Below are 69,552 nucleotides of genomic sequence, written 5' to 3'. Positions count from 1 at the left end.
ACAAGCCATCTTCCCTCAGCTCTTCCTCACACGGCATGTGCTAAGGTCACCAACCACCTTAGTGTCCTTCCTCTGAAATTGCTTCAGTTCATTCGCTTCTGTTTCCTGAACCAGGGGACCCACAACTTGATGCAGTAGCCTACATGTCGTCTAATGACTTCCCACTAGAGGGAAACAGTCACTTCCTTTGATGTAGTGACTATGCTCCTGTTAACGCAGCCCAGCGTGCTGTTGATTTTCTTTGCTGCTAGGGCATACTGCTTGTTTTATGCTCAACTTGCTGCTCACAGGGTCCTCTAAGTGCTTATCCATAGAGCTGTTCTCAAGACAATCAGTCGACAGTCTGTATTTTCACCCAAGGGGAATGTACATTGTTCTTGTTAAATTTCTTGCAGTTCCTTTTGTCCCCCTTCCTCCTGCCTAAGTCCTTCTGAACGGCAGTCCTGCCTTTAAGAGTATTGCCTGGTCCCCTCAATTTGGTATCATCTGTGAAACTGACAAGAATGCACTCTCTTGCCCCTCCTCCAGGTCACTGATAAACATGATGGGTTCTAGTACGGACCCCTACAGCACTCTACTTTTTATCAGCTTCCAAGTTGAGGACAACCTATTAACCACTGTCTTCCGAGTACAACTATCCAAGTAGTTTTTTTCCACGTCTAACTGTCCACTCATCCAGATTATAATGACCTAACTTAGATACAAGGATTTTATGGGAAACAATGAGGAAATCCTTGCTAAAGTCAAGGTAAATGATATACCATGCTCTCTCCTGGTCCACAAATCTAGTCAATTTATCGTAGAATCATAAAATGGATTGGGTTGGAAGGGACTTTAAAGGTCATCTAGTCCAATCCCCCTGCCATTGCTGAAATCCCTGACCAACCTGACCTTGAACAGTCTCAATTATCTGACTTCTACAACTTCTCTGGGCAACCTGTGTCTCATCACCCTCATCATAAAAAATGCTTCTTTATAGCCAATCTAGAGCTACCCTCTTTCAGTATAAAACCATTGCCCCTTGCCCTGTCACTACAGGCCTTGGTAAAAGGTTGCTCTCCATCTTTCCTAGAAGCCCCCTTTATATACAGAAAGGCTGTAATAAGGTCCCTGGACCTTTCTTTTCTCCAGGCTGAACACAGCCTTTCTTCATAAGGTAAGTGTTACGACTCATCATTTTATCAAGTGTTATCATTTTTGTGGCCTTCCTCTGGGCCTGCTCTAACAGGCCCACATCTCTCTTTTGCTGGGGACCCCAGAGCTGGATGCAGTACTACAGGTGAGGTCTCATGAGAGTGGAGCAGAGAGGCAGAATCACCTCGCTTGACCTGCTGGCCATGCTTCTTTTGATGCAGCCCAGGATATGATTGACTTTCTGGGCTGCAAGTGCACATTACTGGCTCATACCCAATTTTTCATCCACCAGTATCCCCAAGTCCTTCTCTGCAGGGCTGCTCTCAATGGATTTATCCCCAGTCTGTACTGATTCTGGTGACAACCTAAACCAGGTGCAGGACCTTGCACTTGGCCTTGTTGAACTTCATGAGTTTCACATGAAGCTAATAATCAAGCCTGTGAAGGTGAATCTGGATGGCATCTCTTCCCTCAAGTGAATCAACTGTGCCACTCCTCTTGGTGTCACCTGCAAACTTGCTGAAGTTGCCCTCAATTCTGCTATCTATGTCATTAATGAGATCTCCTTTGATGGCTTGGCCCTTAATTTTTATCCACAACCTCTCAATCTGTTCATTGCTGTTTTTCAAAGACAGTAATAGGCAATCAGGTTGACCACGTTGATCAGATCGGTACATGCAGACTGACTTTTCCCAAGTAACCTTTGTCTCCTATATATGGCCAGAAAAGTGTTCCAAGAGGAGAAGCTCATACGTTTTCTAGGATTTTTTGTGTCATTTGAGATGCCAGAGTTTATGTACAAAATCAGTACAAGACCGGTAGAGAGTGCAGGACCCAGCAGTAAGTCGAGCAGCAAGGTATGATATCCTGGGGTTATTTTGAGGCATCCTCAGTTGCCATGCACACCTCTGTGAGCAGTTGAACTCTAATGTTGGGTGAGATGGATCACATGGTAACTGTTCACTATTGCTCTTCCTTTATTCTTTTGAGCCGACACTCCAGTCCCAAACTCCATGCCTTTTAAGATCAAAAATATTACCTGGAAGGCAGGAATCAAGACACACTGAAAAGTTTACAGTAGTGTTCAAACAGTGAAGGATGCAGAGAGCGGACTAGGAGGCTGTGAGATCACCTAGAGCATTAAAATTGTGTGACACAGAAGTGTTTCTGAGATCATGGCTAACACCTCTCAAAGACTTCCATTCCCCCTCTGGTCTCTGCACAGACAGACTGAGCTGGGAATTGGGAATTCTGACTGAGATCATCTGACTGATTTACTTGAAAAGGACAAAGTAGAGTATCACATTGGTATTTTCTAGCTTTACATGTAATAAATGCAGCAGAATTTTACTTTGAATCTCAGCTTATGAACAGTACAGAGCTCCAGGGACTATGTTGAAGAAATCCTTAGAAAGAAAGACTCCCATTTCATGCGTGAAAGCCTAGAATATGAAAATGCATTGCTCACTTGAATAGTAATTCTGACCAGCTCTGCCTGTCACTTCAGACTCAAAAGGAAGAGTGGGGGATTTGAGCCATTTTACCCAGCAGGCAGCACAGGGACCAGAGGGAGAAAAGTCAGATCAACAGAGGACAGGAACCTGAGCTGCTTTTACAGGGGGAGGACTTTGCTCCCCCAGTCCCTGTATCGTCATGTGAGTTATGCCTCTATGCTTCAAATGTACTGACTGGAGAGCAAGAAAATAAAAGGACTTGAGAGAGACATTCAGGTCCCCATAGCAAGAACACTTATATTTGATCAGATGTTATAGATTGAGGCCCAATAATTGACAGGAACCAGTCCAATTAATCAAATTAGTTTATTAAGCAAGCGGCAACAAGCAAAACAGCGCTGGGCGGCCGGGGAGTCTTTGCTCCGCCAACGGTGCACCCCCACTTCCCGAAAGTAGTGATTATATACTCTTCTGGTTCCCGTATATGTGTCAATCCTGGTATATTCCGTGTCTGAGCGACGTGTTGCTAGGGGGTCGGTCTTGTCCCGCCTCCTGATGGTCGTGAGGCTGAAGGCTCCTCATCTTTATCAGTGTCCTTGGGGAGACTCTTTGCAGCTTATCTCACAATTTAGCTCTTCCCTTTGAAGTGTTAAAACACACCAGATGCCTGTGATTTAGGCCTTGAGGTGTCAAAGTGCCCCAGACAGCACACCGGATGCCTGTGATTTAGGCCTTGAGGTATCAAAGTGCACCAGATAACGCGCTGGATGCCTGCGATTTAAGTATGTGAAGAGTCGAACAGTGTAAGTTTTCACCAGCCTTTAAGAAAGCCTGATTTGATTAACAAACATGATTCTTTTTTTTGGCTCCATTGGTTGTTCTGACCGTTGGATGCCTGATTCACAAATAAATACCAGGATTTGGGCACCCCAATGTAGGTCCGTTAATCTCTCCTCAGGTTAGCTAAGAGTAATCCCACCCAAGAACATCCACAGGAGGTCAGACAGAAGCCCCACCTTGCTTGGTAACTTGATTTTTTAGGTAACCATTAGTGTACAGGCAAGACTGGAAGAATAAATCAAAATATAGTGCTAGGGCTACAGAATATTTTGCTAGCCTCCAGAAACTTGTACAGCAGTATATGCTGTCATTCTTTGACACTATAGCTTGTTTAATTCCAGTAACTGCATTAACTGGACCTGCAGGGATAATAATGAATATTTAAATGCCCAATTTACATCTTCAGTTGGACACCTAGATTTAAATATCCTCATCTTCACCTAATTCTTGCCCATGCTGACTACACAGCTGAATCACACTGTCCCCTATAATGAAGACTTCTTCACTGGGTATGAAGTAATTGCAGATATTTGGAATGCATAAAGACATCAGCAAATGAAAACTAAGCATCAGGCTTTTTCCTAACAAAAGAACTAGGAAAGGAAAATATGTTTTGTACCCATTTTGGTGAAAATAGATTCTTCCCTACAAAGTCTCCTGGGGTTTGTCTTTCCCAGAAAGAAATGGATTTTCTTTAGTGCTGTCAAATAACTCTTCTGATTGCTCTTGGCACCTGGTCCTCTGAATGTCCACAGGGTGGAACTGACTGTCAATTACTTGTCTCCATCTGGAGTGAAACAAACACGTTTGTAGAGTAGATCACTCCAGGAATCCCTTTCAAAGAGGCAACATGGATAAGATTGGAACAGGTTTTGTTCTTTCTGCTCTACACTGTCATCCAACGCTACCTAGGTAAGCTCTGCAGTGTCTACCACCTGCAATGGCTCTCAAGCAATTCCTTCAGGGCTACAATGCAAACCCTCAGCTCCATGACATAGAAGTTTTCTCCTGGTTTTTTTTGGTGACTACGCATAGCCCTCATAATAGTTCAGGATTTTTGAACAGGGAAAAAAAAAATAAAGCCTCATGTAGAACCTAGATGGCTCTCTCTTAAGTAGAAATCTATCTGCCAGTCAGACAAACCGTGCCTGGAACTCAGATGGCTGCACTGGCTGGATCTCCAATGACTATTGGGAAATATGCTTATAGATGCCTTGATGTAGATATCTTAATACTGAAGTAAGTCCTGCCCTTGAAGTTCTAATCTCATAAATTCCACCCTTTCTGAACTTCAAAAAATGCTGTAGGTCCCCAAATGCAGTTTAAACATTGTTCCTGTCAAAGAGCTCGGTGTAGGCTCTAAGAAAAGAGCACCGGGTCCAAAACAAAACCAGAGAATAAACATAAAAATTGAAAATACAGTTTCCCTGGTTCTCCCCCAACAACTAACAAGAGACATTTCAGCATAATTCTGATTTCTAATTATTCTGCAGAAATTATTTTCTAATTATTTTGTACAATATATAGTCTGCCTTCATCATCTGAAGTGCACACTGCTGAGACACATTCAACACCTTGTTCACCAGGCCTCCAGCCTGTCCTCTGGAGGGGGCTTATTTTGTCCCAGGTGCAGGACTTTGCAAATGACTAGCTATACTGAAATTACAACAACCTCTTCTATGATGTAAATAAATACTGTAAGAAGGGCTTTTGGTGGATTTCAGCTCAATCCACTACGTTCACTCAAAATACACCCTCAAGTCCAAGCTGCCTTTGGAGGGTCTCTCAAGAGTCAGTCTGCTGAGAACATCAACTGGAGTCTTGTGCACTTTTCTAGAAAAGTCAGAACATGCAAGGCTTGGAGAAGAAAGCTACTTTAGTCCATCCCTGGAATAAGTACTGACACCCAAAAGCAAAACGTTATGAATGCCTTAATAATAAAAGCAAGAAACAAGCAATAAACTTTAGAAGGAAATACTACTTCACTACACCAAAAGATTTTTTTATGATCCATACATTTTTAACTGTAAGAAGTGTTGATATTTGCCTCTTTCCCATCTGTCTATTGATTATAGTTTGATTATAGATTGATTATCTCATGATTATATTTTTGTCTTGTTTTGCTATTCGTTTGCTTTTGTTTGGCTATAAATAGTATAAGAATTTTAAATGAACAGTTCCAACAATTAGTTTACCATTTCCAAAAAAATCACAGAATCACAGAATGGTTTGGGTTGGAAGGGACATTGAAGATCATCTAGTTCCAACCCCCTGCCCTGGATAGGGTCACCTCCCACTAGACCAGGTTACTCAAAGCCCCGTCCAACCTGGCCTTGAACACCTCCAGGGATGGGGCATCCACAACTTTCCTGGGTATCCCTCTATTTCAGCTGAGTCCATTCTTCACATTTGAAATGTCTTTGTTGTAACTTCCCGTGTTCCCGACATGGAAATGTTGAAAAATGGTGTTAACTTTGGAGAAGAAAAGCCATCCTAAGAGAATGCTCCTGTCCATAGCTCTACCTCACTAACGCTGTAATTCCTGAAGCAGTCAATCAAGTCGATACTCAGTTGTCCTGTCCATCTGCTAAATTATCTGGCAAGCCAATGGCATTCTCTTCTGCATGAGCATGCAGTTTTCCTGAATTTATTCCTGTTCATCCCATTGTTTAAACATTCCGTAGTCTAATTGCCCCTGAAAATTTCTATCACCTGTCCCTCTCTCCATTGAGCCAGCTATTTTCAGGGTTCATGTCCTGAGGAAACTGGAGGTCAGTGGGACCAGAGTAAAAGATATCACTTTCTTTAATAGAGATTTTTTTCTTTCTTTCATCAAAAAAGACCTTGAAATTGTTTTGCAGTGGTGACGAACATTCCTCCTGTTTCTGTGCATAGTTAGTACCAGGTAAAGACAGTGCTAATTAGAGCAGGCAAAGGCTTTGCAAGGAGAGCCTTTGACCCTGCTGTGGGCTGCGGTGACAAGAGAATAGACTGTAATAAGAACTATCTTATTCCCAGCACATGAATCAAAGTTTGACTATGGCCACTTGTTGCTTGGCGACAAAGATACTTTTCCTCTCTCTGCCTTATTCCCTCCAGGATATAAGCGGGGCTAATTTCCTTTCAAAACACCTTCATTTCTATTCTTCTTGTCATGCATAATTAAAACAAATGACAAATGAAAATTATACTGTACTTATTCATTGAAACACATCTGAGAGGCCCCTGATCAGCTACAGGATGCTTGCAACTCTATGGGGAGTGGCAGAAAACCACACGCAGAGCTCATTATGTCTGTCAGCATTTTAATGAGCCCCGTGAGGAATGTGGTGCTGCCTCCCTGTTACTTTGTAGCTGTGGCAAAATCTGGCAAGCTGCCTTGAAGAAATGACAGGCAGAAGCAGAAGGAAAAGTTACTTGGAGTTTAATGGAGCCCAGTGTGAGATGCGAGACCAGAAACGTAATTGGACAATGTGCTCCCACCAGGACTCATCAGAGCAGAAACTCACAGACTTTGATTACAGGCAGCACAGAAAGCCATAGACATCTCCTGTATCAAACTTCCCTTACAGAAGTCAAACGGCAATCCCCAGGTGCCGGGAAGGTGGTCCTCTCAGTCAGCAATCTCCACACACGGCACGTGGAAAGGAAATGGCCATGGACCCACCTCTCCAAACCTGCCCTTCTGAAACACTGGCAGATGCAGGGGTTCTGCTCCCCAGGCTTCCGTTATAACGATCAGCCAAGACACTGTGACTGCAACACACGCTGCTGACACATTCATGAACCACAAGCCACCCTAACTCACAGCTCCCTCCTTCCACCTCGATCTGAGCCATCTCTGGATTCAAACACCTGCAGTCTTAAATGTTGCACCGCAGCCCCCATCCTCTGTTACATTTGACCTTGAACATCTCTTTCTCTGCTCTGTGAGATCAAAACCATGGGCTTAATGGCTTTTCTTGATGTCATGTATCCCACTACCTCTTGCCAGAGCTCTGATAATGCTCCAAGTAAGGACCTACAACAGTCTACTTTATGGTGTAAGAACAAATTCCAGCAATGTTCATTACCTCCTTGTTACAATGGAGATAAAAGAGACTGACCAAATGATCCTTTGGTACTGCCCTCTGCTTCCCAAGTTTTGCTCCCTGCAACTCACGGAGAACACTCATGCTGTCACCATCACTGAATGAGCACTTGTTCACTTCTTTGGAGTGAAACCTCAAGTCTACATCACAACAAAGGCAGAATATGGACTTGCAAATAGTTTGAGATTCCCTGGAGTACCCCACCTGGCATCCAACTGCATACTCAGAAGAGTGTGGTTTTCTTATAGTTTCTACATCATATTTAGTGGCCTGATGAGAATGTCCAGGTACCCCAGGGCACCTCAAATGTTTGGACAGATGAACTGACCTCTGTACAGCTGTATTTGGCAACCCAAAGATGGGCATAAATTCCAGAAGCCAAAAGGAGTTCATTCCATCTTCGCTGCTGTAATAGTCACAACTAGACTACAAGAACTGGCCCAAGAACTATCTTTTCGATCTATAGTACAACAAAGATGATATATCAAGTCTGAAATAGTCATGTTTGCTCTAGCTGGAGTCCTGGAGAGAGAGAAACACCTCCAGAAGACAACTCTTTCCACATGTCCTGGAGACATCCCTTGCCACTATACTCATCAGGCACCTTTTTCTCCGCTACATGTCTAGATTTGCAGCATTATTATTTTTCACATGTACTGTGACTGACAGAGTCCCTCTAGATGCACAGGGTGCAACCAGGGTGTGAATCACATAAGTTTTCACTCCATTCCTGAATTCCAAGTTCCAACCGTCCACAAGAAGGCAAACTTCATTCACTCTTGGGCTAATCCACAAATTCCCTCTGTGTTGTGGTGAGGCTCTCCAGCTTGCTTGTTTCAGGGACTATAACCACAGACAATAGGAACAAAATCTCATTATTTGGCTCCCTCTGCAGTTCTCCATCAGTAACGCAGGAAGTCTTGCAAACCCAGACACTGCTGGTTGCCTTTGCACGTCATAACTGTTGAAACAGTTTCCTGCATGTTCCTTGTTCATCCTTTTACAACTAATGTAGCAATAGAAGGGACGGAGTTAACTTTCCCCACAGCAGCCCTCACAATGCTGTGCTTTGTAGCTAGAACTGTGTTGATAACACACCAGTGTTCTGGCTACTGCTGAGCAGTGCTCGCACAGCATCAAGGCTGAATGTCCCACGCCCTACCCCTCCGTCCCCAAAGGCCAGTAGGCTGGGGGTGGGTTGGGAGAGGACATTAGCCAGGACAGCTGACCCAGTCTGACCAAAGAGATATTCTATGCTGTATGACATCATGCTAAGCAATCAAACCTAAGACAAAGGAGGAGGAAAGGGGCGCATTCGTTATGACGTTGTTTGTCTTCCGAAGAAACCAGTATGTGTACTGAGCTCCTGCTTCCCGGGAAGGGGCTGGACATCGCCTGCTGATAGGAAGGAGAGAATAAATATTTTTTTCCTTTTTTTTCCTTTGCTTCTGTGTACAACCTTTCCTTTTGCTTTATTAAACTGTCTTTATCTCAGCCCACAAGTTTTTCATCTTACTGCACTCTCCCAGTGAGAAACAGCCAGGATGTGCTCTGGGAGCAACACATCTGAAGTCCAGTGCAATTTGGCCCTTCGAGTGTCTTGGTGCCCCGATGAGGTGGGTTGTCCCAACCAGGGGCTGGCTGCCAGGGAGGCATGTGCATGGGGCTGGCTCCTGCACGGAGAATGGAGATGGAGCTTCCCAATACAGCAGATGAGAGGACACACCCATGTCAAAAGTAGGTATATAAGCCTGAGCTGGTGTGCAAACTCTCCCCATTCCTCAGCTGGCCAGTATGTTGGGTTTGCTTCTTTGCAATCGACCGCCCAATTAACGGCCTAGCATTATTCAGCGTATGGCCCTGAGCCCAGTCTCCAAATCTGCAGTCGGTGCTGCAGGCCTGGCAAGGGGACAGGTTCCTGGTGGGACGAGTGCCACCTCCTCAGCCACCCAGAAGACACCGCCCTGGTTGCAGAGCCCCCTTGGCAGCTGCGGCCCATTGCACCGGGTGTGAGGGCAGAGCGGAAGGGCTGGGCAGAGCCCCTTTGGCCAGGAGCAGGCCTGCAGGGGCCTCTGCAGCCCCTTCCTCGGCTGTGCCCGGAGCATCCTGCGCTCGGGCGCGGGCGGGGCGGGGGCGCGGGTGCTCCCGCCGCTGCAGCAGCTCTTGCCGCGCTCCCGCCCACTCGCCACTTTGGCTTCCGAGGCGGAGTGAGGGGTCCAGGGACCCCGGTCAGATTCCCTCCACCGGGGCTGTCCCCTCTCCATCCCACAGCCTCCCGGCGGTGTCCGCTGCCCCCACAGCCCCCAAGGGAACCAGTCGCCCCGGTGCCGGGGAGGAGGTTTGCAGCGATCCCAGTGCCGATCCCAGTGTCTCCGCCCCCCTGCCCCTGCCTCCCCGCCTTCCCGGACGTCTGTCTGTCCGCCTGCCCCTCCGCCTCTCTCTCCATCACAGCCATCCCTCCTCCTTGCGTAGCCCTGCATCTTCCTGCCAGACCGAGCATCTCTCTCTGTCTCTGCAGCCCTCCCCCCTCTGTTCCCATATCTCGTTCGTCTGCCCCTTACCCTCTCTCCCCCTTCCTCTTCCATCTCTCCCTCCATCCGTCTGATCGTCAGTCCGTCCCTGCTGACTCTGGCCTTGATTCTGGTGAGTGTCTGCTTGTTTGTGCTTCGTTTTGTTATTCTGGCCTTATTCTCTGTTCATTGTCCCTGTGCGCTGAGGAGAGCTCGCTCCTATTCAATCCATCCCTCTCTCCATCCCTCACCCCTACTCCCCCAAGGACGTACACCCTAGTTGCTCTGTCTGACCACCCTGTCAGCACAATGGTGGGGTGGGGATTTTTCTGGTGCTCCCCACCCTGTCACCCCAGAGTGAGAAGGGGGGAAATTGAGGCAAATGCGTCTGAACCAGAGAGATCTATGTGGATGGGTCTGGAGTGGAGGGTGGTCCCTTTCACCTCCTGGCACTTGGCTGGAAGACAGCCAGATATGACTTGAACTACACCCTCCCCCTCATGCCTTTCTGGGATTTGCTCTGCAATCATGTCCTGGCCTCATTTCTCTCTCCATCATGTTCCTCTTATTACCTAGACTTTCAACCTGCCCTCACAAGCTACTCCATCAACATATCCTCATGTGTGCGGTCTCCTGTGCAGCTACATTGACACAATACTGTTAGTGATGGGTACCTGCTCATCTCTTCTGAAACGGACCCCTCTGCCTCTCCATCTATCCATTTCAACAAAAATTCTGATGTCTCACTGCCCATCCATCTTTCCCAAAATGGACCTTGTCTGCCAGTCTGTCCGTCCAGCCATGGATGGAGAGCCATGTATTGTTCATCCCAATTCAGTCCCTCCCTTCCTTCCTTCCTTCCTTCCTTCCTTCCTTCCTTCCTTCCTTCCTTCCTTCCTTCCTTCCTTCCTTCCTTCCATCCATGCACTCTTGCTTTCACACCTTCTTCCCTCTGTCTTCCCTTGCTATTCCTTAGTTCTCTTCAAGATTCTCCCATGCTGGGGGTGGAGTCCAGACCTCTTCAATGCAGAGATACTCCTGGTGACAACCCAGTGCTCATGAACAGGGATTCTGGACCCCTGGGTTTGCTTTGGCTATACATGGTGGGTTGGGGCTTCCAGCTACGTGTGTAGGACAGGAAATGACAAGGAATCTTCACCAATGAGGGGCTGACATGGTTTCTGTGGATCTCTCCTCTTACAGAAGAACCTTCTTGTCTGCAGGTCTCCAGAAATGTGGCATCAGAGCTTTGGACTTCTAGGAAAATCCTACGCCCATGACAGTGAGCTGGGGATCAGACAGCTGAGGGACATTTTGGTGATGGGAATGCTCCCAAGGGGGGACAAAAAAAGGAGGACTGTAGGCAGCTATAGGATGAAACAAGGATGAGAATGGTCAAGAACTCTACAGGAAATGGGTGGGGACCAGAGATATGGGGAAAAAGGGAAAAAGGGGAGTGGAGGGCAGACACTGTTTGCTGGTAGGCTCACAATAGACCCTCAGTAATGTTGGTCACCTAGTCTTGGTTTTCAGAGTGGGAACAGCCACATAGTTGAAGCAGCCCCAATCACCTCCTTGTGTCATTCATGTGTGCTGATGGACAGGTTGCATCTCTCCCAACAGCAACAGGATCCTTTTTCCTGGGGAAGTGGCTCCGCGTACCCCTGTACCCAGTATCTCTGTGCAGTGCTGTTGTAGATGTTGCTATCCAGGATTATGTGGCTGATGTGGCTGCCGAACTTATCTACCAGAATAAGAGTCAGACCTCCACGGAAGTCCTCTTCGTCTTCCCCCTGGGCCCTCACATGGCCATCTACTCCTTCCAGGCCCGCAGTGAGGACGCCAAGGTCCACGCTGTGCTGCAAGATGAGGTACCAGCATCCAGGGATGAATGGGCGAACCACCACAGGGGCATGGGATGAGCAGCCCATGGCCTGCCTGGTGATCAGCTTTCTGTCCCTCCCTGTCCCTCCCAGGTCCAGCAGCCGCACGAGGCTACAGGGGGCTGGGAGAATCTGGAATACCTTCGGGATCAGTCTGAGTATCCAGGCGAGGCATTTGCCTGCTTCCTGGGCACCCTGTCCCCTGGCAGGGAGGTGGTCGTGACCTTGCGCTACGTCCAAGAGCTGCCACGGGAGCCAGATGGAGCAGCCCGTTTTGTGCTGTCACCCACACTGAATCCCTACGGAACACTCTATGGTGAGTGACCCCACAAGGAACCTGCCCTCCCAGTCACACACCCCACAGAAGGATCACAGGGTCCCCGTGTACTTTATGAACAGACTTGATGCAACTTCCCTTGGCACCCACAGGGGGACCCATATTGGTTCCCCATGCAGCCCCTGAACAGATTCACATATTCTTCCTTGTGCCCCATGTGGGGATCCACACCTCCCACACACATTTCCCATAAACAGACTCTTGGACCCCTCCATACACCTTATTGACAGCCCCCAATTCTCTCCACATGTCCTAAATAGGGGTGCAAAATCCTGCTGCGCGCACCCACACAGGGAGAGCCTTTGTGCTACCCCGGGCCATGTTTCTCCTTGCAGTCTGGAATTGTCGCACTAGCAAGCTGCACTACAGCCTGCTGCTCACCGCTAGCCTACAGTCACCCCGTGGAGTGGTCGATGTCCAGGCCAACTTTGCCCTCACCCCTTTGATCTACACTGCCCAGGACCACAGCACTGCACAGGTATGTCCTCCTGCGTGCCAGGATCCCAGGGGGAGCTGGGGAAGGGTGTCTTCACTGAGAAAAAGGGGATGCACTGGTGTCAGGGCCTGTGCTCCCGGCCAAATGCTGGCTCTGGTCCCCTCCTCCTGTGTATTACCAGGCACCCCTTCTTCAGGTCTCACTGGCTGGCAGCCCCCAATGTCATCATGATTTGGAGCTGCTGGTATATTATGGAGACCCCACTGCAGTCAGTGCTGTGGTGGAGAAGGGAGACCCTGAGGCCCCTCCAGGTGAGTACAGCTGGGGAGGAAACATGGAGGCACCTCTGGGTTGCAGCAGGCACTGGGGCACAGGGTGACACTAGGAGGCGAGGTATCGTTGGACACTGGGATGGGAATAGTGGGCATTCAGATGGCATAGTTTGGGTCCTGGTGCTCCAGGGTGGGGTGCTGGGGACACTGTGGTGAGCTATCAGCTATAGCAGGATGCACATGTGAGGTTCTATGTTAGGTCTCACTGGGTAGCTGTATTGGAGACACTGGATTGGAATACATGAGGCACTGGGCTGTGCAATTGGTGGACAGTGCAGTAGGGTATTGAGGTACCAGTGTAGGGCACCACAGGCTCTGGGATGGTGGAAGCCCAAAGCACAATGAGAATCAGTACCAGAAGGAGGAGGGAGGTCCTTATCTAGCCTTCATCCCACCCCATGCCTCCTCCAGGCTCCCTCCTTGGTGACCCCATGGTGTTGGTGACGCTGGCACCCAGCATCCCTGAGGCAGTGCCTGGGCAGCGCCAGTCTGGAGAGTTCATCTTCCTCCTGAACACCACATTCCTCGAGCATGCACAGGTACCTCCTCAGAGCAGGGACCAGGATGGGGTGGAGGAGCAGGCTGAGGGGGAGCGGGCCAGGGCAGGTGTTTATGCAGGGACAGAGGCATGAGGGGGGATTGGTGGGGCCTGAAAAGGGCCTGAAATAACTTGTGTGACCAGCAGAGTTCAGGGCACTGGCTTGGGTCACCCAGGAGAGACCAGAGGCTTTAAGAGGACCAGGCTATGGGCCAAGGCACCTGTACTCCTTACAAGTGCCTCCCAAGACCTGCCTGCTGTGTCTTTCCACAGGACTCCCTGCTCTTCCTTCTCAAAAGCCTGCCCCTGGGCTGCTACTTCAACATCTACTGCTATGAAGAAACCTCTGTGGGCATCTACTCGTAAGCAAACATGGCACAGGCTGGGTGCTATGGTGCTGGATTGGGTGCTGTGGGTAGGGCTGGATACTGTGGGGCATGGTCAGGTGCTGGAATGGGTGCTATGAGGAAGGGTTAGATGCTGGAGGGCACGGGTGCATGTTCTGATGCTGGATGGTATAAGGCAAGGCTGGGTGCAGGAGGGCTCGACTAGCTGCGGGAGGGCAGGGCTGGATTCTGGGGTTGTCCTCTTTGTGGCATTATGGGACAGCACCTCTTGGGCTTCTGCTGAGAAGAGACTTGTAGGAACTACGAAGCCAGGTCTCTGGAAGAACTACTACGGGGCGGGGACTTGCAGAGGACCTTAGGGCATAGCTGTGGGAAGTGCTATGGGACAGGGTCTCAGGAGCACTAGGGCCAGCACAGAGCAATGTGCTCTCCAAACATGCTCTGTCCCCTGCAGGCAAAGTGTCGAATATACTCAGGACAACCTGACCGAGGCCATGCGGCGCATCCCCTCCACCGGCTCCAGTCTGGGTGACTCCAATCTGCTGGAAACCCTCCGCTCAGTCTACAATACCCCTCGTCCCCACCGCCATCCACGACAGGTCTGGGTACAGGGGCATGGAGGGGTGGAGGGGCAGGTGTCCAAGGGGAGAGAGAGAGGACACAGGAGTGTGGGTGGAAGGAACCACCCAAAGTACACGGTGGTCACAAGGGAACAAGGATGGTACTGTGGGTCGGGGAGGGGGGAATGGAGAGGTGGGTCTGTATCTTTGGGGGTTTCTGCCCCTGAGTGGATATCTCTCCCTAGGGTACTCTCTCTACAGAGGGTCTCTCTGCTGGACCCCTCTCTCCATTTCAGGGGCCTGCTCTCCCCATTTGGGGGTCACTGTGCCAGACCCCCACCACTCATGTCCCCTGTCTCTCAGCTCTTCATCTTTATGGCTGGGCTACCCCCTGATGTGGAAGCCATTGCAGCTGAGGTCTGCCGTCACCGCAACAGCCACCGGTAATGGAGACTCGCTCCCCAGTCCTCCAGTCATCCTTTGCTTGCCCAGTCATTTCCATCCCTTCCATGCTTCGTGACCAGCAGAAGTAGGGAGGTGATTGTCCCCCTGTACTCAGCATTGGTGAGGCCACACGTTGAGTAATGTGTCCGGTTCTGGGCACCTCAATATGAGAGAGATATCGAGGTGCTGGAGCGAGTGCAGAGGAGGGCAACGAAGCTGGTGAAGGGCCTGGAGAATAAATCTAATGAGGAGAGATTGAAGGAGCTGGGACTGTTTAGTTTGAGGAAGAGGAGGCTGAGGGTAGACCTCATCGCTCTCTACAACTACTTGAAAGGACATTGTCGAGAGGTTAGTGCTGGTCTCTTCTCACAGGTAATTAGCGATAGAACAAGAGGGAATGGCTTCAAGCTGCAACAGGGTAGGTTTAGACTGGACATTAGGAAAAAATTCTTCACAGAGAGAGTGGTCAGACATTGGAATAGGCTGCCCAGGGAGGTGGTGGAGTCACCATCCCCGAATGTGTTTAAGACTCGTTTAGATGTGGTGTTAAGGGATATGATGTAGGGGAGAACTTTGTAGAGTGGAGTTGATGGTTGGACTCGATGATCCCAAGGGTCTTTTCCAACCTAAATGATTCTATGATCCCTGATGAGGGTCCCTGTTCACTAGTGCCTGTCCCAGTCCTTGGGTGCCTCCAGTGTCCCAAAGACCCTTCCCACCCAGCACAGCTCTCCAGTGCCAAGCTCCCATGTGGCAGTCTTTGCGTACTACTCCCACAACCAAGGCACCTTTCACAGAGTGAGCAGGGAGACTGAGGCGCAGGGCTTGTACACCCTGATGTGTCCCTAAGCTCTCTCTCAGCCCCACTAGACTCACCCCAGCTCTGCCCCAAGTCCCAGCTCTCCTCTGCCAGCTCCCTGTCTAACCCCAGCTCCAACCCCAGGCCCTCACTCCCTGCTCTTCCTCCTGCCCCCTTGTTCTGCAACCCAACTTTGTTCTTCCAGCTTTAACTCCAGCCTGTGTCCTCCAGCTCTACTCCACATCCTTGCGCCCACCTCTGGCTCTCATTTCTGACACCTTTCCCTGCTTCCCCCATAGGTGTTTCTCCTTCTGCTTCTCTGAGGACAGCGCTGCCCTGGCTATGGCCCTGGCCAAGGAGACAGGGGGTGAAGCTGCCTACGTCTCCTCTGACAGCAGTAGGAGCCTTGTGGTAGGAACCCAGGAGTCCTGGCAGGTCCCCCTCTATTCCACAGGCACACTGACTTCCAAGTACCCCAGCACCTGCACTGCCCACACACAGTAGTCAAGACCCAGCTGCCCCAGGACCCCAGGCACTCACTTTCCCTGACTCTACCCACACTGAGAACCCAGGTGCCCAGGCTTCTACCCCACTACAACCCACAGACATCACTGCACCCAGGGAACCCAGCTGGCACAGGTCACCCCACACATTCCACTGTCCCCCAGAGACCCCCAGCATCGGGGGACATGGGCTGAACCCTGGTGGAGCTGCCAACTGTGGTGTCCTGCCCTCTGTCGCCAGGTGCTGAAGTGCCTGAAGCAGGCCCTCAAGCCAGCAGCTGAGGGAGTCTCTCTGAGCTGGACCCTGCCCCGCGGCCTGGAGGTTGAGGTGCTGGGGGGCACTCCTCAATCCATCTTCCAGGGTCAACACAACCTCCTCTATGCCCAGATCCATGGACAGGCACAGGTGAGAGCTGGGCCTACAGTTACCTTCCAGTAGCCTCCCAGTAATCTTTCAGTAACTTTCCAATATCCCCCAGTAACCATCTTGTGTCCCCAGTAACCTCCAGTAGCTTCCCATGTGTTCACAGGATACAACAGTGGCCAAAGGGGTCATGACCTTGCAGTACAGCCTGGATGGCCAAGATGTCACTTACACCATTGAATTCCCCCTGTGCCCACAGGGAGATGGCCGGTGAGAGCCCGTCCTAAGGGAAGATGCATGCATCCCCCACATTGCTAACATTGACTCCAGCTGAGGAGGAGCCCAGATAGATTACGCATTCCCACCTTCCACACACAATCCCAAACTGGCAGAGAACCCAGGTGTCCAAGCATGCCTCCCTTCCCTGATTTGACCCCACAGTGGTAGGACCCAGAAACCTGGGCATCACTTTCAGACAGACAAGGACCCAGGCGTCCAGGTTTCCCCTCTGTCCATCCTCAGCCCTGAAGGGAAAGAATTCAGGTGTCCAGGCTCTCTCTCTGTCCACCTTCTCCTAACATGAAGATAAGCCAGGTGGTCAGGCTCACCCCATTCTGTCCCCAGGCTGGCTGGGCATCGTCTGGCTGCGAGGTGCTTGATGAAGAGGTTGTTGCCAGAGTCTGTGAGTGGGTCAGGGGAGGAACCAAGACATCGTGCAGTTGAGATCAGCCTCACTTCAGGGATCATCTGCCCCTTTACCAGCTATGTGGGGGTTCGCACACCACAGAGGGTCACCTGGTACCAAAGTAAGGAAAGACATTTCTGGGAAAGAGCTGGTGGGGCAGCTCCATGGGATGTTTTCATTCCACTGGATCTGGAACCCCAGCCACAGGGCACCCCCAGTCTTGCGGGGTAGGCCCCGTCACCACCAGGTGCTTCTTTCCCATCTGTTTAATTCAGCCCCTTGCCCTCTTTGCTCTCAAAGGGCCCCTGGCACTGTTGCCACCCCGCCAGTCACTCATCCCCTGCCAGATCGTTGAACTTCGTGGCTCCAGGATCTCTTCCTGCTATCCTAAGAGCATCTGGGTCCCACCTGGCTGGCTGACAGCGGTGCGTGCATCATGGCTTGCCCTCCGTCAACTTACCCATGACATTGCTGCCCTGCCCCAGAGGAGAGCTTGCTCAAAAGGTATGGGGCCTTGACCCACATGGGAGATGTCGGGATAACCTAATATCTTATAGAAGGGTTATGCTGCCATGTCTTGCCCATGGCATGGAAACCAATGAATTTTGCCTTTACCCCTTCCCTTAGTTACCCTTAAACCTGCAAGTCCTTCAGCAAATATCAGACCCAGCTCAAGGACACCCAGGGATGGGGCAGGGATGGTGCTGGATCATAAATACACGTTTGGATAAAATGTTTTGGGAGAGTATCAAGGGAGGTCCTGGGACATGGCTTGGAAGGAATGACAGGAGAATAGGCAATGACCGAGGTTGGAGATGAGTTAGGGGTGTCCAGAAAGAGCTGTGGATGGGTCTGCTCTGGGGACGTACAGGAAGGAGCTTAGACTGCAGGTAGCTGCCTAAAGAAGAGCAGAGATAATGTTCTGGAGCATTATTATTGCACAGGGGAGTAGAGAGAGGTCAGATTCCTGTCATTCTCCCAACCTTGCTGTTCACATCTCCTCCCACAGCATGTAAACCACCACCACCACTTTTTTCTTCTCTCAAGTATGTGGATCCCATGGAATTTGGTTTGTGCTCTTCAACTTTGTGGCGATGGTGCCCTGAAGCCGCTGCCAAGTGTCAGGAGCTGGTGGCCCTGCAGAATGCAGATGGCTCCTGGGCCCTCAGCTCAGGACTGGCCTCTGTGCTAGAAGTTGATGAGGATGAAATCAAGGGAAAGATGCCTGATGAGGTAAGGGGAGAACCTCTTACGGTGGCAGCATGTCATCCTGGAGCAGTGGGAGCCCATTGGCTGGTGGCAACACTGGCATCCAAAGGGCAGACAGAGAGGAATGAAGGGATCAGAAACCAGAAGCCACAAAGGAAGGGGTGGGAAGCAGTGAGGGGGCAGGGAGGATGCTCAGCACTGCGTGCTAGTCTCAGTTGTTGTTCTACTACAGGTCATGGAGCCAAGCATCTGGGCCACAGTGATGGCTGTGACGTGGCTACACAGACATGACGAGTATTACCAAGACCTCTGTGAGCTGCTGGAGGCCAAGGCTGTGACCTGGCTGTGCAGCCAAGCTGGTGAGTCTTGATGATCCTTCTCCTGCTGATCCCCACAGAACAGCCTCCTCCATTCTCTCTCCAGTGGGACCTGCCTCACCCCTTTGCAGGACCACAATTTCCTGGGGGCAGGTGAAGGAGTCCTGTGTCTCCATTCTCCTTTCCATTTGTGGAGTCTCCCTCCTGCCTAACTTCCCTAGTGTGCCTGTCTCTCTCTGACTGCAGTGTCTCAGCTGGACAAGTGCCTGGAGACAGCCAACACCCTCCTTGGGAGCAGCGTGAAGCCAAGTGTTTTCAGGCTCTGAGCTCAACACGTGCCTGTGCTACAGATCAGCAGCACCTGCAGAGATAAAAAGGGCCAGAAAGTATAGCCTAAATTCACCTACCATGCTGGGATACCACTATTGCTACCAGCTGCGATCTTACATTACAGATGAATTCTCACTGCTTATGTCTTATACCAGTTGGGCTGAACCTGTAGCATGCCGAACTCCTCAAGAGAAAGCCTCTAGTTCAGAGCCTCCAGCGTGTTTGGTTTGGATGGAGGTGGGAGTGGGAAGGAAGCATCACATTCTCCAGTGGTTGCGCTTCCTGCATTTGGCTTTGGCAAAATGGGCTACTGGCCTCCACAAAGGTGGTGCTTAGGGAGATGGTTTAGTGGTGGTTTTGGTAGTGTTAGGTTAACAATTGGACTTGATGGTCTGCAGGGTCTTTTCCAATGCAAATTATTATATGATTCTATGGTTTCTGTCCTGACGAGAGACTGCTGTGCACACCAGAAGAGTGTTTAGAGGTGTCAACGGCAGTGGCTCCCAATGAAGGACTCCTGCTGCACCCCACTCACCGAACTCTTCCCTTTACCCCATAAGGTCAGGCTGTGTCAGGAACTCCCGTATCTGCGTTGCCATGTAAAACAATCATTTTGGAAGTAAAACTCTCATCCGCATCAGTCCCAGCCCATCACAATGTCCAAGAGAACTCATGTGGGGCGAGATTGATTTGAAAACTAGTAGTATGTTGGAGGTGGAACAGCAGGAGGTTTTGATTAGCAAACCAGTCATGAAATGTACCACCTCCTGCCCCAGCACCCTTAATTCATGGGTCTCATGCCGTGTTGGCAAAGTCTCTGATTCATTTTCCAATAAACAGTGAATCTTCCCTAAGCCAAAAGGTGCAACATAGTCTTTATTTCAGTCGGGTCTATGATCCTTCCTTCCAGGGGCCGTCTATAAGTCACCAGGAGGGGCACGAAAGGTCGCTTCCCAGAGAGCTGTGTATTGTAATACAGTGAATAAGGGACTGCCATTGCTCTTGGAAGAACATAGATCTGTTCTAGGTTAGCAAGACAAGAGTTAAGGACATGCCAGGCTTTTTCTAGACTCCTTTTGGCTTGAACTTATTTCAGCTTGCTCTTAGAGGTACCGGCTGTAGCAACATTTGCCCAGCAGATCGATGACTGATATCTAACTTATCCTAGCTGTAACAGAAAAGTTGTCAGGTGATTAATGTCCAACTTGGTTTTAGCTTTAACTTTTTAACTCCATTGGAGCATGCGACTCTGAAGATAAATGCTGTTCTCCCTTTAAGCTTCATCTCTGCTATCTGGAGCAGACACAGCGCTAATGTCTGAGTGCATTGGCAACCCCCTCCTTCCCTGGGCGTCAGTGGGGAGACAGAGGAGTCACCTTCCCCAGAGATGCAAATGGGATGGGGCTGAGAGGAATGTCCCTGCCACACTTCTTGGGGTGCAGAAGGAGGAAAGAAGGGCATTGGGGACCTCCCATTTTGGAGAGATGAATCATGGCTGTGAGGAAGTACTGGTAGCTCAGCTTACTTCAGCCACCAACAAATGCATTGTTGACCCAGGGACAGGTTTTGGCTTCTTCCCTCCAAGATACTTCCAAGGGTTGATCGAACTTGGTCTCCATGGCCTGGAGGGAATACCAGACTCTGCTTCTTTCTCCCCATTGACCACTGGCAGAGGCTGAAAAGGCAACCTCAGTCAGCCACGGCCGCCTAATTCTGAAGGAGTCAATCCTACTTTAGTCTTCTGCAGAATGTGAGCTGAATCCCCTTTTCGGAGCCTCACCAGGCTCTGCTGCATCAGTTTGGAAAAGGCTGTGCTTGTTGCCCCACCTCAGTTTCTCTTTTTCTCACAGCAGGCTGAAATGCTTTGGAGGTCTGGGGAGGGACAGCCATTGCCTGAGGTGTTGAAACAGTTTGCACCCACTCAGAGCTTTCATCCTCCACAGGGATACACTTGTGCAGTGCTCCCTCCCTGAAATCCCATAGGAGGCACCCTCCAGGACACCGATTATTTCCATAACACCAGGATATGGCATTCAGGTGCTTCAGGTCCAGAGCTCCATCTATGGAAGGAAGAGTGAAAAAGCTAAACTTTCTGTTGGCCTTCCTGCGAGGTAAGGGCTTTCAGAGAGAATAGGTAGGTAAGCGATATGGGGCAGAACAGGTGACACCCAGACCTGAGTCCTCATTCACAGGCACCATCACACTCTTCATTCACAGTGTTCAGCGGGGGAACCTCTCCTAATTGCACTTGTCATTAACATCTCCAGACACAATTCATCCCAGCCTCAGAGAAGGGTGCATTCGAGTTTGGGTGCATCACTTTTTGAGCAGCCCACCCATCCCAGAATTTCTATGGACCCTTAGCTGCTTTCCTTCAGCATCTCCATCTCCCTCTAAAGGCTCAAAAGCCATGGGGAGCAAATAAGCGGGGACATCATTGTGCTTACCCACAATCTTGGGAAATTGGGAAAACCCTAGGATGCACTCTGGGCAGAGGGTTCTGTTCCTCAAGCATGGGCTTTCCCTGAGCATGCACGCAGGTTTGTAATGGGTATTTACCACAAGCACACACTAGATGCTGCTCCTTCCCCACTCCCCACTCTATGCACTCAGCAGCCTCTTAATGGCAACAGAACACAGAGCCCTAAAACCACAGCTGGGAGCCCAGAGGTACTCAGCACCCGCGGTGCCAATTCTTCTCCTGACAGGAAAAAAGGCATCTGATATGATATGACATCAGTTGTGTGTTTTCCTCTGTTATTGGGGAGGAAAGCATAGAGCGGCATGAGCCAGTGAGGGAAGAAACTGTGACTATAGGAAGTACACGTGGAGAGATCTGTAATACCTTACCTAGGCTGTGGCCTGTGGTTATGATAATCACAGCAATAGCAGGCGCATTTATGTCAGTTATGTCTCTTTAAATTTGCCAGTATGTGACTACAATATAACTGTGATATGATTGACTCTAACAATTGGCAGTGGATACCTATCAAGCAGTCAGCCACACAGCCATGGTCACTATTAGCAGTACAGTGTTATAGTTATGCAGGCACTTTCAGATGCCTTTGGACAAGCACTCTCAGATCCCCGAGAGCTACCAACCTGCTGAGTTCCACAAGACCTGCATGGAGAAAGGGAATGGGAACAACAGAGACTGTGCTTGGGAACATCTTCATTGTTGTGCTGGTGGCAACACACCAGCATCTCCCCAGCCCAGTGGAGAATTTGTCCAGCTTGGAGATCTGCTACGCTTCCATCGATCTTCCTAGGCTGCTGGCCAGCTTCCTGACTGTTGCACCACCTCTGCTCAGGACTGCTATGGCTCAGCTCTATTTCTTTGAATCTCTTGTAGTCTCCAAGTGTTACCTGCTGACCACCATGTCCTACGAACAGTACCTGGCCGTATGTCACCTCATGTTCTATACAAGAATGGTGAACTGGAAGGCGTTTTTCCAGCTGGCAGTTGGCTTGTGGCATGGAGGAACGACTAGTTCCACAATCATCACATACTTCTCAAGCCTATTGAAGTTTTGTGGCCCCAACCCAATTGACAATTGACGTCACAACGTCTGTGATTTGATCTCTTTGCTGGAGCTCTCCTGTAGTGACACCAGGCTGCTATAATGTCCATCCCAGATGCGGTCTTGCTATTTTTATTCCCTCTGGCATCCTATGTCTGCATTACAGATTCCATCCTGAGGATCTCATCAAGTAAGGGGAGGCAGAAGGCCTTTTATACCATGTGTGAGAACTGAAAGCCTTCTCACACATCCCTGTGGTCAACATTTTCTAAGGGACACTTCTTACTGTCTCTTTGCTGCCTGGGACACCTCCACTGAGTAACCTGAACAAAACCTTCTCCTTTTTCTATACCATCTTCCCACCCCTGGTCAATCCACTGTAAGCCTGAGGAATGGAGAGGTCAAGCAATCCTTGAGAAAAGCTGTCAGGAACACGGTGGCCTGCCCTGAGAGTGCACCCTAGCTGTGCATCACTGGCTACAAAACACTCTTTATTTCTCCTCAAAACTGTAGGGATGATGTGGAGGGAATACATTACGTAGCAGGTATATCTCTGGAGGTGTCTGGCTGTCAGAACAATTTTAGAAAGGCAGGCAGGGAGAGAGAAGAATTCCTTTCAGAAACATGAGTCTTCACTAAAAGGTAGTGGAACAAAATGTTTTTGCTTTATTCCTTTGAGGTAAAAAGAACATTCTTGCATGTGGGAACTATATACACAAGAACTATAGTCTTTCTGCATGAGATACCAAGAAAGACCACCTAGAAGGCTACTGGGGGCAATCAGGCATGTGCATCGTGAAAATCAGCAGTTTCAGCTATCTTCTTGTCCCAAGAAGTGCCGTGCAAGACGCCAACGTACACAGAGACCAAAGGTATTTTATTATAGTTTATTTGCGCAGAGATGGGCACTAGGTGGTATTCCACAAAGCTAGCGTACCTGTTCACAAAATCTTCAGTACATTTATATGAATCAAAACACAGAAGTACATGCCTTTAGTTATGATTATTGGTTAGTACCTTATTTTAACAATTTCAATTGGTTAGTATTATTCCTTGCTTTCATTTAAAGTTACAGTGCCCTTTAATTGATATGCACGTGCTCCAGTACAGTGGGGGGTAAGCCTGTTCATCTCCAATTGAGTTGGAGATCTCCCCCTGCCACCTTTCCCTTAGTTAAAGCTAACTTTTGCTGACTTTATGGTTTTTTTGCAATTATTTGGCTTTCAGCACCTCCTGGGCTACGATGTTTTGTTTTTATCAGCCTTTAGTCCTTCTTTATCAGCCTTTCAGATCTTCTTCAAGGATACAGTCATTAGTAAGGCATGCATTAATAAAGTAGCCAAGCTTACTTATTACAAAGTAGAATATCCCTTTTTCTGCTGTACATTAATCCGGCAGGCTCGTACAGACTGCTGCTCCGGGGGTGTGCTCAGAATGGCAGGTTTAGGGATTGTGCTGGCTGTTTGGGGTTAGCCATGAAAAATGAGCTAGACATGAGAACAAGGGGTTAGAAAAGGAAAAAGATACTTGGAGAAGATTTCACCCTCCCCCACGTAGAAGTTCACAGTTCAGGTGCTAAAACTTGTTCATCTCACCTGTTCTTTTTGGTTTGGTTTGGTTTTTTTTTGTTCAGTTGTTTGGTTTGGGTTTGGGTTTTTTTGTTGGTTTTTTTGTGTTGGTTTTTTTTACAGTCATTAACATTTACTGTTCTTGTTTGCTTAGCATTTGCAAAACAACCACATCTGTTTCCAAATTTGTGTCTTCCTTCTGGGTGTTTAACACCTTTCTTTCAAAACCAGCCTATTCAGCTAAGGAAAGAAAAGTTCCTGTGTGACTGCCTAGAGCCAGAACCTGCCAGGAGCTCTGGCTGCAGGGAGATATCTCCAGAGCCCTGGCTATTTAGTGTGAACAAGGGCTGACTCATTGCCAGAAGGCTTATGGACAGTGCTGAACAACATGTTTCTCAGGTGTCTGGTGAGGTAATGCCTGATACTTTCTTCTGGCCTCAGGTTATTCAGTTGCCAACAGGATGTGCTGATATTATCATTCATGCTCGTTGTGGTCCTTTTAAGATTTTCAGGCCAGACCCTTTTTAAAGTTTAAGACTTCAACGTCCCTCTTGTACAGAGGGGCCCAGAACTGAACACAGCACTCGAGGTGAGGCCTCACCAGTGCCGAGTACAGAGGCACCATCACTTCCCTGCTCCTGCTGGCCACGCTATTCCTGATAAAAGCCAGAATGCTATTGGCCTTCTTGGCCACCTGGGCACACTGCTGGCTCATGTTAAGCTGGCCGTCCACCAGCACCCCCAGGTCCTTTTCTGCCGGACAGCTTTCCAGCCACTCTTCCCCAAGCCTGTAGCATTACTTGGGTTTGTCATGACGGAAATGCAGGACCCGGCACTTGGCCTTATTAAACCTCATACAGTTGGCCTTGGTCCATCGATCCAGCCTGTCCAGCTCTGTAGAGCCTTCCTACCCTGAAGCAGATCAACACTCCCACCTAGTTTGGTGTCGTCTGCAAAGTTACTGAGGGTGCACTCAATCCCCTCATCCAGATCATTCACAAAGATATTAAACAAAACTTGCCCCTAAACTGAGCCCTGAGAGACACCAATGGTGACGGGCCGCCAAGAGGATTTCACCCCATTAATCACGACTCTCTGGGCACGGCCATCCAGCCAGTTTTTACCCCAGCAAAGAGTGCACTTGTCTATGCCATGATTCGCCAGCTTCTCCAGGAGAATGCTGTGGGGGACGCTGTCAAAGGCCTTACCAAAGTCCAGATAGACAATGTCCACAGCCTTCCCAGCATCCAGAAGGCAGGTCACATGGTCATAGAAAGAGATCAGGTCAGTTAAGCAGGACCTCCCTTTCCTAAACCCATGCTGGCTGGCCCTGATCCCTTGGCTGGCCCTGATCCCTTTAAGGTGGTAAACCCTCCTTTTATTCCTAAGTCCCTTCGGAAGTTCCTTATTCATCCAGACCGGCCATTTTCCCCGCCCTTTAAACTTGCGACACTTGGGGACAGCCTGCTCCTGGGCCTTTAAGATTTCCTTCTTGAAGTGTGTCCAGCCTTCCTGGACCCCTTTGCCCTTCAGGACTATCACCCAAGGGACTCTTTCAACCAGTGTCCTGAACAAGCCAAAGTGCGCCCTCCAGAAGTCCAAGGTGGAGGTTTTGCTAACCCCCCTCCTTACATCACTACAAATTGAAAACTTGACCATTTCATGATTGCTAAACCCAAGACGACCTCCGACCACCACATCTCCCACAAGTCCTTCCCTGTTTGTGAACAGTAGGTCCAGCGAGGCACCTCCCCTGGTAGGCTCACCTACCAGTTGGGTCAGGAAGTTCTCTTCCATGCACTTGAGGAACCTTCTAGCCTGCCTGCTCTCTGCTGTGTTATATTTCCAGCAGATACTCAGCAGGTTGAAGTCCCCAACCAGAACAAGGGCTGGCGATTGCGAGACTTCAGCCAGCCGCTTACAGAATACTTCATCTGTCTCCTCATCCTGGTTGCGTGGTCTATAGCATACTCCCAGCACAAGATCTCCCTTATTTGCCTTCCCCTTCATCCTTACCCATAAACACTCGACTTTATCATCACTGGAATCTAGCGCTATACAATCAAAACATTCCCTGATGCACAGAGCCACACCCCCACCTCTCCTTCCTTGCCTATCCCTTCTGAAGAGCTTATAGCCATTCATCGCAGCATGCCAGTCGTGACAGTCATCCCACCACGTTTCCATGATGGCAACTACATCATAGGTGCCCTGCTGCACAACGGCTTCCAGCTCATCCCGTTTGTTGCCCATGCTACGTGCATTTGTGTAGATGCACTTGAGCTGGGCTACCGATTTCACCCCCATCCTTGGCCCTTTATCCCTAGGCTCGTTACTAGTGGGCCTGGTTTTATCCCCTTCCCCCTTCGTTTCTAGTTTAAAGCCCTGTCCATGAGCCTTGCTAACTCCTGGCCTAGTCCCCTTTTCCCCTTTTGGGATAGGCTTTTCCCATTCTTAGCAAGCAGGCCTGGTGTCCTGCAGATCAAACTATGATCACAGAACCCAAAGTCCTGCTGGTATCACTAGTTTTGGAGCCAGGTGTCGATCTGTCCAATTTTCTTGTTTACCCATTCGTCAGTCCCCAAAACTGGAAGGGCAGAGGAGAACACAGTTTATGCTCCCGAACCCTTGACAAGCCGTCCCAACGCCCTGGAAACTTTCTTCATTGCCCTCAGACTTCTAGTGTCCAGCTCCTCACTCTCTGCCTGTACGATCAAAAGAGGGTAATAATGTGAGGGCTGTATCAGGCCAGGAAGCTTCCTGGCTATATCCTTAACGCGGGCCCCAGGGAGGCAGCAGACCTCCCTGTGGGAAGGGTCCGGCCTGCATATGGCACGCTCAGTTCCCCTCAGAATGGAACCCCCTATGAGTATTGCCCTCCTCCTGCTCTTCACAGAAGCAGTCTTAATGCCTGGAGCTGGCTGCTTTGGCAATTCCCCGGATGGGGCTTTATTGCATACTTAATTACCTCATCGTCTGTCTCCAGAGGCCCGTATCTGTTCTGTACGGGCAGATCCCATGGGCTTTCTCCAAGAGCACTGCAGAGTTCATCTGCACCTATGCGGATACCACGAGTAGCAGGTGGATCCCATTCGTCCAGAGCCAGACTGTGACTGGCTCACAATAAGATGTGACTGCCTATCCTGACCATTGCCTGTAATTAACACCTTCAGTTTTGCAGTGAGGTTGACCTCAGCTCTGTGTATAACTAGAAAAGCTAAAAATATTATTTCTAAATGCCAGTAGTCAACCTGGAACCCGTCCTCCCTGATGTGCGCTGTAGAGAAATGAACATCTGGAGACAACTGTTTATTTTCCCTAATATTTCTGTCCAAAAAAAGTGGAGTTATGTGGCTGCCATGTGGATGGATCCTGCCTGCCTTTATGCTCTGGCTCAAAGGAGAGCTTAAGGGTTCTAAGTTGCCTTTGCTTTGTAGTTCTTAGAATTGTAAAGCTGTGTGAGTCAATTATTCCCTCCCTTCGGGTTGGGGATGAATTGCTTAAGTATGAGCATCTTACGCCATAGGAGCTGGCAGGTAAGGTGCAAGACACACACGTGTCCTACAGGAGTATCACCTGTTGGCTGCAGAGATTACTTATTACTAAATTAGAGATTACTAAATTAGAGATTACTAACCAAAATGTTACCAAATGTTTATCTTTAGGTAACTAAAAGCTACCAGCCCCAAAAAGTAGCTGAGAAGAATCCCAGGCAGCATTAGAGTTGGTGTGCTGCATCCCTTCTTCTGATTGAACTGGAGAGAGGCTGATCAGCCCTTTCCTTCAGCATTGTGGATTCTCTGGAGAAAAGAGCTTTATGCAAAGAAAGAACAGATAAAGTGTGAAGAAGCAATGAGGCAGAACCAGGAGAGGTTGTCCCAGGGGGTGAAGAGACCAGTGTATCTGTGGAAGAAACGCTTGGACAATCTAGTGTAAAGGATGTGGCAGGTAGGATCTCAGCTGCAGGGCGGCAGGTGGAACTGGACAGCAAGAAGTTTTGGGGTGGCGTTTTGGGAGCTGGGTCCTCATATGAACAGTAGTCTCTGTCACAGGTCCCTGACATGACTGGCATGGCATTGCTCTGTAGAAGTCTTTCTCTGCACGGCTTTAACAGTGTGTCCCAAGTCAGGAGCTCTGGCAGGGCTGCAAAACTGTTCAATATTTAAGGTGAGAACATAGGCATACAACATTCCTTTCACTTGCAAGAAATAAAAACTCTGCTGATTAAAATCAGCATGCCATTTGAAATAAAGTGCACTCATTTGCCTTAGGATTTGGTATGTATTACAAATATTTGTAAGAGCAAGATGTAGAGACAAACCCTACAGGCTCTGAAGAAATTACATAGGTGTCTCCTAACCTTCCCTAACGTAGCTGATTCTGAACTAAATTTACTTCATCTGGCTGTCTCTGGGATTGTTTCCCACTGGAACCAAAAAAGCATAGATGATAAGATCAGAGGAATTTCGTTTCACAGGTGGTTTCTAAAGTTTCATGAGGTCACTGCCCTCCTTACAGCAGGTAAAGTTATTTCTTCTTTGAACACGTGATTCTTAATCTCTAAGAAAAAACACCAAAATACTCCAAAAATAGTTGTATATCCTCTAGAAGATAAACTCTCTGAAACCGTAAGCAAAATGCAAAGGCAATATGGAGAAGATTAATTTTTTTTTTAATATTTGTTTTTAGATCGTTAAGTTCCTCAGTCTTTCCTTTCCTCCTTCTTTCCTTCTATTATGGCAATAAAAGGTAAAGCAACCAAGAAAGCAGTGAAAGTAATCATCGGTTTACTGAAAGTGAGCCTACATCCCCTAAAATTTCTTCCCCAAAGTGTTAAGTAAAGTAATTTTGTTAACATTTTTTTCACTTTGTTCAACAAGATGGAGTTCCACTAACTGTGACGAGGATTTAGAAGTCCATCTCTGGTGGACAAATATCTGCACCCCATGAGGACAGGAGTGTATTCTGAGGCATACAGTATATCCTTCAGAAGACAAGTACACACAGGATTTTACACACCATCTAAAAATCCAAGGGCACACAAATAGTTGTAGAAGCATATCTCAAAAATAATGTATTTCTATTGTTATCTACTTAGGCTGTTTCTTTTTATTGTTTTCCTTTGCAGTGTCTTAACAAAAGTAAATCTGGAGAAGAATGAGGGAAAATCATGACCAATAGCCTGAGATTGAGCAGATAATCATGGAGATTTGTTTCTCATAATATTAAATGATGATTTGATTAATGATTTTTATGTTCTTAAGCAAAGATCTGCTTTTCTATATAAAAAACATTAGAAACATAAATGTTGGATAGTTTATCAATAGGTGGGCTGAGGTAATGGTAGGAGGGCATTCTACTTTACAATAGGGAGAAACAGACCTTTAAGGGAGAATCTCAGAAGCAGAAGGAGGTCTGGAAAATTCAGAGGCATTACCTCTTTAAAGCGCCTTTTCCTCTCTGCTGACCAAAACTAGAGATTGACTCAAGAGATCACTGGATTCAAAGCAACAAACACTTCTAAGGTACACTTCACCTCAGCCTGCTCTGAGTATCCTCAGTTCAGATTATTTCTTCTTAAGAACTACCATTGTTGCAGCCATACGAACTTCACTGAAAACAACATCACCCTTATTAGCAGCAAAGGTTGACACAACACTGCGACTACCCATGAGCGTGGACCATGCAGAACAGGGCCGACAAGGATGGGGATGTGGCTATGTGTATTAACTTTTCCTGAGAAATGATACAAATTCACAGAATGCCGCTTTGATGACTTTGTTTCGCAAGCTGTAGATCAGAGGGTTCACAGTGGGAGTCACCAGAGCATACATAATGCTCACTGGTTTGTTTTTCTTTTCTAATAGAGCGCTAGTTGGCTGGATATAGGTGTAGATGATGCTGGAGTAGAACAAGCCAACAACAGCAAGGTGTGAGGAGCAGGTGGAGAAGGCTTTCCACTTCCCTTCAGAACCCTGGATCTTCAGGATGGTGATAATGATAAGGCAATAGGAGAGGATGACCAGCAGGAAGTTTCCCATGCCTAAGATGATGTCTGCCGTGTAAACCATGATTTCACTGAGATAGGTTGAGCTGCAGGACAGGGCAAGGACTGGGGGTATCTCACATAAGAAATTTTGGACTAAATTTGGCCCACAAAAGTCCAACTGTGCCACAAGAAGGGTGTTTATGAGGGAATTGACAGTACCGATTCCCCAGACACCAGCCATTAAAGTGATGCAAGTCCCCTTGCTCATCATGCTTACATAGTGAGGAGGCCGGCAGATGGCCAGGTACCAGTCATAGGACATGACTGTTAACAGTATAAGCTCTGTTGAGCCTGAGAAAGTGAAGATGTAGAGCTGTGCTACACAACCCTCAAATGAGATGGTGTTCTTGCCCAGGATCAGGTTCTCCAACATCTTGGGCAGCACTGAGGAGATAATTACCAGGTCAAGGATGGCCAGGTTGGAGATGAAAAAGTACATAGGGTTGTGAAGCCGTGGGTGGACAATGGTAGCTATAATGACAAATGAGTTGCTGAGGATAGCAGTGAGGTAGACACACAAAGATATTGCAATATAGAGACCTTGGAGGTGAGGGTTGTCAAAAACACTCTCAAGGATGAATTCAGAGACCTTGGTGAGATTCTGTGGGTGCATTTGCCTTGGGGTCCCCTACGTAGGAACAAAAATAAAGACATTACTGCATCATGGCCAGAACATATTCAACGCTAACAGGACTTTTGGGGTTTTTCCTTTTTTTTCCCTTTCTCTTCTTTTCTTTTTCTCCTGAAATAGTATCAGAGACATTTTAAAGCAATCACATTGCATAGTGGATCTTCCCTGACTGTGGTATGGACTTAGACTTCTACACACGAATCCCCAAACTTAGATGCTGAAACCTAATTTCTTCCAGTGCTGTTTGGGTGCAAAATAAGTCTGCATTGGGCTAAAAGCAACACCTTTCAGAAGTGAACGCAAGGAGAGGAATAGGGAATATTGTGTCGTTGTACCACAGAGTAACAGATAGACAGAAGAGAACAGCGATATTGATTTACTAATTTATAAATAAATACGTAATGTAAATAATTACTTTTTAAAAAGAATTTCAGTGTTCCCTGAGGAACGGAGAAACTTGTTTAGCAGCTGTGTATCATGCACCCTACATACTTTAACTATGACCGATCAGGGTTATGAAGGGATCTCAGCTACTGAAGGTACATGCCTATTAATTGCAAGCAGAAAAGGTTAACGTTTCTGACCATCTTTGGTGATTGTCCTCCAGGAATCTGGCTGATAATGGAGAGATCAGAGACTGTCTGCATGAGGATTTACTCAGCAGTGTAAGGTTGAAGCTGTCTCTGGGCTTGCATTTCACCAAACTAGAGTGCTGCTAGCTGCAACTGGCGATCTTCCCAAATATGGTCATTACTAGTAGATTTTACATAGTTCCATCTGGTTCATCCCATTTTGACAATCTAAAATTGTGCCTGGGATTCCATTCCAAATGACCAAGCAGAGGTTCTCATACTCAGGTACAAGAAACAGAGTTATAATTTCTGCCTTGTAGTGCAATGGTACAAAATTAGCTCTTCAGTGGAATTCAACTCATCTCCCTGCACTTCCAGGCGACCTGCAAACAGAGTCTGATGGAGATTTCCCCTTTCACTGGTGTCAACTGAGAGAGACTGACTCATCTATAGCACACTCATCTCTTGATGAAGACACAAGTCTAAGATGGTTTACCCGAATCACCGTGCAGAGGCACCAGCATTTTCTCCCCTGTGTTGATTAAAACTTAGCTCAGAATTAGGTGACTAACTTGGGGTTGAATGAATCTCCAGTGATCATATTTTTCATACAATATTAAGGCATTACTGGAATGAAAAGTGTGGACCAAGTCTCTGCTCATTTCCCATTGAATTGAAGATGGAGATATTGAAGGTGGAGATATGGAGTTCCTGACACTAAAGTATTAATTTAAGACTGTAATAGTTAGTTCTGTTTACCTATAGCATTGAAAGAGTCAGACAAATATAGAACAAGGAATATAATTCATTGTTGCTTTATTAGACCCAGTGAAGAATGTACGAAAGAGAAAACAGCAAAGAAAATAGAAAAGGACCCAGCAGCAAAGGATTAATATTCTCACCTTTCATCAGAAGCACAAATAGTCTTCACAAGCCTTTCTGAAATAGTATCTTAAAATGCACCCCATCTATCAAGGTAATTTCTGCTGGAGGTTTCTCCTCCCTCATGAATGGAGGCTAGAATGAGCTCAAAAGCATGCCCCAAGAGGAGGAGGCAAGTACTTCTAACTCAGTTCAGCACTGAAGTCATGACCTGCAATAACCAAATGCCCCGTGGAGTGAGACCCAGACAGGTTTGTTACCTAATTTGCCTCTAGGGGAGAAGTTTCTCTTCATTTTCCCTCCTTGACAACCCTGGTATTAGTAAAGCTGATTTCTACTCAGACTTGCTGGTTATGATTCTTGGGCTTGAAAACTAACAGTGTACTGGGCTGTATCATGAGGAGGACAGCCAGCAGGCTATGGAGGGAAGTGTTTATTCCCTTTTACCCAGCACTGGTTAGACAGAATCTGGAATAGCACATCCAGTATGGGGTCCTCCTGTATAAGAAAGATGTTCATAAGCTTGGGTGAGTCCGGTGGAGATAAGTAAGATGGCCAAGGTGCTGGAAGAACACACTGTATTTGATGAGACTCAGGGAACTGAGTTTCTTGTTCCTGGAAAACAGAAGGCTTAGTGGGACCTTATGACAGCTTAATAATTCCCAAGGGGAAAAGGAGGGGTTCCTGTAAAAAATAGCCTAAAGAAGGATTAGTTCATGGTTTTTCTCATATTTTCATGCACATCGCCCCTATCCTGAGGAGCTGTTAAGGTGGCAAACTATGCAGGCTTCTGTAAAGCCTGTATTCATATTAAACAGGAAGAGAGGAAAAGAAGTTTCAGAATGATTCCTTTAACCATGAATGAAACACAGAACTTTATTCGCAATGGGATGGGAACAGGGAAGCTGTTGGTGGAGGTCCCAGGTCAGTTACTGGGTAGACTGAGTATCTCAGCCCAGCTGTGGGGAGATGCACAGTGTGCCTGTGTGGGATTGCTCATGTTTGTGGGAGGTTTGTAGGTCGGTCTGGGTCTGTGCCAGCTGTTGTAGTGGTGCTGGACCTCAGGACACACAGGCCCATGTGAGGGTAACTGGGGATTCAAGGACAGGCACTGCACACTCTAAGTGTCTAGGGCAGTGACTGGGAGATCTGTATCGTATGTGTACATGTATGTATGTTTACACTCGTATGTATGCTCCACTGACAGATCCTCAACCTGATCAGCCAGAGGTGAATCGGGATAGGTGCCATCAGCATTTGCAGAGTGTTTCTATCCACATTGATCTGTGTGGCCAGCCTGAAGATGTAGTCCTGCCAGGGGTGCACATGTGAATGTGCCTGGAGGGGTCCATCTGCTCTGGGAAACCCTGGCAGGAGGCACTGCAGCTGCTGCTTCAGTCCCTGTGCTGGGTCCTAGATCATGCGATGGCCCCTGCAGCTTGGGGTGAGGTGTCCTCTGGGACCCCAGCCCTCCAGGCACTGCCACTTCCAACAGCTGCCTCTGCTTTGGCCTGACAGGAAATGAATTTTGGGCATTCATTCAGAAGCAGTAGTAAGTTGTGCATTACACGAAATCTTCCATTTACTCCTTCCTGATCTCACCTCAGCTGTCATCACAGACCTTTCACTGAGTACTAAGGCTGCAGATTCCTTCTACCAGCACGCCCCAGGGAATCCCCTGTCCAGAGCAGAGTGTCGCCTTCAAGTCATCCTAGGCTTATAAAAGTATTATTAAATGTATGATATTGATTGTACTAACTTATAGGTATAGTAAATGAAAAGACTGCATGGATGTCTCCTTCTACATGATTTCTGGATATAACTGCATCAAGCCATTTAGTTATGTGACTTCTGTGTTCAAACACAATACAAGCAACTTAGTATGAGGTTTCCTAAGATAAGGGAGGAATGATCAGTGCATGCAGAATGCTGCATGAACGTTGCTGCAGATTACTGCAGGTTGATATGTTTCTTTCTTTTTTTTTTTTTAATAATTGACAGCTGCTCCCTCATAGCGGCAAGCAATCAAGCATGAAGACAGCAGTCACCTTTTCTTTTTTTTTGATGTAACAGTGCTACTTATACTTGGAGATGTTTAAACCTCAGCTCTCTAGGATGAGAGCAACAGTATTCTTTGACTGCTTTAAAATGCTTCCAGTACCTGAACCCTCAGTATCTTCTTCCTTTCTCTCCCAGCTTTGTCTTCCACGCAGTCTGCCCCTTCTTTCCCCTTCTTTTCAGCAGAAAACAGACGGAGATGCCTTCTGTACAGATGGGAAGATGTTCCCTGGAGGGACATAGAAGTGCAACAACATGCAGCTGTCCTTTTTGGCTGTGGCACGGAAATGTCAGAAACACAGGACTTATATGCGTCTGATCTCTGAGATGCTTCTAAGAGGCAATTTTCCTGTGTAGTACAGCACACTGGAAATATTTCATCCTCTATTTATTTATGTATTCATTTATTTATGATTTATTACGATCTTAACCAAACAACAAAGAGTGAACGTGTGAAACTTCATGGAAAATATTGCCTAAATTCCCTCCTATGCTAAATGAGGGTCAAGAGCGTAAAGCACAGTCATTATTGTTTTCAGAATACACCAAATACACCATTAGTGGCTTTGCCGCCAGCATATCACGAGCTCCTATTAATTTTCCCCATGGTGGATAGAAGAAAAATATAATTCCTTAATTAAATATTTCTATCAAAATAAATGGTTTTGCGAGTGTAAGTTACTTTTAGTCTCAAAAGCAAGGCTTTTAAAAATCTTCATACATGACGTAAATCAAAATAAACTCTCTCTAGCTTGCCTCTCTCTCAAGCCTGTTTATGTTTGTACACAAAAGGAATGAAGGCGTAGGAAATTTGACTTGTTTTGCTGAAAGGTAATTTTACAGATTTGAAGACTTCTGTTGGTGCACAGATCTAGCAAGTAAAGGTCTTTACCTCATTGTGAACACGAGCTAGAAAAGTCCATTTCTTGCCTGTGGTGATGGACAGAGTGTAGAGGTAGACCTGTTCCCTTTTGGAGGTACAGGTGGTTGCCAGAGGAGACATCCTAGGATGTATCAGGTGGCAGCAGGTGTGTACGTGTGGGTGACTGTCTTTAGTCCTTACTCAATACATTCAGCCGCATATAAAGATCACCTCATCTGAGCAAGTGAGGGCCCACTTCTGAGTGAGCTGGTTCATTCTCCAGACTCCACTGACTGTATCAATTAATGCTCTGTGGGGGTGACTCAGCCGACAGCCAAACACCCACACAGCCTCTCTCTGACTCCTTTCTCCTGTGGGATGGTGAGAAAATGGAAGGAAGGAGAGAAGATTCATGGATTTAGATAATGGGAGTTTAATAGGAAAACCACAAGCTGCGTGTGCAAGCATCGCAGCATTCATTTATTACCTCCCATCGGCAGGCAGGCATCCAGTCAATGCCTGGAAAGCAGAGCATCAGCACATGCTGCTGATGAAAATAGAGCATCAGCACATTGGTTGCTTGGGAACACAAATGCCATAACCAATAATGCTCCCCCTTCCTCCTCTTTTCCCATAGCTTTTATCGCTGAGCGTGATGTCATATGGCATGGAACATCCCTTTGGTCAGTTTGGGTCAGCTGTCCTGGCTATGCGCCCTCCCAACCTATTGCCCTCCTCCAGCCTACTCTCTGTGTGTGCATGGGGGCAGGGGGCAAAAGAGAAAGCCTTGATGCTGCGCAAGGGCTGTTCAGTAAGAGCCAGAATGTTGGTGTGTTATTGTGATATATTAATGTATGCTAAAGGCGGAACTCCCACCCAATTGGTCTCTCATTTTCCCTCCTCAACAGCACAGGGGGAGAAAACAGGTCAAGGTAAAGTCAGGGAGATCACTCACCTTAATACCGTCACGGGCAAAACATGCTTCACTTGGGGAAAATGAATTTCCTTTACTACCAATTAAAATAGGTTTGAGTAATGAGAAACAAAGACAAAAATTAGAACAACACATTGCCTCTCCCCTTTTTCCAGGCTCAGCTTCTCTCCATTACTCTTGACTCCGCCACCCTACTCTGACTACCACCTCAAGCAGTGCGGAGGGTGTGGAGGATGGGGGCGTTACGGTCAGTACATAACGATTCTTCCCTGCTGCTCTTTCCTCCTCATCTTTTCCCCTTCTCCAGTGGGGTCCTTCCCATGGCCTGCAATTGCTTCAGGAAACATCATGCTGCTCTTCTCACAGAGGCCATTCCTGCAGCCTCACCTTTGTACCCACGTTGGGCACCAAAAAAGACTGTTGGGGTTTAACCCCAGTTGGCAGCTAGGACCATACAGCCACTCTCTCAGTTCTTCCCCTGCCTCCCGGAAGGGCAGGGAGAAGAGGGAAAAATGGAGAGGAAAAGGAAAAAATACCAAAAAAACAAACTTGTGGGTTGAGAAAAAATAGCTTGATAGAACAATAACAGAAAAGGGAAATAGCAATGACAACCATTATAATGGTAAAAGAATATACAATAAAAGGTAATACAACACAAGTCACTCTCACCACCCAGTGAACCGGATGCCTAGCCCATCCCGAGCAGTGATCGCAGATTCCTGCCCCCCGGCCAACCCCTACTTATATATTCACAGAATCACAGAACGATAGTGGTTGGAAGGACCTCTGGAGATCATCCCCTCCAAGCCCCCCTGCCAGAGCAGGGTCACCCAGAGCAGGTGACACAGGAACGCGTGCAGGCGGGGTTGGAATGTCTCCAGAGACGGAGACTCCACCACCTCTCTGGGCAGCCTGTGCCAGGGCTCTGCCCTCTCTGAGGGTAAAGGAGTTCCTCCTCATGTTTAGGTGGAACTTCCTGTGTTCAAGTTTGTGCCCATTACTTCTTGTCCTGTCACTGGGCACCACTGGAGTAGGTCAAATAAAATACCTTGTCAGAAGTGACTGAAGAGCTGTCTAGGGAAGATGCTGTGATGGACCTAATACTCATAAACAACCGATAAGAAAACATTTTGCATGTGAAGGTTTAGGGCAGCCTTGGCTTCAGTGACCGTGAATCTGAAAAGCTGACAGAAGTGAATAATATAAATAGCATAACTACAACCCTATATTTCAGGAGAGCAGTTTTTGCCTTTTTCAGGGAGCTGCTTGGCTGGATCACACAAGGCCTTGGAGGGTCAAGCGGCCGCAGAAGAGCTGATTGATCTCTGAGGAGGACTCTGACTCAAAACACAAGAATGGTCCTGACCAACACATAGAAAGTTGAACTAGTGCGGTAAGTTTGGCTGACATGGATGAATGAAAAACTCCCATCTGAACTCGGATGCAAAAAAGAAGTACTCAAAAGGTGGAAGTGGCAATGGGCTACCCAGGAGAAATACAGGCTATATAGGTATGGAGTTAGGAAAGACAAAACTCTTCTGCAATTGAAAGTAGCCAGGGATATGATGGTTAATAAGATGTTGCCCGTAATTCCTTGGCAGAAAAAAAGAAAGGAAATGAAAAGATAATGTTGGCCTACTGCTCAGCAGTGCAGGGTAGACAGTGACACAGTACTTGGGAGAAGCCGAGGCACTCCACGCCTTTTTTTTTTCCCTCAGGAACAACAAGGCACAAGGCTGCGCGTAGGCACACCTATAACATAGTTCAGATGAGGAAGCAAAGCAAGAGTTTGACATTAAAAGCAGATTCCAAGCCAAAAGATGATGGTTCCTGAGGAGGCCTCTCACAGCATAGCTGTTTGTTTACTGGTCTGATTTAAGGTGCCAGATCAGAGCTGACTTTAAGTATAGGGAGCTAAGTCCTGTGGCATGGGCAGAAGGAGGAGGAGGCTGCAGAACCTCCTGGTACACTCAGGCCCTGGCAACGGTTTGGGATTCACACAGAATTTCAAAATAGGCCAAAACAATGTGAACTGAGAGCACACCCAATCTGCAAAGATTTTCAATTGTATTGTACGAGCTGGACAAATAGTAACATAAAAAGTTAAGGGAAAGCTATTGCATACTGACATATTTTTCTGCTTTCTTTTTCTCCCATATCTTCAATATGAGAAAGAAATTTTTCACTATAAGGATGGTGAGGTGCTGGAACAGGTTGTCCAGGGAAGCTGTGAATGCCCCATCCCTGAAGGTGTTCAAGGCCAGGCTGAATGGGGCTTTGAGCAACCTGGTCTAGTGGGAGGTGTCCCTGCCCATGGCAGGGGGGTTGGAACTAGATGATCTTTATGGACCCTTCCAACCTAAGACATTCTATGATTCTATGAAATATATTTAAGTGAAAATTCTAATTTATAAGCATAATTGTACTAATATATTTATTCAGTTCATGGAACAAAGATGCTTTGCCCTAGTTTCAATTATGACTATCTTGTTATGTGATGAATCGTTCTCTGCAGATTCCTCTTTCTCATGGCTCTGCAGACTATAAATAACTAACTTACATGTAAACAGTTAACTTGAGGAAGGTCACAATTCTGCGACATAGGTTTTACTTTCTTTCTGTCTTTCATATCACATTTTCAGACTACAAGTTAAAGATTCTGTCAATCACTCATAGAAGAAATGGAAAAAAAGATGGAACATTCCTTCAGTCTCCAAAAACAGAGAACTGTATATGCTTTTCCAGTTCCAAACTGGTTGTGGCTGTTTCCCTTTGAGATTCCCCTCCTTGTAGGTCTTTAACAGAAAGGTCATGGTTCAGGTACTGTTGAACAGTAACTGCACTGTAAGTGTAGCGCTTACTTTAAGCTCAACTCAAAAAACCCCAACAAAAGAGATGAAAAATGTGGCTGTTCTTTGAGAAAACAAAGATTTCTTATCCATTTGAAGGACAAAAATCCTTTTTCCCAATGTCTCCATAGAGTACTTTAAGTATTAAAGCAGGTGTCTAAGGGCGTCTCAAAGAATTCAAGAAACAAAAGCTGTAAACTTGCCTGATATTTTCCGTTCTCACACTCTTGACAATGAACAACTTAAAAAGTCTTAATTTGAATATTGTCTCATGCAATAATTGGTTCCATGGCTCTTCAGACTCTGCATGTCAGGGCTACTTAGATGAATTAAGTTTGTAGTACCAATCCTAAGTTAACCGAAAAGTATTTTTTTGTGTACTTCTAGAGAAATTTGCTAGTAAATTTGAGACACTCCTTACATAATTTTTAATTCCTGGTGCAAACAATGTGATTTCTTGTGTGAATCAAAATAATTCATGTGGCTATGCTTCGTCAGATCAGACCCAATGTATGCTGGACCTGAGTCACTGTTAGGCTGAAATAATATAGTGTTCAGAAACAGTTGTGATTTTAAATGAGATTGAGGTTATATTCATTCTCTAGTAAGATGAAACCCACAGAAAGGACATCAGTTTGGACAGATTCCACAGAGCAAGTCCAAATACTGCACACTTAGTAAAATATTTAAGCTAAATAGTGTGTGGCCATCTACTCTTTTCTGTCTTTTAGGTACTGGATGTCAGTAGTGATGACACTGCTGCTGAAGACACAGCACTTAGAGTACCTAGAGAATAACATTTTTTTTTCTGATCTTCCTTGGCAACTGGGTTACTCAGAAAGAACATGCATTACAAGCATGGGACATTTCAGAGCAAAACTTGTGTAAAGACAGCAAAAATGGAGAAGTTTTTATCTAAACATTTCTGGTTCTCAGGCCATTCTAAAGAGACCTTCAACAATTGGTTGAAGCTGAAATCCTCTTCATGGAAATACACGGAAAAGATCATGCGAAATAATCAAAGCCAAAAATGTAAAGACAGATCTTTGACCTATGCAAATAAGGTACACCAGGCAAAAAAAGTGAAATGAAATCCATGAATCCAAATGCGGAAGAAACTATAGTTTTGTACTCAATGACCAAGTCTTTTATTTTCAATGAATTTGCTTCTCATCTGTAAAAGAGAGGTTGACTAAATTTAAGTGCAACTTTATTATGGAATAGATACTCAGAACCTTTTGTTAGGTTGTCAATAGGTACACGTTTAATTCCAGTAAGTAATTCCAGTTCAAATCTGATTTTTGTTTGTTTGTTTGTTTGTTCCTACTGAAAGAAGGAAGGGAAAAAAGGAGGGTGAAAATGGAAATGAGGGAAGGGAAGGGAAGGGAAAAATTCAAAGTTAAGATTAAAGATTCAAATGTGAATGAAACCTCTGCTACAGGAGATAGCTCTTCCTCTAATCCACTGCAATTAGGCGAAGGCAGTAGGCTAGATCAAGCTAATTCTGTCCTTTGAATCACACATCCCTTGATGTTTCCAGCTATTTTTCAGCTGGTTCAGGATGCACAGTTCATAGCATTAGTCATGTAAGACATGATATGCCTAAATCTGAAGGAGTCACTCTGGTCCCACTTTGCAGACTATGGAGGGAAAGTTGCCATTCAAAATAGTGTTTCATCTGCTGTTGTAAAGATATCATTACCTTGTTGCCTCCCATTGCCCACAGAGAGAGCATTAAGTTCTGAACAACCAACTATGACATTTCTAAAATCAGCTGAAATCAATCCCACCCATAGGTTAAATGGGGATTTCAAGAGAGTCTATTTAATCGTGGAGTAAGTCATGTATCAGAGGTAGCTCAGCTGTTCTCCTCTTGGCCACAAAAAATAAAGATGCATTAAGGACTCTGTCTTTTCAGTTGCACCCAATTCAACTAAATTGAAACAACTTTAACAAATTCTTTTACTTCTTCTCTGTGAGGTTAATCTTTGACAACTAGCATTATGACATCTGTGTGAAGGGCAGGTAAATTCCATTTATCGTGTTTCAGAGAAAACTTGCCTGATGTCCCATGGAATATACCATGTGATAATGTCACAGATTATTCAAGATGTGGCAGGAGAGAATCTACATTTAACATACAATTTAAAATCTGCAATGTAAGCTGACTGTAGGAGTCATCAGCCCAACACTGTCCTTAATGTAAGAAAACAAGGGAAATACTTCTAGTGAAATTTGCATGATCCGTTCTGGATGATCCGTTCTGCATGATCCACTGGATGACAGAACTGCTGAAGGTAGGACACTTACTTCAAAATGCTCTTTGTGAATACATAAAGCAAATCCAAGGAAGAGTGAAGACCAAAACTTGAAGGTCCTCATAGGCACTAAACAAGAATTACACAAAGTGAGAGTTGTTTCTCTCAGTTGTTTCTCTCAGTTTCTGTTCAGTAAACCAATGACTGCTGTGAGACTTACTGACTTTAATTAACAGCTGATGACCAAAGCGATAGTCTAAAACTTTAGTAAGGGATCAAAGAGCAGAATTAGGTAGATTCAACTTCAGGTGCATGGATCTGACAAGTTAAGAAAACTGGTGTGAATGTGTGCCATTACAAACTGCAGAAAATATTTGATGTCATTCTCTATTCTGTTACGCACAGGTTATATTGAGGTATCTCTCAGACTTTGGAGCTTCAAATAGCACAGTGTTCTTTCATTTCTTTGTTAACGGAATCAGTCAAAACCAGAAAGATTCCTTTTAAATACATCAGACCTTTAAATGCCCAAGAACATTAGGAGTTTCTTTATTGTGCTTGTAAGCTAAAATCATCTGTGACTCCCAATTCCACAGCTTTCATTTTCATGTTCATGTCAGAAAAGAACGCTGACAGAAAGGCATCTTGTGTGAGTGAAGTTTTGGCAGAAAGAATTTAGATGAAGTCAGTATGAGAAATGATTGCATCATGGCAGGGCTGTGTGCACTGCTCTTGCTCTGATGATGTGTCCTTCTCTATGAGTGGTGGTCTGTTGACCAGGTCCATGTGTGCACAGTGGAAAAGGTGCTTCCCTGCTGTGTGCCCATATATGCATACATTTCTGCTGCCCAAATGCATTCTGTGCCTTGAGATTTACTGGTGTCGTCCACAGGTTGGTTGCCCCTTTGGGAAGAGATGACAAGTCGGAAGAACGCAGAATTAATGACCACTTTCTCCTCTGTGCCAGGCTAATTTCTTCTCTCCTTCTGTGCATCAGTTTCCCATTCTGGGCAGAAAGAAAACACAGAGGTACCACGGCTGGCACAGCGCTGCATGAATATCCCATTGGCATCGCACACACAGCAACACTCACCACGGTAATGAGGCAATGTGACTAATGAAGGAGATGGTACTGAGCTTCACCCTCTACACTTTATTAGTGTTCTCTGTGGGTATCTTTCCCTCTAATTACTCCTTCTTCCATTTTTTGTCTGTATACAATGGGTATTTGGGTTTGCTTTGATTTGTTTTGGTTTTGCTTTCTTTGGACTGTGGGTGTTTTGGCTGTCAGCTGGGCTTTCTCTGCAGTGCAGAAAACACCTACAAAACCACTTGGGACCACAGACCTGACATGTGGGGGGAGCCCATGTTCTCAGCAATTAACCATACACCCATAATGGAGCCAACCCTTAAATACTAACTCCTCATAGTTGTATGCTTGGTCACTGTCCCAAACTATGAAATGTAGGGAGTGCTAACATCACGCACTTGCAGCACGCATGGACATTGCCTTCTTCCTTTGTTCAGCTGAGCCCTCTATAGAGTTTCACCCTTTGATCCAGTGGCTCTCCAGGGATTTCAAAGAAACTCCTCACTTCAGCAACTGGCTCTGGCTGAAGCACCGTGATCTTGGTCCAGTGACTACCCCTCTGACAGTCCGTCCATTTAATTCCTCCCAGATGAAGCCAACAGATGATCCAGAACCAGGAAACCACACTCTGCTGACTGGATTTGTCCTCTCTGGATTGTCCAGATACCCAGAACTGAAGCACTTGCTGTTCTTCACATTCTGCTTCATTTACACCATCACCATCTTTGGGAACCTTCTCATCTTCACGGTCACACTGCACCCCTCCCTCCGCATGCCCATGTACTTCTTCCTCCGGGTCCTGTCCTTCCTGGATATCTCCACAGCATCGGTGGTTGTTCCCAAGATGCTGGTAAACTTCCTGTCAGAGGACAGGAGCATTTCCTACATGGGCTGTGTCGCACAGCTCTACTGTGTGATTTTTTTAGGAGCCACTGAGTGGTACCTTTTGGCAGCCATGGCCTACGACCGTTACGTGGCCATATGCAACCCCCTTAGATATGCAATCATCATGAACAGCAGAGTTTGTCTTTCCTTGGTCCTGCTGTCATGCTGCAGTGGTAATGTTGTGTCCGTGGTGCAGACAGCTTGGGTGTTCGCATTGCCGTTTTGTGGGCCCAGGAAGATTAACTACTTCTTCTGTGATATTCCCCCCCTCATCATGCTCTCCTGCACTGACACTTCTTTGTATGAAAAGCAGATCGTTATAGCCACAGCACTGGTTATCGTTATGCCATTTTGTCTCATTCTGGTATCCTATGCCTACATCATCTCCAACATCCTGAAGATTTCCTCTGCAGAGGGTAGACACAAGATCTTCTCCACCTGTTCCTCACACCTAATTGTTGTAACATTGCACTGTGGAAGTGGGACCTTGATTTACTTACGGCCCAAAGTCAGTTACTCTCAAGACGCAAAGAAATTTATGCCTTTCACATACACAGCCATAATTCCTATGTTAAACCCTCTGATTTACAGCCTGAGGAATAAAGATGTGAAAGAAGTACTAATCAGAATGATGTCTGAGCTGATGAAGAAATAAATCTTTTCTTGTCCGAGAACGTGTGTTTTAAAAATGTTATTTCCACTTTCAGTGGGTGTGTAAGGTTTACTAGCTCACTGGAAACACCAGAAGCAAAGTGTTTCATACTTGAGAATATCTTGTCCTTATTCTTGGCTTCAGAAGCAAATTATTTAGAATTTCCATTTACATTTCTTCCTGAGGAGTATGAAATGTATACCAGACATTTCTTCTAAAACAGAGCAGCCAAAACCCACCCCACTTCCCACATCTTTTTCAGGTATTCAGGCTTGAAGTTCTCACTTTCATTGCAGGAGTTCAGCTGCCCCTCTCACTTAAGATATATTCTTTTACAGTGAACTTTTCAGGATAAGCATACACAATTGATAGTGAGTAGGCAGGTTGCTTTCACTTTTTTTTTCTTTTCATTTTATATGATTTCCATTCCTTCCAGCAGAAAAGGGATCCACTACATGAAAGTGATAAAGACATTACTGCAGTTCTTTAAGAGACTCATGGTTTTTATTGAAGGTGTGGAGAAGGCAAAGGAAAGGAAGAGAAACTAGTGCTCATTTGTTGTTTCTAGCAAGAACTAAGCATTTCATATAGTACAGTGCCCACAAGCATCTTAGAGTCTGAGTCATGGGATAATTAGCATTCTGCATCACTCAGATGGAGAGATTCATCCAGGCACGATCACGGGACAGTTCCAAGAGGAGCAGCTGAGATCTCCACAAGCACACGGAGAAAAAGGTATGCTACGACCTTGGAGTAATCATTTTTGGGGAGGGGGGATGGGTGTGGGGGGAAGAAAATACTGCTAGCCTTCTCTGAGAGAGAAGGACACTGAAACTAGTCTCCTGCATGACCCAGGTAAGTTCTGTGTCCGCAAGTGGCCCTGTGAAAGTGTGGCATCACTCCGTATGTGCCATTTCACCTGGTAATCTCAGCGCCTGGCCAGATTTCCCAAGTAGCTCCTGTGGTTTCTTCTCCAGTGCAGTACAGGGGAAACTTCCATCCCTACGGCCAGGCTCCAGATTTGACATTTTGGTTTCTAAAATTGACTGGGAGCAGAATTTGTGGTTCAGGAATGGGAAAAAAATAAAACCAACAATCCAACAGAAAACCTAAAAGACCTCAATGAGTGTACATCTACAGATGTAGTTTAGTGACCTGTTTATACACTCACATGTACCCATGAGGGTTAAATTTCAGCCTTCTCTGTAGTTGCCTAAAGATAGTGCTATTTTGGATACAATCATGGAGCTTGCTGGTAAAACCCATGGCATACAGGAAACTTTTGTTCCTTTTCACTGATAGCTCACCCTGCGTGAAAGCACTCTAGATGCCATGGGGTCTTAATTTTGAATTTTGCCCTATCCCAGCTGCCTGGTTTTAGATTGTTGCTGAGTCTTACTGAAAGTCAAAGGGATGTAATGAACACATTCAGAAGGAACGTTGGCCCAGGTTTGTGTTTGGACACAATGCATCTCTTTGTGAATGTATCCTTATGCCAGTACTTATAAAAGCATCCAAGACAGTTACTCCTGGTTGAGTCCAGGGGCTTTTACATTAAACTTGGGTCACTTGGTGTGGGATAATGGGGTTTCTGGGTAGGGTAAATAGGAAACAGGGAACTGAAAAGAATAGTAGAACCTACAGAGACGACACATCTGTGACTGCCATGAGAATAAATTCTGTCACCATGGCTTGGTTTTGCATATGAGACAATCTTTAATCATCTGCTTATTGTAAACAAGACTTTCCAAAAGGGAGAAAGGAATCCATAGCATTCTTCCCTATGGATGAAGTTTAGTGACCTGCTGTGAGCCCAGGTTTCTGTTGGGATAGGGTTGCATTACTCTCTTTAAGATCTGTGAAATCCCACATGGTGTTTGTATTGAGTTTATGTGGCTTGGGTTGAGGGTGGAAGTGGGAGGGGAGCTGCAGAGGTGTCCTCAGTGAGAAGAGACCAGGAGCTACCCCCATGTCAGACAGAGCCAAGGCTCCAAGACAGACACACCACTACCCAAAACAGAGCCAATGAGCAATGCTGGTGGCACCTCTGTGATAACATATTTACACCGCACAGCAGCTGTGAGAGAGGAGTGAGAAAATGTGAGAGAAACAGCCCTGCAGACACCAAGGCCAGTGAAGCAGGAGGGGGAAGAAGGGCTCCAGGGGATGGGTGCAGAGCACCTCTTGCAGCCCATGGAGAAGATCATGGTGGAGCAGGTTCTCCCCCTGCAGCCCACGGACAACCACAGAGGAGAGGATATCCACACCACAGCCCACTGAAGACCCCATGCTGGAGCAGGTCGAGATGCCCCGAAGGAAGTTGTGACCAGCGGGGGACCAATGCTGGGGCAGTCTGTTCCTGATGGACTGTGGCCCATTGAAAAGGACCCATGCTGGAGCAGTTCTTGAAGAACTGCAGCCCGTGGGAAGAACCCACGTTGGAGAAGTTCATGGACTGTATCCTGTGGGAAGAACCCCATGCTGGAGCAGCGGAAGAGCATGAGGAGGAAGAAGTGCCAGACAAAACATGTTATGAACTAACTGCAATCTCCATTCCCCATTCCCCTGGGCCACTCAGGGCGAATGAGGTAGAAGAGTCAGGGGTAAAGTTGAGCCTAGGAAGAAGAGAGGTGGTGGGAAGGTGGTTTTAGTTTTGTTTTTATTTCTCAGTTTCCTACTCTGTTATTGACAATAAATTAAATTCATTTCCTAAAGATGAGTCTCTTTTGCCCATGATGGTATCAGATGAGCAATTTGCCTGTCCTTATTTCCTCCCCCGAGTCCTGCTGAGAAAGAGGAGGGACAGAGCAGCTTGGTGTGCACCTGGCAGCCAACTGAGGCCTGTTATTAACCAGCCAGGGAGTAGGCTGGGAGTGCACAAGGAGTTAGGAGGGGACACAGCTGGGACAGCTGACCCCAACTGACCAAAGGCCTATTATCATGATGTCATATACCATATGACATCATGATCAGCCTATAAAGCTGGGGAAAGAAGAAGGAAGAGGGGAACATTTGGAGTGGTGTTGTTTGTTTTCCCAAGGAACCATTACATGTGACGGAGCCCCGCTTTCCTAGAGATGGCTGAACACCTGCCTGCCAATGGGAAGTAGTGAATGAATTCCTTGGATTGCTTTGCTTGTGTGCGTGGCTTTTGCTTTACTTATTAAACAGTCACCTATCCTCTCCCAACACCTGGTGCACTCCCCGCCTGCTCACTGGTGGAGTGGGTATGAGGAGCAGAAATGGCCTTGACTCTGTGTAAGCACTGTTCAACAGTAACGAAAACATCTCTATATTATCAATGCTGTTTTCAGCACAAATCACAAATACAAAACATAGCCCTATACTAGCTACTGTGAAGAAAATTAACTCTATACAGCCAAAACCAGAACAGAGAAGAAAATCCCTGAAAAGAAATTGATGAAATCTGGCTTACTGAAATGCCACAAGGTAGGAAATAGAAAATGTCACTGTTCCAGAAGCAAATCAGGGTCTGACCATGTCTGTTACTCCACAGTCATGCACATGGACATCTGACTACACTGTAGCTGCTCCTCTGACAAGATCATGCCCAAGCTACCTAGTGCACTTTGGTGACTCCGGCTCTCAACCTAAATAGTCTGTCCTCTGGGGAACAAGGAGATCTCGGTGCCCCTCAAGAAAATGGGACCTTGTCTTCTGATGTAGGCCCCCAGATTTCATTCATATCAGCACCCCTTCCATGTCTGGCGCTTTCGCATTCACTTTTCTGGAGGTGTATGACTCCAAGCAAGCTCAGCAATGTCTAGAATAAAGACACAAGATGGACATCTCTTCTTCCAAGTTTTTCTCACTGGTCCAAAACTGCCTTCCTACCTGTATCCTCTTGGACATGCTGAGGCCCGCTGGAAAAGGAAAAGTCAGGGGAGAGTGTCAGGAAGGCAGGGTGAAGTGCTTGTGTGGGTGCACTTTGGCTGCAGGAATGGGATGGCTCCCTGGTGCAGCAGCCACTTCTGCTTCTGGTGGGGAGGTGTTTCCCAACCGGGAACATGGGAGCCTTCCCCTGATCCCACCCCTCCCTCAGCTGCCTCCAACCCCCCCGCAGGGCAGGTGGTACTGGGCAGCTCCCCCTCCCCTGCCCACCCCGTGCGGCACTGCTGCAGTTCTCTCCCCAAGACACCCCTGCCACACACGAGAGTCCTTTCCAAGGCAGCATCCACAGCTCAGAGCCCCCAGGACAGTAAACAACCCAGAGCATTGTCTCTATTAGTGCCCTCTGCTCCTCCCAGCGTGGGTCCCCAGTTTGGGCCCAAAAAGTACCCTCTAAGTGGGTTCCCCATCAATCCCGCTTTCTTCGGGGCTCCACTGACCTCCCAGAGCTGCCCAGTGACCTGGAGCACCCCTACGCCCACTGCCTCCTACCCATCCCAGCAGGCAGGGATGGCAGCATCTCCAGTGCCCCTACCTCATCCCAGCAGGCAGGGCGGGCATCATCCCTGGTTCCTAACTGCATATCCCAGAGTGCGCATTTGGCAGCATTCCCTTTCCTGGAATCTGGCCAGGCACTGCGGCTGTAACCGCAGCTCCCACCCGTCCCTGCTGCTTCCTGCAATGACGCAATGATCAGCCCTCCTCCTCCTCCAAGAGCGCCTGTGAACATCCTTTCCTGCTGCAGCTGACAGGTTTGAGTCCTGGGGCCATTCCCGTGTCTGCTCATTGCTCCTGCTGCAGGCTGCAGTTCCACGGTGAGTGCGTTTGTCTGTGCATCCATCCTTCCTTCCCTCCACGTGGAATGCTTGCAGACCTGTTCTGTGTGCATGTGTGCTTTTGCCTGTCTGTGCTTGCCATACCCTGGCAAAGGCTTGGAGGCTTCCGTGTCTCCATCTGTGTTTGCTGCCCCAAACTGCCAGGCCACTTAGTTCAAATGGTACCTACACATTTGGGATCTCTAAGGTCGCGGACAGCAGGCTATGGTCCAAATTCAAAATGAGGCACATCCTCCATCATGATATCTGTAAATTCAATCTCTTACCCTGACAGAAAATAATGTTTTATAATGATAACAGGGATGTCTGAGCATTCTGTTATTGGAATCCTTAAACGCAGTTGTCAGTAAACCAGGATTTCTACTAAGAACAAAAAACCACAGCTTTAGTTTTGTATCGATTTAGCAACTCTCGGTTTCATCAAATAGGGGCTATTTGCCCAGGAATTCCTCTGACAAAGGTGTCCTCCAGAACTTGGAGGATTATCCAAGTACAGCTTGAAGGATGGATGACTAAAGACAGAAGTCTCTGAGAGCACCAGAGAGAGAGAGTGTGTGCTTCGTTTTTTCATATGAGTAAAGTGAGGAGAATTATACCTGTCCATCTGTTTGGTGGTGAGTGAAGTCCAAATCCCTGGTGTTGGGTTTGGACCTGCTGGCTTTCCTTCATTCCTTTTTTTTCCTTTGACTTTTCTCACTCTCTGCTTTTGCTCTGGGCAGATCCCAAACTTCCACGAAAAAATTACCTTGATTCCTGTGGAGTTGTTTGAGATTCCTGTGTGTTAAGAAAAAGGGGCCATTAACTCAGAAGGTCTGCCTGGGGCAGCGCTGGCCCAGAATAAAAGACTGCTGTTAATGCTGGGCTGAGTCAGGGTAGCAGGAGATGATTCTTCACCTGGGAACTAAAGAGACGTTCCTGATAGCCATTCCCTTGGAAATCCCACCCCAAGCAGGATCATCAAGGGTTCCTCCCAGCTCTCTTGGGTGTTCTGTTATCGTGCCTGGGAGGGAACTGCATAATCATGCATTGCATCCTCCCGGCTGCAAGGTTAGAAGGACACTTTTCCACCCTAAGCCCCGATTTTCTTAACAGTCATCACTTTAATCCTGGGGTAATGGGGTGGCTTTCCATTACTTTGGGTTCCATCTGCCCCAGTACTTGCAGAGCCATCACCTGCTGCGTACTCTGCCGGCTCCGCAGTGGGTCAAGCAGAGTGTAAGGGCCTGTGCCCCCGCACCCCTTGTCCCCAGCCTCCCTGCCACCCATGCGGGGAGCACCTGCCCCTTCCCTGGGCTTGTTCGCAGGGAGCGGGGCGCAGTTAAGGATGGCGCCTCTTCCCTGTGACCGAGGGAGTGGCAGCTAGGGCCGGTGCCCCGTGGCTCGGTGCTTCCCTTCATGCCCCTGCCTTGGCCGTCTCAGTGTCCGGCGTCTGTGCAGAGCTGCAGGTGCTGCACTTGTGCCCCGACCCTGCTGGGGTCCCGAGGTCTCCCATCCCCCTTACCCCGTCACAAGTGGCTCATGTCTCAGCGGTCCCCGGCACTGGCCACCCCCTGCGCCCCCTGCCCCTTTTGCTGCCTGGGCCCCTCTTACACTGCTGGGCCTGCAGCTCCCACAGGGCCACTGCTTTGGCTCCAAGCATCCCCGTGACAGCGCTGAGCACATTACCAACAACTGAACACACCACACGTTTTTCTTGCCTTTTGCTTGCCCTACACTGTGTTTCTTGGTCTGCATTAATACTTCAGCCGGCCTGGGACATCCAGATAATCCCTCCTCACATTCCCAACTCACCAGGAAAACCATCTGGGCCAAGTTTCTTGTGACTGCCCCCCATGGCCCTGTGCAGGGACCAGCCAGGCTCTCAGTCTGTATCTTCCTAATTATCCCGTTTCCAGAAAAGTATTTTTCACTGGGACTTTCTGTCTGTGCAAAATGTTTTGCCCCAGGAGCCAGGTGCTTGTTCACTATGATCCCAGTAAGAAAGACACACAAATTCTGCAAAGTATCATTTGAAATACATTTCTTAGAGCCGACATGATAAAGACAGTATAGATAATCTTACGTCCCCTCAGACGCTGGGAACCCGGGTTGTGCAGCATCAAATGGGCCTCCGGTCAGTACACAGCATATTACAATGCGCATGTTCCAGAGCTGGCTCTTACAGTGAGATGGCTGAAGTTATCCTGCAGCCATGGGATTTGTGCAGCCCAGCACAGGTCTGAAGGCCAAGCTGAATGTGCAGCATGGCACAGTCCTGTCCTGTGCCTCCTTGGGTTAACTGCTATGTGGACCACCAAGTCCTTAATGTACAATGGTGTCCCCATCAGGATCACTATAGCACAGAATGCACATCCCTCCTTCCCTGCCTCATTCTACCTCCCTTCACATTCCCCTCACTCCTCATTCATTCCTGTGCCCCATTCTCACCCCCTCTTTTTGTGCCCTCTGGCAAAAGCCTTGCATTGGTTTAGAACTTAATCTGAATATATCTCGTTTTAAATACCTACATTTCTATATAATAATCTTGAAGTGAATCCTACTCTTGTGATAAGCAGAAGAGGCTCTTGCTCTTATTTAAATTTAGGGATGAGATTTAGTTGTTGAAACACGAGTGTCTAGTATAATTTTAGATGTCCTGTCATTTCCAAGATAGACACGTGATGCCAATATACATAGCACAGGACCTATGGGAGACAGCTAGATAGGATTTCCCCACCTTTGCAAGAAACACTCAGCTGTTCTAGGGCTCCTCACTGCAAATGGCCCTCCTGTCCAATGTTTTGACAGTGGAGTTAAAGCTTTATTCAGTACTGGGAGACTTCCAGACCACTGACCTGTAGAAAGGCTTGTGGCTTTAGACGCCTCTCTTTATCTGCCTAATTGACAGATTAGTCACAAACCGGGCACCTTTTTATCACCCACTCCCTCACATTCCACACAACTGCATTTGCTCATCAATTCCTCCAACAACTTCCTGCCCCCCTCTTCCTTGGATGTGCATCCATGCATCCCAACTACAAATTCATTCATCCATTCCCCTCCCCAATTCCCCATACGTTCACTGTTTTCTGCCATTGACTCTTACTGCCACTAAATATAGCCCCCTCCAACTATCCAACTATGCCACTCTCCTCATACGAATTCATGCATTCTTCCACTCATCCTCCCAGACCGTTCTTCGCCTGCTCTATCTTTCTGCTTCTCTGCCTATTTCTTCCTCTGTCATCATTGGTACTGGTGTCTTCCAGGTGCAATTATCACTCAGGCCCAAACGCATCCCGTGCCTTGTGTCTCAGACTTTGACACATCGTTGCGCCCACCTTCCCTGTGCTCCAATCTGATTTAAGCACCGCCACCCCACTGAACCGATAGGCATTTTTGACACCTGCAATTCCCATCCGACGCCTGTCTCCTACTAATCTGCTACCAGGTTGGTGACAGAGGGGCAAAAAGGATCCTGAGGTGGGATGTGAAGAAGCAAAGAGTCATCTTGTCCCATGTATGCGGGGGTAGCTCCGTACCTTGGAGCAAGGCAAGATGGAGGTGCCCTTTTTTTTTTCCCACAAGGTCCTCATAGCTCACTTCATGCTCTTTCCCACACAGAAGCTGTCTTCAACTAAAGAGTTAAGATGAGGAAAAGTGGCATCCTGAGCAAAAGGTATATGTATAGAGGTGAGTTGGGGCCATAAAGGTGGCATCTGTGAGCAGTGGGGAAGATTTTATCTGGGAGAGCAATGTGGGAAGCAACTGATTTCTTGGGTCATTGACAAGGAGGCATACCTCACCATGTACTGGGAACTCAGGAGCAGGGCCTGTAGTCAGCCTTCACTTTTTCTGGACGACATAGTAAAAGATGTTTTTGTAAGTGTGATTTTGTAAGTGCTGAAGGCTTTCCAGGGAAACCATCACAAAGTGAGGGGATGATGCAGAAGAGACGTCTGGCACTATGGGATGGGGGGGCAACACTCCTCAGTGCTAGGATATTGCATCACCTCTACTGTGGTGCTAAATCATCCACTACTGAATTGTGTTGTGATACCTAGGTACATCACTTGATTGGTGAGTTGCATTGTTCCCTCCAGGTGAACTCTACCATCTTCTGTATACCATCCCCTTCCAAGACATTACAACAACTCCTGTGAAGGTCTTATACCTTCCTTTGCTAACTGTCCCTCTGTTCCTACTACAATGTTATGCCATTCTTGACTAAGACACTACTCCAACGCATTTTGCCATCAGGTTTGACACACCACTGATGCCAAACCTTGCCCTAATACGAGATGCTCTTCATCTCAAACTGCGTGCAAAGGTATGGAGAAGGTTGCCTTTCCATGGGCTGCTGTCATAACAGGAAGACAGATCATCAAATTTGCATGTGCATATTGTTGGCCTCAAATAAAACATATGCTACAGGTATGACAGGTGAGGAAGCGAGGTCATCAAGAAACATCTCCACTGCTGACAATGAAAAGGAGATGAAGTAACTTCCTGTGACTGTACCTCTGATGCCATGCTAAGTGCCCTTGGTATGGTCCCCCCTTCCCTTCCAGTAGTCCAAAATGAGTAGTATATCTACTTAAGTTGAAAATCAAGATAATCTCTTTGGAGCATTAGTCTCAAAGCAGGTGACAGCACCTGCTCCTATCTCTGAGATATGGTCTGAAGGTTTGAGGAGCTGCAGGGCACCTCCTGCAGTTTGCATGAAGCTCTATTGTGGGACTGTCACACTCTATGTGCTGGGGGACAGACAGACTCCTCTCAATGCCATGGAAGGCCTGAACTAAGATGAAGCACAACGCATTTAGGTGATCTGAGGGCACAGTTGTTGTGTGTTGGACAGAAAGGGGCTTAGAAAGATGGGAAACACGTTGACAGCCTCAGGGACTTTTTATTACTATTTGTCAGCTTCTGCAACTGGCATTTCTGTGGCAGGTTTGGACACGAAATTTTTTCCCATTACAAGCAGACACCTCAAATTTAAAGTTTCCTACGTGCAGCCAGGGAATCTGACAGCTGTTGTGTCTTCCTCAGGCTTATTCCAGAGGGGAATATGGTTCTTTTCTTCCTATTCTGAAATGGAGCTGGAAAGTGTGACAGTAAATGTAACCATCCAGGACTTTGTGGCTGATGTGGTGTCTGAGCTGTTTTTCCGCAATACGCACCAAGTCCCTAAGGAGACCATGTTCGTATTTCCTGTGGACTCTGATACTGTTGTACACACCTTCTACGCTACCATGGGGGACACTCGCATTGAAGCAATGCTCTGGGAGAAGGAGGAGGTATTGGGACTGTGGTGAGAGGGGGTCAGCAGATTGGGATGAAGGGTGGAGGTGAGAGAATGGAATCCTGTGGAGGCCTGTGACACAATTTTCTCCCTCTGTGGCAGGCCCAGCAGCTGTGCAGAGCCACTTCAGGCATGGAGAATTTAGGATACCTGCAGAACCAGTGGGATCTTTGGGGTCCTGTGTTCGCTTGTTTCTTGGGGACCCTGCCTCCTAACAGCGAAGTGACCATCAGCCTGTGCTATGTCCAGGAGCTGCCAATGCAGCCTGATGGAGCTGCTCAGTTTTGCTGGCCACACGAGCTCTTCCCCCGGACAAACTACATTAGTGAGTGATCACCCAGGTGCATCCCCTAAGGAGGAACACATCACTGCCCAGCACCCCTCCTGGAGGGGACCCCTATATCTGCACACGTGCCTCAGTGAGAAAATCTGAATATTCCCCCTTGCACTTCATAGTCAGGAACTCCACAGGTCTCCCCATGTATCCCACAGGAAGAGATCCCCACAGATACCTATACAAACCAGTGTCTACAGATTCACCACCACCACCCCCCAACTAAGCACCACAGTGAGGGACATCTCAGAAGCTGCATTTTCCCCCTACCAATGACAAACTGTGCTCCACCATAGCTGTCTGCTGCCCTAGGGTCTCTTCTTTCATCTTCTCACACCTCTTTCTTTCTGCAGGATGGCATTCTTCTGAGGAGGAGACAGAATCTGAAAACCTGCACTTCAGCATCTGTCTGAATTCAGCCCGTGGTGTGTCCCATATAGCCATTAACAGCAGCTACACTCCTCTGCAATACACGACTCCAGATCAAACATCTGCTGTGGTACGGCCCTGCCAGATGCTAGAATATCAAAGGGGAAGAGGATGGAAGGGTCTGCAACCTGCTGATGTTCCTTAGGACTCCTCAGTCCTTTTATTTGTTTCTCTTTCCTCTCCACACCCTGCTTGTCCTCAGGTATCCTTGAAATGTCCACCCTGTATGCAGGCTGATCTGAACGTGCTGGTGTATTACAGAGGGTCTCACACACTCAGCGCAGTGGTGGAGAGGAGAGATCCCAAAGCCCCACCTGGTGAGTGAGGAGGGTGGAAGTGAGCATTAGAGAGAGGCTGTCAGGGAGCCTGGGAGTCTCTGAGGGGCTTTTCAGGCAATAGGTCAAAGCTGAGGGCTATGTGGAGGACAAAAGCAAAGAGACAGAGAAGAAAACTCCAACCTAAAAGTCCTCCTTGTTTCCCCCCACACACTCCAGGCTCTCTGCTGGGAGACCCTGTGGTGATGGTGACACTGATGCCCAGTATTCCTGAGGTCGAGCCCAGTCCAGGCCATCTGGGGGAATTTCTCTTTCTCATGGACTGCAGCCTCTTCCAGGATGCACAGGTACCACCGGAGGAGGTCATCAGGGAGAATTTTCCACGCTGGTCATGCCCAGCTGGTGGGGTTAGAGGCAAGCTACTTCACGTAGCCAGATGTTCTGCCAAGTTTCCCCATCTGAGCTCTGCTCATCCCTCCGTCTGTCTCCAGAACACCCTGCTCTTCCTCCTCAAGAGTTTGCCTCTGGGCTGTTACTTCAACATCTACAGTTTTGGGGCCACTTTCAAAGCCTTCTATCTGTGAGTTGCGGGTGATGATGGGGCAGGGCCAAGGGGTAAGTACAGTATGACTTTTCGAAGTGAAACTATGGGACAAGCTCTTGCTAGAGGGTAGTTATGGGGCAGGATATGTTGGGAGCAGTGAGGGGGTAAGTCCTCTTTTCAGGGTGCTTCTGTAGCACTGGTAATGAGGTAGGGCTTTTCTAGGGAGTGGCCATGTGAGGGTAGCTGTGGGCCAGGTTCTCTCCCCTCTGACACTCCAGGTGCCATCCCACAGGCAGAGTGTGGAATACACGCAGGAAAGCATGGACAATGCAGTGGGGCGCATCTCCTCCATCTGCCCTGATCTGGGGGGCTGTGACCTGTTGGGCCTTCTAAGGTTTATCTACAGCACTCCTCTCCTTCATGGGCACGCCCGCCAGGTATCAGGGGCCAAGTGGTTATGGGGAGGGGAATGAGTGTAAACAATGGGGTAAAGGTAGACGTCAGGGCTCAGGGTGAGATAGTCTGCTGCTGTTTGCACTGGGAGTTGGCATGGCGGGGGGGTGTCCTCATGGCAGAAAGTGACACCATCTTTGGTGTGGGCAGTGTGGGAGGGCTTCTGTGGAATTTGCCTGCACTTGAGGAAGGTGGATTTTCCTTGTGGGGTGCCCCTTTGTGCAAAGAGGTGGCCTGGTGTTAATGAAAGGAGACAAACAATCTCTTTTCCTGCTTCAAGGCCAGTGGGTGTGAGAGGGTAAGGGAGCAAACTGGGAAGGCTTCCTGCATTTTAGAAGGGCGTTTTTCCTCTACGGGGGTGCCCAGCCCTGTCAATCTTTGTTTCCCCTCCTCTCTCCCTCAGCTTTTCATCTTCATTCAAAGGAAGATCTCCAGTGAAGAGGAAGCTGTCATGGCTGAGGTCTACCGTTACCGGGACCACCACCGGTAATGGGGGAGCCCTGTTCCTGTCCCTTAACATACTAATTCACAACCTTCCCCTCCCCTTGACTGTCAGAGTGCTTCAAACGTTCTCTCAGATCCTAGCTTGCCACAGATATTCTCTTTACCTTGGTGGAACTTCAGCAAGGACACCCCCACATGTTTTCCTTACCTCACAAAGAATGCCTGTACTTTTCATCTAGTGAGTCTCCTGTCCCAAACTTTCCCTGCTCTTCTCACCACTTTTCCTCTTCCCTCTCAGCCTGCAATACCTTAACATTCTCTTTGGGCCCAAAACACATTCCCATGATCTCCCTGTCCAGCAGGTAATGTTTCTCACCCCGAAGTGAATGGGGAAACTCCGAGTCAATTCCATTTCTGTTATGTACTATTACCAGTACAGGCTGGGGCTGACCTGCTGGAGAGCAGCTCGGTGGAAAGAGACCTGGGAGTCCTGGTGGACAACAGGATGACCATGAGCCAGCAATGTGCCCTTGTGGACAAAAAGGCCAATGGCATCCTGGGGTGCATTAAAAAGAGCGTGGCCAGCAGGTCAAGGGAGGTCATCCTCCCCCTCTACTCTGCCCTGGTGAGGCCACACCTGGAGTACTGTTACTGTGTCCATTTCTGGGCTCCCCGCTTCAAGAAGGACAGGGAACTGCTGGAGAGGTTACAGCAAAGGGCTACCGAGATGATTAGGGGACTGGAACACCTCTCTGATGAAGAAAGGCTGAGGGACTTGGGTCTTTTTAGTCTGGAAAAAAGAAGGCTGAGGGGGGATCTTATCAATGCTTATAAATACTGAAAGGGTAGGTGTCAGGAGGATGGGACCAGGCTCTTTTCAGTGTTGCCCAGTGACAGGACAAGCAGTAATGGGCACAAACTTGGACGTAGGAAGTTCCATCTCAACATGAGGAAAAACTTCTTTGCTGTGAGGGTGGCAGAGGCCTGGCACAGGCTGCCCAGAGAGGTGGTGGAGTCTCCGTCTCTGGAGACGTTCAAAACCCGCCTGGACACATTCCTGTGCAACCTGCTCTAGGTGACCCTGCTGTAGCAGGGGGGCTGGACTAGATGAAATCCAGGGGTCCCTTCGAACCCCTATCATTCTGTGATTCTGTAATTCTGTGATTAGAAGTATTCTTACCTCTCCAGATTTTGTCCTTTGTACCACTCTTGTCCTTCATACCTCTCACCTTTGTCCCATCTCTAACGTCCTCCTTTTTCCTGTACAGGTGTTTCTGTTTTCCTACTAACCGATGTGACAGCTTCAACCTTTCCCAGGCCATGGCCCTGGAGACCAAAGGTGAATGTGTGTGCATCCACTCTAGGATGGACATGACATCCGAGGTAATGACCCAGGTACCCCTCTGCTCTATTCAATACCTCCCATGGCTCTCCTAGACATGGAAGGCAATCTAGATACCACCATCCATTCAAACTCAGAGATCCACCTCCAACTTCTCCCCCCGCCCCAGAACTGGGAGTGAACCTGAGTGATCTGTGCTCTCTTCTTCCCCTTACCAGGCAGTGAAATGCTTACAGAGGGCATTGCAGCCTCTGGCAAGTGGGATCTCACTACACTGGGAACTTCCACCTGGCCTGGAGGTGTCAATGATCAGAAAAGCTCCTGACATGATCTTCCAGGGACATAAGAGCTCCATCTATGCCCAGATCCATGGGCAAACACAGGTGAGATTGATCCAGGAACGATATGCACTGGGGCAGGGCTTTCTGGAAAGTAAAGGACCCACTGCCTGTTTCATCTTCCCAGCACTCAGAGTCGTTCACCTCCACTATACCTGAGAGACACCATGATAGGGCTCTTCTGACCCCCCTTCTTTCCCTCAGAGACACCACTGCTGCTGCTCCAACCATGGACATCTACTACATTAATAGATCAGGCTACCTAGGTAGCCAGGCTGCCTGTGCCTTGCAGATGAATATTTCTGTCTGACTCTTTCCCCTGTGTCGCCAGGATCCAAAAGTGGGTGAGGGAGCTGTGACCCTTCAGTACCACGTGGGCAGCCAGTCCTTTGATTACACGCTCAGATTCTCACTGTCCCCATCAGCAGACAACAGGTGAGAGGGTAACACACTTGCCCATGAGTTCTGGAAGAGGGACAGCAGGTGTCCCTCTTCCTTCCCGCTTGCATCCTTCCTGCTGTAGCCTGAGGTGGGAAGAGGATCTGGGCATTCAGTGCTCCCCTGTTGTCCCCTCTGCCCTGACCTCGGGAGATGACCTGTGTGACCATTGCCCCGCTGCTCCCTCCTCTTTACTCCACGTGTCCTGCGCCCCTCTCCAAGGTGAAGCCAAGGACTAACTCCCTGCCCCTGCAGGCTACCTGTGCACCGCATGGCCATGATGCACCTGCTGTGGAAACTGGCCTGGGAAGGGACAAGCAGGACAGAGAAGGATATCTGGCACAATGCAGTTAAGTCCAGCCTCAGCCTGGGGGTCTTGTCCCCCTTCACATCCATTGTGGCAGTACGCATGAAACAGAGGGATGCCTGGCACCACGGTAAGGCCAGAAGCAGTGGGGACAGGACTGGGAGGGGAAAGTGGGGCTTGTTGGTCTGATGCCTCCTCACCATCTGCAGCCCTCTATCCTGTGGACCTGACCACCCTTTTGGCTATCTCTAGTACCTCTGGATCTAACCCCCATCTCCTTGCTTCTCTCCCCAGATTCTTTGCCTCCAGACTCCTCAATGTTTTTCTCTCCCTCTTGCAACCTGGTTCCCTGCCAGCTGCTCTGGTTAAGTAGCTTCAGGCCTGCGTTGTTCAAGTCCACCAAGTTTTGGATGGTCCAGAAGTGCCAGTTCTTGCTTGACATACTTGATCGCAAAACCCCGGACACTGAGGCACTCACTCAGCTTTCAGCAACCTGTAAAGGTAAGGAGAAACTTCTCAGCCAGGCATTCTCAAAATGTATTGGTCTAGGGTTGAACTCCCCTTTCAGCATTTATCTTCTCACCAGACTTCTTGATTGTCATTGTGCTGGGGACAGATGGAGTGACAGACTAAGCAAACTCCTACATCTCAATTCTGGGCTGGAAATTGAGAATCAAATGCCTTATTACTTTTCTGAAGTAACCTTATTCTTGTCTTCAGCTATCCTTAACTCCATACCCAAACACTAAGTTCGTCACAAAATATCTGCATGAATCTTTAGCTTTATCCTCATACAGTTCAGCAAAAATGAGCCAGCTAGCGCAGCGTTTGCACAGCAGTTTCCGTACTTCCTTTTCTTCCAGCCTTCTGCTTGTCCAGGTCTCATCTTCTGATCTCCAAGGATCACCTGCTGGGAACTTCTTGTGATTTCTGTTGACGAGTGTTAGCTTCTGTAGACTTGTACTTCAGTCATCTCTAACGATCGGCTTCTGCTGACTGTTTCCACATCAGGGAGTGTGTCTGCTTACTGTTTTCAAGAAACTTCTCACAGTGGGAGAAGGTGTCAAGCACTTTTTCAGCTGGTGTTGCAATATATCAGGTAGGCAAGAACTTACAGCTAGTTAACAGAGACATAGCAGTTGTCTCAGCAGTTAGTGCAGCAGGGATGCAGAGGGGTCCATCAGCTGTTCAATCCTGCGTGGGGCTGAGTGAAGCTTGTGCAGCATGCGACACAACACCCTCTCCAGCACTAACTGGTGCATTTACCCTTGGTACATTGGAAGCCTCAGGCCAGACAGACCATAAAAGTAAGATAGTGCTGCCTAGGTCTTGAACTGAAGAGAGAAGAAGCTGGTGTTTCACCCTGGGGCTGGGGCAGAAGTGCCCTCCTCTATTGGAGGTATGTTGTGGTCAAGGCTCGGACTTGCTAACTGGAGGAGCTAGAAGGAAGAAGTAAGCACACTGCACACTGTCAGGGTGAATGAAGAGGAGATTGTCCTGTTTTTTATGGAAAGTCTGCAGAGAAAAAAGCCTGAGTTATGTGAAGCAAGGAGGATGGAAGATCTGGAGGATGTAGTGAAAAGAGGGAAAGGTACCTTGTGGCTTCTGACAGTAGGGGGAAGGCTTCTGCTCAACCTGCAGACCTACAGCTTCAGAGTAGGTATAGTGCCTGGGCACTGGTGAGGACAAACAAGGCCTGTCAGGAGAGGCATCCAGAGCCAGCTGAGCCTGAACCTAGTGTCCAAGCAGAGGGGAAAGGCATGTCATAGTTACTGGAAATTGTCTCCTGCAGGGGATGGACACATATATCTCACATATAACCTCACACTTCCGGATGCTCATCAGAGGCCAGGACTGAAGAATCTGCAGAGACTGCCAAGGCTATTACCCATTGCTGCTCTTCTCTGTGGACAGCAATGGCACTAACAGGGATAACCTGGAGCATATCATGTGCAATTATGGAACCCTGTGGGAGAGGGTGAAGGGCATGGGAGCCCACATGGTGTTCTTCAGTTCTTCCAGTGAAAGAGAAAGGATTGGTAGAAATTGACTCATCCTACAGGTCAATTGGATGCATAGCTGGTGTCACATGCAGGACTTTTACTACCATGACTGCAGGACCCTCTCTGAGGAACAAGTGTTACTGAAAAGGAACAGGATTGGTCTGACCACGTGGAACAAAAGTGCCCTTGCAAACAGGCTTGCAAACCTAGCAAGGAGGACTGTAAAGCAGGTTTGTTGAGGAAGGGCTACAGTAACCTGAAGAAAAGTGGGGGCACAAGGGGTTGAGAAGATGTGTTTACGGGACAGGAAGACAGGGAAGCCTCTCATACTTCCCTGGCACCTCTGGCACCTCTCCTATGAAGACAGGCTGAGAGAATTGGGGTTGTTCAGCCTGGAGAAGAGAAGGCTCGAGGGACACCTTTTACTGGCCTTCCAGTATTGGAAGTGTGCCTACAAGAAAGATGGAGAGGGACTTTTTACAAGGGTATGTAGTGATAAGACGAGGGGTAATGGCTTCAAATTGGAAGAGGGTAGATTTAGATTAGATATCAGGAAGAAATTTTTCACTATGAGGGTGACGAGATACTGGCACAGGTTGCCCAGAGAAGTTGTGGAGGTCTGATCCCTGGAAATGTTCAAGGCCAGGCTGGACGGGACCTCTAGTGGGAGGTGTCCCTGCCCATGGCAAGGGCGTTAGAACTGGGTGATCTTTAAGGTCCCTTCCAACCTAAACCATTCTATGATTCTATGGTTCAGGTAGTTACAGAGAGCGACAAGGTCTCCCCGTCAGCCTCCTTTTCTCCAGACTAAACAACCCTAGTTCCCACAGCCGCTCCTCATAAGGCTTGTGCTCCAGACCCCTCACCAGCTTTGTTGCCCTCCTCTGGACATGCTCCGCTCCAGCACCTCAGTGTCTTTATTGTACTGAGGGGCCTGAAACTGAACACAGTATTCAAGGTGTGGCCTCTCTGGTGCCGAGTACAGGGGGATGATCCTACTCACCACACTGTTCCTGATACAGGCCTGGATGCTGTTAGCATTCTTGTCCACCTGGGCACACTGCTGGCTCATACTCAGTCGGCAGTCGACCAACACCCCCAGGTCCTTTTCCACCGGGCAGCTTTCCAGCCACTCTTCCCCAAGCCTGTAGCACTGCATGGGGGAAGGAGTAACATTAGTGATGCTCATGGGAGGAATTAAGGGTGTTCAGAGGGAATTATGCTGAGTGAACTAGAGCTTATAGGGCAGATTTTTAGTATGCTTATGAAGGACTGGGAAAATCTGTGGATGCTCTGGGAGGGATGCTTGTGGAGGACTAGAAAAGATTGGGAAAGCACAGAGACGATGGCGTATATCTATTAAGTGTATCTGGAGAAGGCAGAATTTAAGGTTATGAGCTGTTGCCTGTCTCATATGAGCTACGTGGAAGTTTTTGTCTTCCAGACCAGAAGCCTCCTCCTGAAGAGCAGCCAATGGAAGAACCAACAGCATTTAAAATGAGTTGGGACTGGACAATCTCACCACTGTCAACAAGACTGTGCGACTTCTCTAGGCTTAGGGTAGTGGTGGCACTCCAGAAAGCAAATGGCTCCTGGGCCCTCACCACAGCTCTGGCCTCTGCCCTGGGACTCAGCAAGGCTGATGTTGAGCTACAAAGGCCCAGTGCGGTAAGCAGATCAAGGGCAGGAGTGAGGCACTGTCATGAGCTGAACCTTCCTCTGCTCCAAGTTTCCAGTCTAAGCTGAACCGAGAGGAAGAGATCAAAGCAGTTGGGATATAGAGCCTCTTTGCTTGTGGAAGCGGGGTATGGGGGCTGTGGGGCAGAATCCGCAGAGACACCTGGGAACTTTCCCTGTGAGGATTTCAGAAGCTTAGGGATTTTCTGTGTACATGTGGAGGTCTTACTTTTTAAATGTGCTGGTTTAGGTTTGATCTTTCTTTTTCTTTCTTCCACCTGATTGTTCTGGTTTCCCCCACAGGATGTGCAGCCAACTGTCTGGGCAACAGTTTTGGCTTTAGTCTGGTTGCATCAGTATAAATGGAAAGTGTCTTGGTCAGAGATTCTGGAGACCAAAGCGCGTAGCTGGCTGCGGGACCAAGCTGGTAAGAAGATTTTATTGGGAGGAGTCACGCTTTGGGCCTTCCCCACCAAATCTACAGCTGACAGCTGTTGACCCATGTCCTTCTTTCCCAGTGCTCTTGCATGGCTATTTGTCAATACACAGCCTTTCCTCACTGAGTTGTTGTCACCCTCTACTTTTCCTCTCTGCTTACAGAGGTTCAGCTGGATGCATGTCTGGAGGCAGCAAATTCCCTGCTAGGCTGCTTTGTGGAGCCCACCATCTTCAGGATTCGAACTTACCCTGTTACTGCGGGCGGGCAACAAGCTGTGTAGGAACACAGCCAGAACAGCTGACCCAAACTAGCCCAAGGCATATTCTGTAGCATTAACATCATGCCCTTGCGGGAGTGACTGAGTGAATGGCTGCGTGGGTGCTCAGATGCTGCATGGGGCCAACCCACTGCAGCTGACTTGTTCACACATATGCTCTCCACCATAATATGCGAGTTTCCACTGGGCTCTGAAAAATAACCCTAAATACATACACTAAACTTTGCTTCATTTTTCCACATTCTGCTTTTCTCTGAGGTTTACCCACACAGTCATCTGCTGAAAATACCAGATCGCAGGGAGAAAAGTCGTGCTCAGATACAACAGAAAAACACCTTCTACACGAATCAAGCTATCTATCTATCTGTCTATGTATGTACTTTTTTTCTGCCTTTTATAGAAATGTAAGATCAATATTATTTGGTTTTGCATATTCACTCATCCCCACAAGCTAGAGGATTTTTTTTTGTTTTGTTTTGTTTATTTTTAAAGGGGTCAAATATAGGGGTGGATTTCACCGTATCACTGTAGGGCCTACCGTAGGTGCCCAGTGCCATTTCTGCTGTTCTGAGGTATCTGAAACACCTGCCAGATAGGAGCTAGGATATAAAGGACTGATTTTCTGAGGTGGCAGGTGGAGAGTGAATGGAATACCATGTGTCATGGGATTCAGTTGCCTATATATGGTTGTTCTAGGATTTTCAAGTGTATTTGGTTTACATGGCAAGGTTTCAGTAGCAGTGGGTTTGCAGGGGTGACCTCTGTGGTAAAAGGCTGCCCCATGCCAGTCACAGAGCATTCCAAAACAGACCCACTGCTGGCCAAAGATGAGCCAATCAGCAAAGCTGGTGGCGTCCCTATAAAAGCATATTTAAAAAAAGATAAAAAATGCCACACAGCCAGAGAAGGAGGGGGGAAAAAAAATGAGAATAGCAGTGCAAACACCAAGATAAGAGGGGAAGGAGGAGGCATTTCCCTAAAGTCCATGGTAGAGCAGATATTCATGCTGCAGCCCATGGAGGGCCCCATGCAGATGGATGTTTACTAAAGGACTTGCAGACCATGGAGAGGACCCATGCTGGAGCAGAAGAAATGTGTAAGGAGGAAAGCGCATCAAAGAGAAAATGCTATGTGTTGATCACAGCTCCCTGTGTTCCATCCCCCCTGTACAGATGGCAGGGGCATGGGGTAGAGGAGAAGGCAGGAGCTAAGGAGTGAAACTGAACCTGGGAATATGGGGACAGGGGGGAAGAGTGGTTATGTTTTTGGTTTTGTTTCTCAGCATCCTATTCTATTTTTAATTGTCAATAAATTATATTAATCTTGCCCAAGACAAGTCTGTTTTGCCTGTGATGGTAATTGCCAAGCAATCTGCCTGTCTTTTTCTTGACCCTCATTAGTTCATCTTATTTTTCTCCTGCTGTCTTATTGAGAAAGACGAATGAGAGAATAGCTGTATGGGCATCTGGCAGCTAGCCAAGGTCAAACCCTAAGAAAAAAAAATCATCATATTTTAACAGTGGTTACTTTTCTACATCTACACTTTTTATACTGATTGTTGGGGAAGTTGAATCTCACACTTAAGATTAGATCAAATTTACCCCATATGCATGGATGGTTACAGTATCCCAGAAATCCCCCAAAATATTAACACAAAGTTGATTTTCTACCCCACAACCTTTTGATGGCTTCCTGGACCTCCTTATTTCTCAAGCTGTATATAAGAGGATTAGGATCACAGTTTTATAGCAGGTGGAGAACGCTTAATTCAGATATAGGGAAATACTGGTAGGTAGTAATACACACATGATAGCAAGAATCCCATAAAAAGTAGTGACCACAGTGAGGGGATATGAACTAGTACAAATGGTTTTCTGCAGCCCCATTTTGGCCACCAAAAATCAAATTCAGCTTCAATACAATGATCACCAGGGTGACTGCAAAGGCAGTAATTCAGAAAAGAGCTTTGAGCGCTGAAAAAATATTCCGGTTCATTATAGCTGTATAATGAAGAGGTTTACAGATAGCTAAATAGCAATCACACAGCATCATGACTAATCGAAGACATTCAGTTCCTCCCAAGGAGACAAACATATAACTGTGCAGTATAGTCCCTGAAAGAGAGGCTTCTCCTCTGTGAGGAAATTGGTTAGCATCCAAGGAACAGTACTGTCTGTATAGCAGGTCTCACAGAAGGAAAGACTACTCAAGAAAAAATAAATGGGGTTGTGGAGGCTTTAGTCAGCATATATGGCAAGAGGGAGAAGAGTGTTCCCAGAAATGACTACAAGTCAAAAAAGCAAGAGCAATACAGAGTGCCGTCTGGTTAAAATCCCAGTGGACTGAATTCTGTCACAGAAGTTCTGTTCCTTGGGTCAGCATGTAGAAGGGATCAGGAGGACAGAGACAATGTCATACAAATGAAAACTGTAGGAACTTAGGGAGAATTACTACAATGACTTCACTCCAACCTTGGCGAGAGTCTGACATTAAGCAAACTAGATTTATCTTCCTCACTAAGACAGCATCACTGTGTCATCGTTTAACCCCAGCCAGCAACTAAGCACCACACAGCCAGTAACTCACTTCCCCCTGCAGTAGAATGGGAGAGAGAATCAGAAGTACAAAAGTGAGAAAGCCCGTGGATTGAGATAAAAACAGTTTAATATGTAAAGCAAAAGCTGTGCACGCAAGCAAAACACACCACGGAATTCAGTCACTGCTTCCCATTGGCAGGCAGTTGTTCAGCCATCCCAAGGAAAGCAGTGCTCCATCACACATAATTGTTCCTCGGGAAGTCAAACACCATCACCTAGACGTGTCCCCCCCCCTTCCTTCTTCTTACCCAGCTTTATACGCTGACCATGACATCATATGGTATGGAATATACCTTTGTTCAGTTGGGGTCAGCTGTCCCAGCTGTGTCCCCCTCAGCTTCTTGTGCACCCCCCAGCCTACTCACTGGTGGGGTGGTGTGAGAGGCAGAAAAGACCTTGACACTGTATAAGTACTGCTCAGCCAGAACTAAAACATCCCTGTGTTATCAACACTGTTTTCAGCAAAAAACCAAAACATAGCCCCATACTAGCTACTATAAAGAAAACTAACTCTACCCCAGCCAAAACCAGCAGACACCGGAGACGATTTATCCTCCTTCATGCACAGATTCTTATCATTCAATTCAGAATTGGCCTTTGAATGGTAGCGCCTGGACTTTTCAATAGACAAACTACACTAGAGTAAATTTCCCCTATTCGGTTATGTTTAGCCATTTAAATAATTTTCCAAAAATGTCACAGAATCATGTAACAATTAGGTGGGAAGGGAACTCTTGAGTTCATCTAGTCCAATCTCCCCCTGCTCAAGCAGTGTCAGGTAGAACAGGTTCCAAGAATGTGTTCAGTCAGGTTTTGAATATCTCCACAGATGAAAATTCCACATCGTCTTTGGGCCACCTGCTTCCACTGTTCGACTACCCCTACAGTAAAAATGGTTTTTGTTGTGTTCAGCAAGTCACTGTAAGAAAGGTAATACTCCATTTTTATTTTATTTTTGTTAAGATTACTACTAAACTCAAAGCTCATATTCCTGAAACTCTCCTATTGTTATTTGCTTGCATTTCATTTGCCCTTTCTCACTCCCTTTGATACTAACAAGCAAATTAAACAGGGCTTGCCTCAGGATGGACATCAATATCTGATTTTCCATCTCTACAAACTTTTTAGATTTGGAAATTTGCCTTAAAAAAGTTCAAATACAATGATTCTGACTGTAGGTACTGGTGTTTTCATTTGCAACCATGTAGCGTTATCAGAATTGCTGAAAAATTTCCTTATTTTTTTCCTACTCCGTTCAGGACAAAAATCTCAGTATGTATCGTTTGAGAATGTTTTCATAAAGAAGAAATAAGTCACCCTGAAAGTGACACTGGAAGTCAAATCCACAAAACCTCTTTTTTTCCCCCCCCGTAGAACTAGCAACATAAAATATGCCTAGATGCATGTCTTAGATGGTGAACAGGGATGGAATTCACAGTAAGTACTTTTTTCATTAATTTCATTTTTTCATTTTCATATAGTGAGTGTAACATACTGAAAACACTTGAAGAGAAAAAAAAATGCATCCCTTGCCACTTCATAGGTTAGCTAGGTTTCACTTTTCTTTATTCAAGAAAGTTACATTTTACTTCAGCTTACTGTGTGTCTTTTATTTCAAAAAGACAGCATTCCCCAGCCTACCAACATTAGAATGGTGTGGTCATATGCGTGCTAAGATCACCACCTGCAGTTTCCCTCCAAACAGTAGAAGGCATTGGAATTTGAATGCACTTGAAATGCATTTCAAATTTCAAACTCAATTTGAAAGCATTGAATTTGGATGTCAGAGCTACCAGATCCTGATGAAGAGAATATGACCAGAAAATAAGCCTCCACTCCGGGCTAGGGCAGCAATGGTATCAGGGGAGATACGAACGATACAAGAGGTATCTCATGTCACTGGAAAGTCACTTGGACTTTGAGGAAAAATAACTAAAAGCTACTTGAGCATGCAATTGCCAAGTATACGGTGTGTTCTTACATCATAAAGAAATAAAAAAATGTAAGTGTGCAGGGAAGACAGAGTTGATTTGAGGTAATTGCCTGGCATTTATTTAAGGAATCACCCTGCAGTCCTTTGACAGCTGGTGCTCTTCTTGACATTCAGGAGAGATTTCTTGGGCTTCCCTGTAAAACCCTTTGTTTCTGAAAGACTCTGGCTGCAGCTCAGCAGTCCTCATCAGAGAAGCAGACGCATCTTCAATAAAAGCAGAAGTAGTTGAGCTACTGAGGAATCTTTCTTGCTTCTGGCTGAATGCTTTACTGGCTGAATGGCAGAGCTCGGAGGGTTGTGATCAGTGGTGCAGACTCTAGTTGGAGGCCTGTAACTAGCAGCGTTCCCCAGGGGTCAGTACTGGGCCCTGTCTTGTTCAATATATTCATCAATGACCTGGATGAAGGGATAGAGAGCACCCTCAGCAAGTTTGCTGATGACACAAAGCTGGGAGGGGTGGCTGACACAGCAGAAGGCTGTGCTGCCATTCAGTGAGACCTAGACAGGCTGGAGAGTTGGGCGGAGAGAAACCTTATGAAATTCAACGAGGGCAAGTGTAGGGTGCTGCACCCGTGGGGGAATAACCCCACACACCAGTTAGGGGCTGACCTGCTGGAGAGCAGCTCGGTGGAAGGAGACCTGGGAGTCCTGGTGGACAACAGGATGACCATGAGCCAGCAATGTGCCCTTGTGGACAAAAAAGGCCAATGGCATCCTCAGGTGCATCAAGGAGAGTGTGGCCAGCAGGTCGAGGGAGGTCATCCTCCCCCTCTACTCTGCCGTGGTGAGGCCACATCTGGAGTACTGTGTCCACTTGTGGGCTCCCTGGTTCAAGAAAGCCAGGAAACTACTGGAAAGAGTCCAGCAGAGGGTTATGAAGATGATCAAGGGAATGGAGCACCTCTCTTATGAGGAAAGGCTGAGAGACCTGGGTCTGTTTAGCCTGGAGAAGAGAAGACTGAGAGGGGGTCTCATTAATCCTTATAAATACCTAAAGGGTGGGTATCAAGTGGATGGGGTCAGATTCTTCTCAGTGGTGCCTGGTGACAGGACACGGGGCAATGGACACAAGCTAAAACACAGGAAATTTCACCTAAACATGAGGAAAAACTTCTTTACTTTGTGGGTAACAGAGCACTGTAACAAGCTGCCCAGAGAGGTTGTGGAGTCTCTGCCTCTGGAGGCATTCTTGTCCAGCCTGCTCTAGGTGAACCTGCTTGTCCCTTCTAGGTGAACCTCGTTCACCTCTAGGTCCCTTTGAACCCCTACAATTCTGTGATTCTCTGATTCTCTCCTTCCATCCCTCTCAATGCACATTTCACATCTGAACTCCTGATTCAGCCGATAGGCAAAAACACCACAAGGGAATCAAGAATTTCTGTGTTCAAGAATAAAAGCAAAGATGTTTGGTGATAACTGAAAGTATTTCTGGTTCATCCTTGCTGACTAGATAATGCTGCTACCAGAAACAGAGTGCAGAAATCAACCTAATATCATGGAGTCTTGATATTTGAGTATCCTTGCATTTGAGTACCTTGCTGAATAACGGGTTTCCTTTTCCTGTTTTTCCTCATCATTTACAGGGTTTCTGTGGATGGAAACATCCTTATGTTTCCTAGTTGTAACTGATCAGCACCTTTAAGCATCAATGTACCTTTTTCTAGGGAAGCTGTTGTCCTTGAAGACTGATTATACCTTCACCATCCTGC

The 69,552-nt window shown here is 47.3% G+C and overlaps 4 protein-coding genes and 1 long non-coding RNA gene across 27 annotated transcripts; 4 read left to right on the top strand and 1 right to left on the bottom strand.

The window, feature by feature from the left end:
- Nucleotides 1-9,915: 9,915 nt before the first annotated feature.
- LOC141732923 (von Willebrand factor A domain-containing protein 5A-like) lies at nt 9,916-19,970 on the top strand. Of its 15 annotated transcripts, none has more exons than XM_074562518.1 (19): nt 10,030-10,162; nt 11,006-11,132; nt 11,233-11,311; nt 11,653-11,900; nt 12,006-12,228; nt 12,585-12,727; nt 12,882-12,996; nt 13,429-13,556; nt 13,829-13,917; nt 14,357-14,501; nt 14,826-14,905; nt 16,005-16,116; nt 16,450-16,614; nt 16,739-16,842; nt 17,197-17,378; nt 17,558-17,761; nt 18,267-18,490; nt 18,699-18,825; nt 19,030-19,970. In XM_074562518.1, the coding sequence occupies exons 2-19, from the start codon at nt 11,025-11,027 to the stop codon at nt 19,107-19,109; spliced, it is 2,556 nt and encodes an 851-aa protein (XP_074418619.1). In that variant the 5' UTR covers nt 10,030-10,162; nt 11,006-11,024; the 3' UTR covers nt 19,110-19,970. The 15 variants fall into 15 exon arrangements, with proteins under 15 accessions (XP_074418622.1, XP_074418625.1, XP_074418631.1 ...); XM_074562517.1 differs by having other exon boundaries at nt 12,867-12,996; XM_074562516.1 differs by having other exon boundaries at nt 11,979-12,228.
- Nucleotides 19,971-29,928: 9,958 nt separating this feature from the next.
- LOC141732634 (olfactory receptor 13G1-like) lies at nt 29,929-31,231 on the bottom strand. Its single transcript, XM_074561893.1, has one exon. The coding sequence runs from the start codon at nt 30,862-30,864 to the stop codon at nt 29,929-29,931; it is 936 nt and encodes a 311-aa protein (XP_074417994.1). The 5' UTR covers nt 30,865-31,231.
- An 11,745-nt stretch (nt 31,232-42,976) lies between these two features.
- Nucleotides 42,977-43,927, top strand: LOC141732742 (olfactory receptor 10A7-like). The gene has a single exon (XM_074562062.1). The coding sequence runs from the start codon at nt 42,977-42,979 to the stop codon at nt 43,925-43,927; it is 951 nt and encodes a 316-aa protein (XP_074418163.1).
- A 591-nt stretch (nt 43,928-44,518) lies between these two features.
- Nucleotides 44,519-46,638, top strand: LOC141732890 (uncharacterized). The gene is made up of 2 exons (XR_012584180.1): nt 44,519-44,659; nt 46,002-46,638. It is a non-coding gene; the product is annotated as an uncharacterized LOC141732890 (long non-coding RNA).
- A 1,913-nt stretch (nt 46,639-48,551) lies between these two features.
- Nucleotides 48,552-64,589, top strand: LOC141732889 (von Willebrand factor A domain-containing protein 5A-like). Of its 9 annotated transcripts, none has more exons than XR_012584179.1 (18): nt 52,131-52,341; nt 53,701-53,948; nt 54,056-54,278; nt 54,641-54,786; nt 54,919-55,033; nt 55,211-55,338; nt 55,483-55,571; nt 55,828-55,972; nt 56,392-56,474; nt 57,701-57,815; nt 57,993-58,157; nt 58,444-58,547; nt 58,806-58,987; nt 59,152-59,358; nt 59,721-59,956; nt 62,305-62,528; nt 62,841-62,964; nt 63,138-64,589. XR_012584179.1 is itself a non-coding variant. In XM_074562376.1 (17 exons), the coding sequence occupies exons 3-17, from the start codon at nt 54,086-54,088 to the stop codon at nt 63,254-63,256; spliced, it is 2,139 nt and encodes a 712-aa protein (XP_074418477.1). In that variant the 5' UTR covers nt 48,552-48,648; nt 52,273-52,341; nt 54,056-54,085; the 3' UTR covers nt 63,257-64,589. The 9 variants fall into 9 exon arrangements, 5 of the variants coding, with proteins under 5 accessions (XP_074418477.1, XP_074418473.1, XP_074418474.1 ...); XR_012584177.1 differs by lacking the exon at nt 52,131-52,341 and adding an exon at nt 60,650-61,090 and having other exon boundaries at nt 52,350-53,948; XR_012584178.1 differs by lacking the exon at nt 52,131-52,341 and adding an exon at nt 60,650-61,345 and having other exon boundaries at nt 52,350-53,948.
- Nucleotides 64,590-69,552: the final 4,963 nt, after the last annotated feature.

This window comes from Larus michahellis, chromosome 18 (assembly GCF_964199755.1).
Source record: "Larus michahellis chromosome 18, bLarMic1.1, whole genome shotgun sequence".
NCBI classification, from domain to species: domain Eukaryota; kingdom Metazoa; phylum Chordata; class Aves; order Charadriiformes; family Laridae; genus Larus; species Larus michahellis.
This window is presented reverse-complemented; position numbering and strand designations above follow the sequence as displayed.

What these genes read in the sequence shown, in the direction of transcription:
- LOC141732742 (XM_074562062.1), top strand. Translation starts at nt 42,977, where the DNA reads ATGAAGCCAACAGATGATCCAGAACCAGGAAACCACACTCTGCTGACT.
- LOC141732634 (XM_074561893.1), bottom strand. Translation starts at nt 30,864, where the DNA reads ATGCACCCACAGAATCTCACCAAGGTCTCTGAATTCATCCTTGAGAGT.
- LOC141732923 (XM_074562514.1), top strand. Translation starts at nt 11,025, where the DNA reads ATGCTGGGGGTGGAGTCCAGACCTCTTCAATGCAGAGATACTCCTGGT. An exon ending in ACGCTGTGCTGCAAGATGAG is followed by an intron (nt 11,901 to 11,978) that starts GTACCAGCATCC and finishes CCTGGTGATCAG; the next exon opens with CTTTCTGTCCCTCCCTGTCC. An exon ending in ACCTCTGTGGGCATCTACTC is followed by an intron (nt 13,918 to 14,356) that starts GTAAGCAAACAT and finishes TGTCCCCTGCAG; the next exon opens with GCAAAGTGTCGAATATACTC.
- LOC141732889 (XM_074562371.1), top strand. Translation starts at nt 53,526, where the DNA reads ATGGGAAACACGTTGACAGCCTCAGGGACTTTTTATTACTATTTGTCA. An exon ending in CCCCCGGACAAACTACATTA is followed by an intron (nt 54,279 to 54,640) that starts GTGAGTGATCAC and finishes TTCTTTCTGCAG; the next exon opens with GATGGCATTCTTCTGAGGAG. An exon ending in ACTTTCAAAGCCTTCTATCT is followed by an intron (nt 55,572 to 55,827) that starts GTGAGTTGCGGG and finishes GCCATCCCACAG; the next exon opens with GCAGAGTGTGGAATACACGC.